Source organism: Aotus nancymaae, unplaced genomic scaffold, assembly GCF_030222135.1.
Source record: "Aotus nancymaae isolate 86718 unplaced genomic scaffold, 86718_ANA_hifiasm-v0.15.2.pri h1tg000018l, whole genome shotgun sequence".
Classification (NCBI taxonomy): domain Eukaryota; kingdom Metazoa; phylum Chordata; class Mammalia; order Primates; family Aotidae; genus Aotus; species Aotus nancymaae.
Genome location: NW_026988430.1, coordinates 19,409,341 through 19,478,333, shown reverse-complemented (window position 1 = coordinate 19,478,333; position 68,993 = coordinate 19,409,341). Strand labels below are relative to the sequence as shown.

General features: G+C 40.8%; 1 protein-coding gene across 1 annotated transcript; it reads right to left on the bottom strand.

Annotated features, from left to right (window-relative positions):
• Window positions 1–8,537: 8,537 nt before the first annotated feature.
• Window positions 8,538–40,624, bottom strand: TEKT1 (tektin 1). Its single transcript, XM_012445570.3, has 8 exons — window positions 40,500–40,624; window positions 38,793–38,999; window positions 29,232–29,397; window positions 26,662–26,790; window positions 25,982–26,125; window positions 23,874–24,096; window positions 9,284–9,480; window positions 8,538–8,791 (listed from the first exon to the last, which is right to left on the bottom strand). Exons 2-8 carry the CDS (start codon window positions 38,980–38,982, stop codon window positions 8,584–8,586), a joined length of 1,257 nt encoding a protein of 418 aa, XP_012300993.2. The 5' UTR covers window positions 38,983–38,999; window positions 40,500–40,624; the 3' UTR covers window positions 8,538–8,583.
• Window positions 40,625–68,993: the final 28,369 nt, after the last annotated feature.

Sequence of the window (68,993 nt, the reverse complement as noted above, 5' to 3'; positions counted from 1 at the left end):
CAGGCTCCCAAAGTGCTGGGATTACAGGCGTGAGCCACCGCGCCCGGCCTTCACCCTCATTTTAGAAGCCCTCCTCCTCCTACGTTCCATCCCAGCATTCCACTTGCTCTGCTACTCACGCCAGAAACCTGGGAGCCATGCTAGGTCCCTCCCTGTCCCTCACCCTGTAAAACAAATCAGTCTCCAAGCACTTAGCCTCTAGACATTTGTGGACTCTGTCCCTTCTTTACTATTTCTTTTTTTTCCTTCTTCTTTTTTTTTTTTTTCAGAAGGAGTCTTGCTCTGTCACCAGGCTGGAGTGCAGTGATGCAATCTCGGCTCACTGCAACCTCCGCCTCCAGGTTCAAGCGATTCTCCTGCCTCAGCCTCCTGGGTAGCTGGGACTACAGGCACGCACCACCACCCCCAGCTAATTTTTGTATTTTTAGTAGAAACAGGGTTTCACCATGTTGGCCAGGATGGTCTCAATCTCTTGACCTCGTGATCTGCCCACCTCAACCTCCCAAAGTGCTGGGGTTACAGGCGTGAGCCACCACACCCGGCCCCTTCTTCACTATTTCTGTATTCATGTCTTAACTCAATCTCTCTTATGTCTACCTGGATTTCTGGGTCTCCTATATTGCCTTCAGGCCTCCAGTTCTAATCTCTGCCCAGCCTTCGGCCCCCAGTCCCATCTACACTTGCCTAAACTCACCCTGATCTTTCAAGCATCTGTTTCTTCCTTCCCAACTTCCTGGAATGTCCTTCCTACCTTTTTCCTCAACTACTGAATTTCTGCTCATGTTCCACAGCAGGTGCTCACCAATGGTAATGGGTGTTTCAGATAGGCCCAGCATCGTCCTTCCTGTCTCAGCTTAGGCAGCTCCTCTTCCAGGAAGCTCCTCCTGATCCCCCAAGGCTGTTCTCACAGCTATCATGATCATTAACTTTGCCTGTCTCCCCACTATGCCCATTACATGATAGGTGCTCAATAAATGTAGGATATATTATTTTGAAATTTGTGCTCTTCTGTAGTCACAGCTACTCGGGAGGCTGAGGCAGGAGGCTCACCTGAGCCTGGGGAGGTCACAGCTGCAGTGAGCCCTGATCACTACACTCCAGACTGGGTGACCGAGCAAGACTCTGTCTCAAAAAACAAAAAAAAGAAAAGAAATTTGCATTTTTATTTTTGAGACCAAGTCTCACTCCGTCACCTAGGCTAGAGTGTAGTGGCGTGATCTCGGTACACTGCAACCTCTGCCTCCTGGGTTCAAGCAATTCTCTTGCTTCCCGAGTAGCTGGGATTACAGGAGCCACCACCATGCCTGCCTAGTTTTCATAATTTTGGTAGAAAAGGGGTTTCACCATGTTGTCCAGGCTGGCCTCGAACTCCTGACCTCAGGTGATCCACCCGCCTCAGCCTCCCAAAGTGCTGGAATTGCAGGCCACTGCACCGGGCCAAATTTGTACTTTTTAAAGCTCTGGTACTACTTATCAATATTTTCTCTTAGTTCACAGATGCTTTTTCTCAAAATTTTGGAAACCAACCCATTAAGAAGATACTATTTAGTGAGAAGCCACCACATCAGGCACTACACATAACATAACTCATTTTATCTTCACAACAGCCTGGCAAGAAGGATATTTTTCATCTGATTTACAGACCAAGAAAATGAAGATCAGAGAAGTTAAGTAACTTCCCTGAAGTCTCACAGCCACTGCGTGCAGAGCAGGAATTTGAATTCACACTCTCCTTTAGCTGTCCCACACCCTGCGCTGTGGCAGAGGCAGCATCCTGGCAAGACACTGGCTCAGGCTTTTGAGGAAATGGCCATTTGGAACTTGAAAGTGACCTTTTTAAAACTTCAGTCTTAAATTAGGCAGTTACCTGCTGACCTTATACCTAGAAACCCCTGGCTAGAGAGGAGCCCCTGGGATGTATCTAGAAACTTCCCTGACATGCATTGGTCAATTAGAAACCACAAGAATCTCACTAACCTGCTCTATCCCAGAGCCTGGTGGCAAAGTGATACACCAGAAAAGGGCTATGTGGATCACAAGGATGATGTAGATAACAAAACAGAGGCACAGAGAGGTTAAGTAACTTTCCCAAGGTCACACAGTAAGAGAAAGAGTGAGCCAGGATTTGAAACTTGGTCTGTCTGACATACAGGCCGGTGTCCCATATACAAAATAGAGCTAGTAATAATATCGGCCTCTTCAGGTTTTTGTAACTATTTGATAAGAAAATATCCGATAAGCCACTTTATGAATGTGGATCACAGCTGAGAGTAACAAGTCATCACTATTGTCCATCAGTCAGTTATCTGGGATGGCCTAAGGTTGCATCATACCTACATAAGCCACAGAAAAACTGACTCATGAAAGAATCAGGGCTGGGCATGAATGAATGAGAAACTATGTTTAAATGGAGCCCAGACTGAACGGGAACCAAAGCTGAGTTCTAATACCATCGGATTGATTACCTATGGCAGAAACAGCCCAAGCAAACATGTGACCAAATGCTAACGTCACACCTGAATGTTTAGGTTGTTCCTAATTTGAACATTAATCTGTTTTTAGGGTATGACCCAGGGGAAAGAATAAATCAAGCCATCCCTGTGGTATTTGGGGCAGTGGCAACATCCCGTTGACATGGTGAGAACAAGGATGCAGGCTGACTTTTCATGCTCTCAGGAATATCATTGTAGGATCTGGATCCACTCTGAGGAATCTTTCCTCTCCACTCCCACTGGCTATTAGGAATCTTAGGAGCCAATAAGCTAGGAATTTGACTGTTTATACTTTCTTCTTCTTTGTTTTGATGGATTAAGGTACCTAATTGTTCTAGAACGCTCTACGGTTTCCGACTGCCTTTCATTTGACATTGACACCATTAATGTCACCATGCAAGAATGAACTGTTTACTTGCCTGAGAAATTGCATGTGGGATTCAAAACTTCTTCTAATATTCATTTTTTCAACCGATTATCTCTCAGGATTTTTTCTGATGGTGTTTGAGACAGTGACTGATATCGGCATTTTCCCCAGGGTCTGGAGGCGCGCCAGTTTAAAGCCCAGCTGACTCTGTGTGCCAGATCTTCAAACGAGAAGGACCGGCCAGGTGCGGTGGCTCATGCCTGTAATCCCAGCACTTTGGGAGGCGAAGGCGGGTGGATCACAAGGTCAGGAGATCGAGACCATCCTGGCCAACATGGTGAAACCCTGTCTCTAATAAAAATACAAATATTAGCCAGGTGCAGTGGTACGCACATGTAGTCCCAGCTGCTTGGGAGGCTGAGGCAGGAGAATTGCTTGAATCCAGGAGGTGGAGGTTGCAGTGAGCCGAGATCATGCTACTGCACTCCAGTCTGGCAACAGAGTGAGACTTTGTCTCAAAAAAAAAAAGAAGGATCAGTGATGTACGGGGCTCTCCAATTATAAAATTAACAACTGGGAGGGGGAAAAAATCACACCACTAACTTTGGCAAATTAGCTGAAAAAATTGTATGTAGAGAAAAGAAGACTTGGAAAATTGTCTTCTGAATGAAACATATTGATCTTCTTCAGGCATCAGCAAATAGAACAATTGATTGTGACCAAGTCCCTTTCTCACGGACCAAGTTCATTCCCAATATTTTAGCAGTGGCATGAGGTAGACTGTATATGATGATTCTCTTAAATAAGGTTATTCTCTTTCTGTGAAATATGGTTTTCATTGATTTATGGATATATCTAGAACTATTATTTTGGCAGCTTTTACAAGGCTTTTGTTTCTACACCTTCTCAGAATCAGTTTGGATGCAGCAACTCTTTGACGTTTATGTGGAAGTTCTCATCATAGCCTGGAAAACGTGCAGCCTCTTTTGCAAGAGTGAAAATGGTTGCCTTTAAGCCAGATCTTAAACACTGTTAGTTCATTGTGCAAAACACAAGTGCCAGTGATTAACAAAGAATGTTTACCTAATTTACTTCAGATCTGGTCTCAGTTAAAGGTTAGCTCATCCTTATCAGGTGGCCACAGAAACTATATCCCAGTAGCAGAGTGACCTTTGGAAGCTAGAATTCCAGTGAATGGTCTTGAAGTGAGATCATGGGGGCCAGTTCTTCACTTCATTAAGCAGAGTTGAAAGACTTTCTTCTTTCCAGCTTTCTATTTTCCTTCCTTGAGCTATTTTCTGTAAGTCAGACCTGGTTTGCCTCAATATTACACACGCTCTGTAAACATAAATTAACTACACGAGACAGTTGGCTGCATGGCTGCCAGCCCTGCCCTGGTGGACAAATGACTCTGGGGAGTGTCCTTTGCAATGCTACTATCTATCTGAGCTGGAGGCCTCCATTCCTCATGTTTTTCATCCACTCCCCCTTTCCTTCCTCTACTCCCAGCAGAGGACTCTCTGCACAAGAGACCAATGGGTTAGCCGAAAGGTATAGGCAGCTGTGAGGATAGGTCTCTCTTTTGCCCAGGGGGAGGGAGATATCAGCTTAACTCATGATCAGGGACTTTATTCCCTATATCAGGGAGCTCAGAATCCAGCCTCAGTGTTCCTATTAATTTCTTGTTAGTTTTGCAGCTTTGGGTGCCTGCACTTGCCGACAGTAGGCTGTTAAGAACATTAATTGGAAACCATAAGAGTCTCACTAACCTCCTCTGTCCCAGAGCCTGGGATGGCAAAGCACTACACCAGAAAAGGGCTACATGGATCACAAAGACAGTGTAGGCATCAGGACTGTGAGATAAGAGAACAGAGGCACAGAGAGGCTAAGTCACTTACCCAAGGTTACACAGTAAGAGGAAGAGTGAGCCAGGATTTGAACCCTGGTCTGTCTGACATCAAGGCCAGCATCCCATCTATAAAATGCAGCTAATAATAATACCAGCCTCTTCAGGTTTTTCTAAAGATTTGGTGAGAAAATACACGCTAAGCCACTTTATGAACTGTGGATCACAGTTGAGAGTGATAGGTCATCACTATTGTCCATCAGTCAATTATCTGGGATGGCCTGAGGTTGTGCCATACCTACATAAGCCACAGAAAAACTGACTTGTGAAAGAATCAGGGCTGGGCATAAATGAAGGAGAAACTACGTTTGAATGGAGCCCGGACTGAAGAGAAACCAAAGGTGGGTTCTAATACCATTACTCATCACTGTACCCAAATATGATCCTGCTCCCCTGGGAGGGTGGCTCTGACCTTGTCATTCCCAACCCTGGCACCCCCAGAACATGCTAGAGTGGTTGTGAAGGGAGAAGATGGCAAGACATGAGGTTAAGGTGAGTGGCAGACAACAGATTCCACAGAACAAAGGAGTACCTAGATTGAGTACATTGGGGGAAAAGCAACCTTCCTGAGATTTTCCCCAGCGTGCCAAATTCTGTGCTACTCAAGAGAATTCCCACTCATCACTGCCAAATGAACCACGGAAGAGACAGAAACTTTGATCCTGTGTTTCTTGTAATTATGTGGATTACAGACATTCAACTTTGGTTCTATCTTAAGAAGATTTGAGTTTAAATAACTCCAATTTTTTTTCTTTTTTTTTTTTTGAGATGGAGTCTCCCTCTGTCACCCAGGCTGGAGTGCAGTTGCATGATCTTGGCTCACTGCAACCTCCACCTCCTGGGTTCAAGCGATTCTCCTGCCTCAGCCTCCCCGAGGAGCTGGGACTACAAGTGTGCGCCACCACACCCAGCTAATTTTTTTTTTTTTTTTTTTTTTAGTAGAGATGAGGTTTCACCATGTTGGCCAGGCTGATCTTGAACTCTTGACATCAAATCATCCACCCGCCTCGGCCTCCCAAAGTGCTGGGATTACAGGTGTGAGCCACCACGCCTGGCCAAATGACTCCCAATTTAAGTGATGATATTTAAAAATAAATTTTGTATTATCTAAGAAGAAAGTTTTATCTTGAAAATGTATCTGGTTTGGATGGGTCAGAGGGGTATGAAACAGGATGGCCTTAGTAGCTAAAAAGACTCTTGAAACTGTGGGCTACTGGCAAATGCCCTTCATGAAACACAGGCTAAGACCAGATTTCATTTGTGAAACACAATGATACCCAATGAGACCCAGGAAGTGCGTGAGCAGATTTACTAACAAAACGTTGTTTTCTTGAAATCTTAGCTGTTTCTGCATTTTGTGTCTACATGTTGAGAAATGGCCTCAACCAAAATCGAAATCATTTCCCTTAAAAACAGCACGTGCCAGACACTGTGTTGAGAGTCTTCCGTGTGTTATCTCACTGATCTAGCCTTTTGTAGTCTTATTTACAGATTGGGCAACTGAAGCTCCGGGCAGTTGAGTAACTTGTCAGGGATCACACCACAGGTAACGGTGGAACTGATCCACCAGCTGATCTGAATCACATCTCCCAGCAGAGCCTGAAATCTGAATCCACTACTGAGGCTGGCTGCCTCTCAGAGCTGTATTCACAAGGAGGGATTTTGCCCAGCGTCTTCACACCCTGCTGGCCACATCCTCTGGGACCGACCTCATAACCCTACTAAGCACAAACTCTGAGGTCTGCCCAGTGAGGGGGAGGCCTATTCAGACTCTTCTGAGCCAGAGCAGAAGAGCACCCAGAGACTTCCCAGTGAGCAGAGAGGGGCCCTCCTTGATTGGGGCATGGGAACCGCTGTGTATTTGCTTGGCCCTCTGAGAGATGTTCAGCACCTGAAGCATAGATCAGAATTAAGCCAGTGCTTTTGGCCTCAAAGGGGCTTTCTCCATCCCAAATCGGAAACATCCCTTTCTGATGTCAAAGAGTCTCTGGACCAAGGAAAACCTCAACCGTAAAGTTCCCAGGAATTAGGCCCACACCCTGCATTGTCATTGTGCCCTATGACGCCAAACGTGCAGATAGACAGCCAGATTCAGGGAACGGCAAGGATAGGAAGAGTTCCAGGCCATATAGTCCATTCCTTACTTTACAGGTGGCCCTAAGGAAAGAGAGAAACTTCCCTGGCTAGTGTTGGAACTAGAAGCTAGGTCTTCTGAGCCCCACACTATCAGGTGTCCGTAAGCATCAGGGAACCAAATGTTAGCAGAGCGTAGCAGCAGCTTCACACGTGGGAGGGTGGTGAGATGGTAAACCTCATACTTGGAAGGTGTTCCTTCAATGTTAGCGGAATAAGGAACAAATGAATGGTTTTTCACAGCAAAGGTCTTCCTTTGACAGTCACCCAGATAGATCCCTGAGCTGCTGCAACTCAGAGGAAGGCAGCTGCCACCCATAAGCAGAACTCTCTTTGGAAAAGAAACAGTAAGTATATGAAACAGTCTTGCTGAAAACTTTTAAAGAGGTACGTAACCATTAAAATAATTATAAAGACAATTTAGCAACATGAACAATGGCTTGCAATAAGCAGTGAAGGAAGAAAACAACTATATGAAATTGAGTCTATGCCATGAGTACAACTGTGCAGAAATTATGCTGGTATAGGGTGGGGCTGCTCACAATGGCTCACATTCATCAGACACTCGCTGCCCCACGATACGGGGCTCAGTATGAGCCCCTTTACGGAGGTGCTTTCATTCAATGCCCCCATAACCCTGTAAGTAGGGACTACTGGAGAGCCTGTACTACAGACAGCAGACTCCAGAACCTACAGCCTTAACCATTGACTTGAAACCATGGCATGAATGGAATTTTTTTCTTTTTCTTTATGTTATTTGAGTATTTAAAAGAAAAAAAACACTCCCAATGATTGCTAATTGGTCTGGAAACTACCACCTAACTCACATTAGGTGCACATTAGTAAGGATGCACATTACTGGTACCTGGAAAAGCTTGCACTTGGAGCCCGGGAAAGTCTGCCTCCTCTTTCCCAACCTGGCAATTTTGAGACTGCAGTTCCTGGAGTCTGCACACAGGCTGAGTCCCCCCCATCAGCTGCCCCTCCCACGCCTGCCCCCCACAGCTGACATGCGCGTCCACAGGCACCCTTAGAGCCCTCCTCCAGCCTGTGAGCCGGAGATATCCCCACTCTGTGACCCCATAACCCCAGACAACAGCAACCTGGCTCACCCACTCCTCATTCCCTGCCCCCGGATCAAATTTCACTCCGGAGAAAGACCCAGAGAGGTGCCTGCAGGCTCAAGAGGACTCCTGATGGGGCCTGCTGCTCCTTCACCTAGGTTTCGTAGGACTTGAATAAGCTTCCTGTGGACCATCCAGAGGGGTCTACGTCAGCCATCACCACATTGTTTTCTAGAGAAAAATTTTGAGAGCCAAGAGAAAGCTTAGCATCCCACCTCATGAGCAAGAGGGGCATGGTCTAGATAGTGACCCACCCCAGCTACTTTACTGAATTGAATCTGAACTGAAATGCCTTGAAACCCTCTCTTGGGGCCCCAAGTCCTGTGGCATTATAAGAGTGGCCTGTGCTAAAACATGAAATTTAATTGTTAGGCAAACACCACACCAGCAGCATAAGAAAAGAAACTTGCCCCCAAATCAGCCCCCTGAGCAGGCTTGGAATGCCAGCCAAGAGGTTGCAGCAGGCTGGTTAGAGCCTCCACCAGCCTGAAATGAGAGCTCCAAACTACCGTAACTACTGTTTACGATGTGGTTTAATGAGAATTGGAACTAGCCAGCCTATTAGCAGACAGCATCGGTGCGGAGGCCCCCAGCCCAGACCCCATGGTCTTCCCCTTCCCGAAGTGGGATGGACTTCCTCATGTGCATACACAGCACTTCGTCAATATAGATGGTGTTCTCTTTGACCTGGATCTCCTCCTGCAGGGCAAGCTGTCTGCGATGCAGCCCTTTCAGCTCTGCCTGAGCTTGGGCTAAAGTTTCCTTCAATCTAGGAGAAGGGGAAGAACAGAAGAGAATAATTTCTCTCTATGCATTGCTTTTTCAGGGGAAAGAATGTTCCGCAGTGTTCAGTGCAGGAGCCAAATTGATATGTCCTCTTCCCTTCCTCTCTCCTCATTAAGACAAAGATTTCACTAATTTTAAAATAAAAAGCATAATGAAAAAAAAGAGAGATTTCAAATTGGTGGCCACAGGCCAGATTCCATGACGTAGATACCTTATGAAATGCTGATGTTTAAAACAGCAGATTTTACCTAAACATCTGGATTTGGGCTTCTTTAGAATCATTCCATATAAGGATCCGTTTTCTGCAAGGCAACAATTTTGGCGGGAGGTGGTGGAGACTGCCCTCTAGGGAGGATTCCTCAAACATTACAGAGCAGGTAGGCTTCATTCACCCTGCTGGTCACTACCTAGCCTCTGCTTGAAATCCGGGTTGGGAGTGAGACCCGAAGGCCCTCTGCCCTGGCTGCTAGCCTACCTTGCAACGTTGTGGGTGAGCTCCTGAACCTCCTTCATTAGCCTGTACTGCACAACATCGCGACACAGCTCCACATTCGGCCGGTGCGTCCTGGTCTCCAAGCGCGTATGAGCCACCTTGGCTGGCCCTTCTTGGTCAAGGATGGCTTTTTCAAGAGCTGTCATATTTTTCTCCTGGGAAGCAATCTCTTCCATGACCTTACAAAAAGGATTAGAGTAGGTGAGGTCAAGTTGTGCTCCTCAAAACTCAACAGCTGACAGCAGATCGGTTGTGGTCATGTAAGTTAGGAAGAGGGAACCTCAGATTTCTTCTTAAGCAGGATGCCAGAGTTTGATCTCTCTTCCCTAAAGCAGCGATTGCTGGTGGGCAAGGTCTAAAGCCTTAGAACCTTATGGACTGAAGGGACAGGATCGGGCATTGTCACCTCATCTACCCACAGGAGAAGAATGCCCTCAGCAAAGGCCTGGCCAGAGTGGGATCTCACTGCTGCTCAAAGCCGCCTGCTCGCCTTGGTACAGGGTACCTTTGTATCGTGAGCAGAAAGTTGCCTATTTCCTCACCACTTCCCCCTGCTAGCACCAGCTCTGTCCTCTGGAAGCCTGGGGAAAGAAGGAGCAGTTCAGTCCAAATTTGACTGGTATTTTTGTGAGTGACTTTATGCACAGAAAAAGACTACTTTTAAGTTATTTGGTTTTAACAAAATTAATATTTAACTGGTTTAAAAATGTATTTCTTCATTAAGCATTTTTTTAAAACTTTACATCTGCTTTTGCAATATACACAAAAGTAGATAGAATAAGGAACCTCGTATACCCATCATCAGTTTGAACAATGAGCAATAGATGGCCAGTCTTGCTTCATCTATACTCCTGTCCATCAGCTTAGTTATTTTAAAGCAAATCTCAGATATTATTTCACTTAAATATTTGAGAATGTATTTCTAAGCATAAGGATTCTTTTTTTTCTTTTGAAATAACCACAGTACCTTTATCACACCAAAAAAGAGACAAAAGATTTATTCTTTAATATTATTATAATATTTAGCGATTAAATTTCACCAATAGTTCCATATATTTTGGTCAGAGTTGGTTTGTCCAAATTACATCCCAATGAGGTCCAGAAATTATACTTTGCTTTCTTAAGTTTCTTTTAAAACATTTCTTAAGCTTTTAATAAGTCCAGTTCACAGATATGCTATTTTTAAATTTAGCAAATATCAACAATTACTTTAAACTGATTTTGACTAATAGTTGCTCCCACTTCAAACTTACTTAAAGTTCTTCAAATATTTATTTAAAGCGGCAGTTATCAATTTGATATATAACTTTTTAAGAGATTTGAATTAAAAAATAAGACCTTCTGGAGTTCTTAAATAGATTTGTCAATCTAATAAATCAGTAAAAAATCATGATGCTTTGAATTCTCTTAAATAATCTAATGTTATCTTCAAAGTGAAAGTTTCAACTAAAATCATTGGCTAAAACAATTATTTAATTGCACATTGTAAAGTAATTTGTAAAAAACATGCCAAATCTCTCAAATTGTACAAATACCTTAACCATGCAAAATACATAGATAACAATACACTTAGAATAAAACTCCTACTGCTATGAGTGAGATCAAGAATCAGCAAACTATGGCCTATGGACCAAATCCAGTCTGCAACCTGTTTTTGTACAGACCATGAAGTAAGAATTTTTTTTTAAGTAATAGACTTTATTTTTTTAGAGCTGTTTTAAGTTTAAAGAAAAATTGAGAAGAAAGTAGAGTTCACGTATGCTTTCTCCCCGCTACCTGGGTTTCCCTTTTTATTAGCATCTTGCATTAGTGTAGTACATTTGTTATTAATACAATCGATGCGCCAATATTGATATATTATTATTAACTAAAGTCTATAGTTTACATGAAGGTTCACTCTCTGTGTTGTACATTCTATGGGTGTTTGTTTATCTGTTTGGGATGGAGTCACTCTGTCACCCAGGCTGGAGTGCAGTGGCACAATCTTGGCTCACTGCAACTCCACCTCCTGGATTCAAGAGATTCTCCTGCCTCAGCCCCCCAGATAGTTGGGATTACAGGCATGTACCACCACAACAGCCTAATTTTTGTATTTTTAGTAGAGACAGGGTTTCGCCATGTTGGCCAGGCTGGTCTTGAACCTCTGACCTCAGATGATCCACCCACCTCAGCCTCCCAAAGTGCTAGGATTACAGGCATGAGCCACCGCGCCTGGTAGAGTCTATAGGTTTTGATGGAAGTATAACTACATGTATCTACCTTTACAATATCATATAGAATATGTTTCACTGCCCTAAAGACCCCCTGGGGTGCCCCCATTGATCCTTCCTTCCTTCTTCCACCCACTGAAACCCCTGACAACCATTGATCTTTTTAGTTTCCATAGGTTTGTCTTTTCCAGAATGTCATATAATTGAAATCATGATTCATATCATACAGTATGAGTTTCAAATTGGCTTCTTTCACTTAGCAATATGCATTTAAAATTCCTCTATGTCTTTTCTTTTTTAAAAAATTTATTATACTTTAAGTTCTGGGGTACATGTGCAGAATGTGCAGGTTTGTTACATAGGTACACATGTACCATGGTGGTTTGCTGCATCCATCACTCCATCATCTACATTAGGTATTTCTCCTAATGCTATCCCTCCCCTAAGCCCCTCACCCCCTGCTTTCCCTCCACTAGCCCCCCACCCCCCGACAAGCCTCAATGTGAGATGTTCCCCTCCTTGTGTCCATGTGTTCTCATTGTTCAACACCCACTTACGAATGAGAACATATGATATTTAGTTTTCTGTTCTTGTGTCAGTTTGCTGAGAATGATGGTTTCCAGCTTCATCCATGTCCCTGCAAGGATATGAACTCATCCTTTTTTTATGTTTGCATAGTATTCCATGTTGTATATGTGCCACATTTTCTTTATCCAGTCTATCATTGATGGGCATTTGGGTTGGTTCCAAGTCTTTCCTATTGTGAACAGTGCCACAATAAACATATGTGTGCATGTGTCTTTATAATAGAATGGTTTATAATCCATTGGGTAAATGAGATTGCTGAGTCAAATGGAATTTCTATTTCTAGATCCTTGAGGAATTGCCACACTGTCTTCCACAATGGTTGAACTAATTTACACTCTTACCAACAGTGTAAAAATGTTCCTATTTCTCCACATCCTCTCCAGCATCTGTTGTCTCCTGAGTTTTTAATAATTGCCATTTTAACTGGCGTGAGATGGTATCTCAATGTGGTTTTGATTTGCATTTCTCTAATGACCAGTGATGATGATGAGCTTTTTTCATATTTGTTGGCTGCATAAATGTCTTCTTTTGAAAAATGTCTGTTCATATCCTTCACCCACTTTTTGATGGGGTTGTTTTTTTCTTGTAAATTTGTTTAAGTTCTTTGCAAATTTTAGATATCAGCCCCTTTTCATATGGGTAGATTGCAAAGGTTTTTTCCCATTCTGTTGGTTGCTGGTTCACTCTAATAATTTCTCTTGCTGTACAGAAGCTCTTGTTTAATTAGATCCCATTTGTCTATTTTGACTTTTGTTGCCATTGCTTTTAGTGTTTTAGTCATGAAGTCCTTGCCCATGCCTATGTCCTGAATGGTATTGCCTAGGTTTTCTTCTAGGGTTTTTATGGTGTTAGGTCTTATGTTTAAATCTTTAATTCATCTGGTGTTAATTTTTGTATAAGGTGTAAGGAAGGGATCCAGTTTCTGCTTTCTACACATGGCTAGCCAGTTTTCCCAAAAGCATTTATTAAATAGGAAATCCTTTCCCATTATTTCTGAGGCCTCTGCTCTGTTCCATTGGTCTATATATCTGTTTTGGTACTGGTACCATGCTGTTTTGATTACTGTAGCCTTGTAGTATAATTTAAAGTTAGGTGGACTGATGCCTCCAGCTCTGTTTTTTTTCTGTTGTTGTTGTTTTGTTTTGTTTTGCTTAGGATTGGCTTGGCTATGTGGGCTCTTTTTTGGTTCCATATGAAGTTTAAGGTGCTTTTTTCCAATTCCGTGAAAAAGTCAATGGTAGCTTGATGGGGATAGTGTTGAATCTATAAATTACTTTGGGCAGTATAGCCATTTTCACGATATTGATTCTTCCTATCCATTAGCATGAAATGTTTTTCCATCTGTTTGTGTCCTCTCATTTCCTTGAGCAGTGGTTTGTAGTCCTCTATGTCTTTTCATGACTTGATAGCTCATGCCTTTTTAGTGCTGAATAAAACCACAATTTATCCATCCATTCACCTATCTTAGGTGCTTTCAAGTTTTGGCAATCATGAATAAAGCTGCTATAGACATTCATATGCAGGATTTTGTATGAACATAAGTTTTCAATTCATCTGAGCAAATACCAAGGAAGGAGATTGCTGAATCCTAAGAGTATGTTTAGCCTTGTAAGAAAATGCCACACTGTCTTCCAAAGGGGCTGCACCATTTTGCATTCTCATCAGCAATGAATGAGAGTTCCTATTGCTCCACATCATCACCAGCATTTGGGGTTGTCAGTGCTTTGGATTTTCTGTAGGTGTATAGGGGTGTCTTGTTGTTGTTGTTGTTGTTTTGAGACAGAGTTTCGCTCTTGTTACCCAGGCTGGAGTGCAATGGTGCAATCGTGGCTCACCACAACCTCCGCCTCCTGGGTTCAGGCAATTCTCCTGCCTCAGCCTCCTGAGTAGCTGGGATTACAGGCACACATCATCATGCCCAGCTAATTTTTTGTATTTTTAGTAGAGACGGGGTTTCACCATGTTGACCAGGATGGTCTCGATGTCTTGACCTCATGATCCACCCGCCTCGGCCTCCCAAAGTTCTGGGATTACAGGCGTGAGCCACCGCGCCCAGCCTTGTTGTTGTTTTAACTTGCAGTTCCCTAATGACATATGAAATGAACATCTTTTCTTATGCTTACTTGCCCTCTGTATATCTGTATTGGTGAGGAGTCTGTTTAGATCTTTTGTTCTTTTTCAGTTGGTCTGTTTTCTTATTGTTGAATTTTAAGAGTTATTTGTATATTTTGGATAACAATCCTTTATCAGATATATATTTTGCAAATATTTTCTCCCAGTGTGTAGTTTTTCTTTTCATTGTCTTATGGGTTTTAAAATTTTTAAATGGTTGTGGAGAAAAAAGCAGAATATTGTCATGTGAAAATTATATAAAATTAAAACTTTAATGCCCATAAGTAAAGCTATATTAAAACACAGCCATGCTTATTCATTTATTTATTATTGCTTCTGAACTACCATGGCATAGCTAAGTCATGATGACTGACTGTATGTGATGTTCTTATGGCTTTGCACTGTTGCCCAGAGCACTATAAATCACAGTGACATGTTTATAACTTGACAGTTTTCCAACCGTGTATCACCGTACAGTGACATCTTATTTTATTGTTTTATTAGCAATGTGTCTTTGTCTGTTTCTGCTGCTATAACAAAATACCTGAGACTGAGTAACTTATAAAGTACAGGAATTTATTTCCCACAGTTCTGGAGGCTGAGAAGTTCAAGATCAAGGTCCTGGCAGGTGCAGTGTCTGGTTAGGCTACTCTCCACTTCAAGGTGGCACCTTGTTACTGCATCCTCTGGAGCAGACAAAAACTGCATTCTCACATGGTAGAAGGCAGGAACAAAGGGCCTAGCTAGTTGCATCCAGCCCTTTTATAAAGCACTAAGCTCACTCATGAAGGTGGAGCCTTCATGGCCTCATTGCCTCCTAAAGACTCCACCTCTTAATAGTGTTGCATTGGAAATTAATTCACAACATGAATTTTGGAGGGGACACAGACATTCAAACCATAGCACAGTGCATACCCATCATGTTAGAACAAGAAAAATGTGCTTTGTGAGTTGCATTTTTAAGGTGGAACATAGGTTCTGTTTATCAATTAGCTTTCAGACCACTGTGTTTATTTTGCAAGGACACTATAGGTTTGCTGAAAGAATACAATACACATTGACATTACCAGACTAATTCTCAACTCATAGAAAAGCAATCATCAGGGTCGGGATCCAAGATGGCCAAATAGGAACAGCTCTGGAGTGCAGTTCCCAGCCAGAACAGCAGAGGGTGAGTGCCCACCGCATTTCCAAACAAATTTTCACTGCCCATAGACCAGGATATTCCCAAGCTGAAAAGCACCACGAGTTTTCAGCATGGCAGTTTCAGCTGGTGCCAGCTTGGCGCACAGAAACTCACACAAATCTAGGCAGCCATTTCAACTGGAGCTTGGAATGCCTGGGAAACAGAGCCGCCCATTCACCTGAAAGGGAGGGGGCAGAGACAGGGAGCCAGGCAATCTGGCTCAGCGGGTACCACCCCCACAAAACAAGCAATCTGAAACACTCTGGATTGAGAGTTTCACAGCAAGGACAGCTGGACCTAGGACGGTCCAGCTCAGTGGGGGGAAGGGCAACCACCACTATCGAGGCAGTTCACATAGCAGCTGGGAAGAGCCTGCGGCAGCTCAGCAATGCCTCTGCTGGCAGGCTGTGACTAGACTACTCTGTGTGGGGCAGGGCATCTATGAAAAAAGGCAGCAGCACGACAGGAACTTATAAATAAAGCTGACCTTCCTAGGACAGAGCACCTGGGAAAAGACGTGGTTATGAGTTCCACTGCAGCAGACTTAAAAGTACCTGCTCAGCAGCTCTGCATGGAACAACGGAGCTCCCAGAACAGCACTTGAGCTCTTATAAGGGACAGACTGTCCCTCAAGCAGCTCCCCAACCCCCGTATACCCAAAGAGACACCTCATAAAGGAGAGCTCAGGCTGACATCTGTCAGGTACCCTTCTGGGATGAAGATAACAGAAGAAACCGGCAGCAACCCTTACTGTTCTGCAGCCCCTGTGGGTGATCCCCAGGCAAGCAGGGTCTGGAGTGGACCTCCAGCAGTCCTGCAGCAGAGGGGCCTGACTGTTAGAAGGAAAACTAAGAAACACAAAGAAATAACTTTATCATCGACAAAAAGGATGTCCACTCAGAGACCCCACCTGAAAGTCACCAACTACAAAGACCACAGGTAGATAAAGCCACTAAGATGGGAAGAAACCAGTGCAAAAAGGATGAAAACACCCAAAATCAGAATGCCTCTCCTCTTCCAAAGGATCACAACTCCTCACTGGCTAGGGATCAAAGATGGATGGAGAACGAATCTGATGAATTGACAGAAACAGGCTTCAGAAGGTGGGTAATAACAAACTTCTTTGAGCTAAAAGAACATGTGCTAACCCAATGCAAAGAAACGAAGAACCTAGAAAAAAGGTTAGATGAGATGCTAACTAGAATAAACAGATTAGAGAAGAATATAAATGACCTGATGAAGCTGAAAAACACAGCATGAGAACTTCTCAAAGCATACACAAGTTTCAATAGCTGAATCGACCAAGCAGAAGAAAGGATATCAGAGATTGAAGATCAACTCAATGAAATAAAATGAGAAGGAAGGAACAGAGAAAAAAGAGTAAAAAAGAAATGAATAAAGCCTCCAAGAAATATGGGATTATGTGAAAAGACCCAATCTACATCTGATAGGTATACCTGAATGTGATGGAGAGAATGAATCCAAGCTGGAAAACACTCTTCAGGATATTATCCAGGAGAACTTCCACAACCAAGCAAGCCAGGCCACCATTCAAGTCCAGGAAAGACAGAGAACACCACAGATATTCCTCAAGAAAAGCAACCCCATGGCACATAATTGTCAGATTCACCAGGGTTGAAATGAAGGAAAAAATGCTAAGGGCAACCAGAGAAAAAGGTAAGGTTACCCACAAAGGGAAGCCTATCAGACTCACAGCAGATCTCTCAGCAGAAATCCTACAAGCCAGAAGAGAGTGGGGGCCAATATTCAACATCCTTAAAGAAAAGAACTTTCAACCCAGAATTTCATATCCAGCCAAACTAAGCTTCATAAGCAAAGGAGAAAGAAAATCCTTTATGGACAAGCAATTGCTGAGAGATTTTGTCACCACCAGGCCTGCCTTACAAAAGCTCCTGAAAGAAGCACTAAACATAGAAAGGAACAAACAGTAGCAGCCACTCCCAAAAGGTACCAAATGGTAAAGAGCATCGACACAATGAAAAAAATGTGTCAACTAATGGGCAAAACAGCCAGCTAGCAACAAAATGGCAGGATCAAATCCACACATAACAATATTAACCTTAAATGTAAATGGGCTAAATGCCCCAATCAAAAGACACAGACTGGCAATTGGATAAAAAGTCAAGACCCATTGGTGTGCTGTATTCAGGAAACCCATCTCACATACAAGGACACACATAGGCTCAAAATAAAGGGATGGAGGAAGATTTATCAAGCAAATGGAGAGCAAAAAAAAAAAGCAGTAGTTGAAATCCTAGTCTCTGATAAAATGGACTTTAAAACAACAAAGATCAAAAGAGACAAAGAAGGACATTACATAATGGTAAAAGGATCAATGCATCAAGAAGAGCTAACAATCCTAAATATATACACACTCAATACAGGAGCACCCAGGTACATAAAGCAAGTTCTTAATGACCTACAAAGAGACTTAGACTCCCACACAATAATAGTGGGAGACTTTAACACTCCACTGTCAATATTAGACAGATCAATGAGACAGAAAATTAATAAGGATATCCAGGACTTTAACTCAGATCTGTACCAAGTGGAACTAATAGACATTTACAGAACCCTCCACCCCAAATCCACAGAATATACATTCTTCTCAGCACTGCATTGCACCTACTCTAAAATTGACCACATAATTGGAAGTAAATCACTCCTCAGCAAATGCAAAAGAAGGGAAATCATAACAGTCTCTCAGACCACAGGGCAATCAAATTAGAACTCAGAATTACGAAACTAACTCAGAACCGTACAGCTTCATGGAAACTGAACAACTGGCTCCTGAATGTCGACTGGATAAACAATGAAATGAAGGTAGAAATAAAGATGTTCTTTGAAACCAACAGGAACGAAGACACAACGTACCAGAATCTCTGGGACACATTTAAAGCAGTGTCTAGTGGGAAATTTATAGTAATAAAAAGCCACATAAGAAGCGAGGAAAGATCTAAAATCAACACCCTATCATCAAAATTGAAAGAGCTAGAGGATCAAGATCAAAAAAAACTCAAAACCTAGCAGAAGGCAAGAAATAACTAAGATCAGAGCAGAACTGAAGGAGATAGAGACACAAAAAACCCTTCAAAAAATCAATAAATCCAGGAGCTATTTTTTTGAAAAGATCAACAAAATAGACAGACCACTAGCCAGATTAATAAAAAAGAAAAGAGAGAAGAATCAAATAGATGCAATAAAAAACGATAAAGGGGATATCACCACCGATTCCATAGAAATTCAAACTACCATCAGAGATTACTACAAATAACTCTATGCACATAAACCAGTAAACCTGAAAGCAATGGATAAATTCCTGGACACTTGCACCCTCCCAAGCCTAAACCAGGAAGAAGTTGAAACCTTGAATAGATTAATAACAAGGGCTGAAGTTGAGGCAGCAATTAATAGCCTACCAACCAAAAAATGTCCAGATCCAGATGGGTTCACAGCCGAATTTTACCAGACGTACAAAGAGGTGCTGGTACCATTCCTTCTGAAACTATTCCAAACAATCCAAAAAGAGGGAATCCTTCCCAAATCATTTTATGAGACCAACATCATCCTGATACCAAAACCTGGCAGAGACTCAACAAAAAAAGAAAACCTCAGGCCAATATCCATGATGAATATAGATGCAAAAATCTTCAATAAAATACTGGCAAACCGATTGTAACAGCACATCAAAAAGCTTATACATCACGGTCAAGTAGGCTTCATTCTGGGGATGCAAGGCTGGTTTAACATACGCAAGTCTATAAACGTAATCCAACACATAAACAGAACCAAAGGCAAAAACCACATGATTATCTCAATAGATGCAGAGAAGGCCTTTGACAAAATTCAACAGCCCTTTATGCTAAAAACTCTCAATAAACTAGGTATCGAAGGAACATATCTCAAAACAACAAAAGCTATTTACGACAAACCCACAGCCAATATCATACTGAATGGGTAAAAACTGGAAGAATTCCCTTTGAAATCTGCCACTAGACAAGGATGCCCTCTCTCACCACTCCTATTCAATATAGTATTGGAAGTTCTAGCCAGAGCAATTAGGCAAGAAAAAAAAAAAAAGGGTATTCAATTAGGAAAGGAGGAAGTCAAATTGTCTCTATTTGCAGATGACAAGATTGCATATTTAGAAGACCCTATCATCTCAGCCCAAAATCTCCTGAAACTGATAAGCAACTTCAGCAGTCTCAGGATACAAAATCAATGTGCAGAAATCACAAGCATTCCTATACACCAATAACAGACAAACAGAGAGCCAAATCAAGAGCAAACACCCATTCACAATTGCTACAAAGAGAATAAAATACCTAGGAATACAACTAACAAAGGATGTAAAGGACCTCTTCAAGGAGAACTACAAACCACTGCTCAAGGAAATAAAAGAGGACACAAACAGATGGAGAAACATTCCATGCTCATGGTTAGGAAGAATCAATATTGTGAAAATGGCCACAATCTCTAAGCCCATTTTACTTATGTGAGCCTTCACCCAGTTGAAGAAAGACCCTGTTCCCCCAATGCTGCACTAACCTAGCAGCCAGTGGCCACATGTGGCTGCTGAGCATGCAAAATGTGCTTCATCCTAAACAAGATGCACCGTTAGTGTCAAATCCTACACATCAGATTTCTAAGACTTAAAACACGTAAAATATGTCATTATTTATGTTGATAAGTTGATGTGATACTTCATGTAGCAGGTTACATAAAACATAAAAATTAAGTTCACTTGTTTTCTACTTTTTTGTTTTTCTAAAGACGCTACTAGCAAGTGTAAAATGACACGTGTGGCTTGCATCATATCCCTCTTAGGCCCTGCTGCCCTAGAGTCTTTGCTCCTGTCACCTGCAGAGCCTTGGGCCCCTCTTCACCCAGGCTGCCTCCTGCGTGAGCTGTTGAGTCCATCTGGTCCCTCCTACAGTGTGAGGCCAGAAGAGGACGTAGCCTTTGTGTTTCCATCACAACATCGGGGTGGGGACAGGTGCAAGCTCAGGAGTCAGGCAGACCTAGTTTCGATGCCCAACTCTGCTTCTTACTAGTCACGAGACTTTAACAAAGTGATTCATCTTCTCCGCCTCAGTTTCCACATCTTTCAAATGGTAACATGTGATATTGTGAAATATTTATTTGGTCTTCTTCCCCACTCCTAAAACCCTTGGCATCTCTGGAGTGATGAGTGTCTTTTGTATGCTGGTGAAATGTCTGTTGGCTGGTGGCCCTGAATAACTTCAGGATGGAGGCTGGTCACCAGAAAGATTAAGGCAGAATTCGAGAGTTAGGACTTTCAGTCTTATTCTCCAACCTCCAGGAAGGGGAGAAAGGCTGAAGGTTGAGCTGATACTCAACCCAATCATGCCTATGTAATGAAGCCCCCATAAAAACCCAGAAGGTCAGGGTTCAGGGAGCTTCTGGATAGCTGAACACATGGAGGTTTCTGGAGGGTGGTGCCAGGAGAGAGCATGGAAGCTCCACACCCCTTCCCATGTGCCTTGCCCTATGCATCTCCTTCATCAAGCTGTTCATCTGTATCCTTATCAATATCCCTTATGATAACTGGGCGGATGTACGTCAAGTGTTTCCCTGAGTTCTGTGTGCTGCTCTAGCAAATTAACTGAACCCCAAAAGGAGGTCATGGGAATGTTGATTTACAGCTGGTTGGTCCAATAGCACAGGGCACAGCCCAAGACTTGTGACTGGCATCTGAAGTAGGGGCAGTCTTGTGGAACTGAGTCCTACTGAGCCCTGGGACCTGATGCTACCTCCAGTCAGACAGTGTGAGAACTGAATTAAATTAGAGGACACCCAGCTGGTGCCTGCTAGAAAATTGTTTGATTGGTGTGAGGAGCAATAAATACATCTGGTGTCAGAAGTGTTGTGTTGAGGAGTGTGTGAAAGTGGGAAAAACCCTTCTCTTCCCTGTCTCTCAGAAGATAATAAAGATATCTACCCATTTCAGCGTTGCTAAGACATAGTAATGTAATGGCACTGGGCACCCAAAGCAATGTGACTGTCATTCTCGCCATCAATGTTATTAACCATCCTTCAGGCGAGGTCACCACTTCAGATAAGAGCAGGACCATCAGCTCCCAAGTTCTAGATACCTCTTCCAAATGGTTTTCTCTCAATGTTCTTTCAGCAAAAATACTTTCATTCATGCTGCTGCTAAGACATTCTGTGCTGGTACAATTGATTTTTTTTTTTTTTTTTTGAGATGGCGTCTCACTCTGTTGCCCAGACTGGAGTGCAGTGGTGCAATCTTGGTTCAACACAACTTCTGCCTCCTGGGTTCCAGCAATTCTCCTGCCTCAGCCTCCCGAATGGCTGGGGTTACAGGTGCATGCCAACATGCCTGGTTAATGTTTGTATTTTTAGTAGAGACAGGGTTTCACTATGTTGGCCAGGCTGGTCTCAAACTCCTAACCTCAGGTGACTCGCCAGCCTCAGCCTCCCAAAGTGCTGGGACTACAGGCATGAGCCACCACACCCAGCCAGCGCAACTGATTTTTTAGACCTACGTGAAAGACTTTACTTTTGCCACTGTTCAATTTCACCTAACTAGTTTTAACTCGTCATTCCAGCCTGTCCAGACCATTTGAAATGCTCGTTTTAGATGTCCCTTCCAAACCTTCAGCCTTATACCTCCCAGCTCCTGCAGGGACTTTCTCCTTTATCAGGACTGGGCTCCCCACGGGCCCCTGTGAACCAGCTTCTTGCCTCCTTAGCCTCTTCCTCTCTTCTCAGCACTCTCCCCTCTTCACTCCTCTCCTATCTTAGATCCATCTTTCAAGGCCTATACTAAGTTCTTACTCCACCAGGGAGTCTCTGGAGTATTCCTTGGCTATCATCATCATCATCATCAATCAGCCATTTTATATTAGTTATATGTATAGTATTATATGTTAATTATATATGCAAATTGTGTGTGTGTGCGTGTGTGTGTGTGTGAAATGTATACATGCCAGGCATTGTTCTAAATATTTTATATGAGTTGTCTAATTTAACCCTGTCTGGGGAAGACTATTGTTTCTCCCCATTTTATCAAGAAGGAAACTAAGGAACAGGGGGCTTCAGGGTCTCCCTAAGGTCACACAGCAAGTGTTGAAGCCACAATTCAAACCGAATATGTCTGGCTCTGACATCTACTGGTTTCCACTAGGCTTGTCTACCTCTCCGTTTACTGAATATTGCAGCTTCACCCTCGATGATACCCTGGTTTGTCCTGCATATCACAGAAATAAATCTTGTCCACAACTGGACTCTGAGCTCCAGGAGGGAGTGTTAAGAATGTGGCAGCAGGACAGGGATTCAGGGGCTGAGAAGGCCTGGGCTCTACTCCCACCCTCCCACCTTGGGGCCCTTCCCCTCTCTGTCTCAGCTTCACCAGCAGTAAAGTGCAGGGCAGGCTCGCAGTGGCCTGCTGAAATGGGTAGCCTGAAATCCACCAGTGTGGGAGTATTTGTACTACAGATAAAGGCAAATGCTATGCGAAGGACGCTAATCTGTAGAATTTGCCGATATTTGTAGTACAAATACTCCCATGTTGTATTTGCAATACCAATACTAACCTCCTCTGATACGGTTTGCTCCATGTTCCCACCCAAATCTCATCTTAAATTGTAATCCCCACATGTTGAGGGAGGAACCTGGTGGGAGGTAATTGGATCATGGGGGCAGTTTCCCCCATGCTGTTCTCATGACAGTGTGGGAGTTCTCAAGAGATCTGATGGTTTTAAAAGTGGCAGTTTCCCTTTCACTCTTTCTGTCTCCTTCCACCTGTGAAGAAGGTGCTTGCTCCTCCTTCACCTTCTGCCATGAGTGTAAGTTTCCTGAGGCCTCCCCAGCCGTGCAGAAGCGTGAGTCAATTAAAGCTCTTTCCTTTAGAAATTACCCAGTCTTGGGTAGCTCTTTACAGCAATGTGAAAGTGGACTAAATACACCCTCTGAGAGCCAATTTACCAGCACAACACTGGATAACCAGGAGTAACAACCAGCTAGAGACCTAAAGCTACAACCAGGTTTGGAGAAACTGGCTGCATCGACTCCTGTAACTTCAGAGTCCTAAAGGACATGTGAGAGCATGTACTCCATTTCCATATTTCACATACGGAGGAATGGTGACTGGAGTGGGAAGACAGCCAGGCACAAAGCTGCAGCCAGCCCGTAAGCCTCCCGTCTCCTGCCTCAAGGCTCTGTCCTTTGCATTTCTGTTTTCTGCAGCAGTGAGTGACGATGGAGGCCGAGAGTGGGGCAAAGTCCCACTCCAGTCCCCAAAAACCCAAGGCCTGCTGCTAAGCTGGAGAGATATAAATGACCCTTACCCATGAGTTAACCCAGTATTCCAAGCCCAGAAGTCTAGCGGTCTGGCCCAGGGGCCTTCTTGTTTTCCATGACGAAACCTCCTGAATCTGCTCTTCTTCCATGCTCCCTCAAGGGGCCTCACCTTGGCCAGATGAACAGCCAGCTTGTCCCTGGCATCCTTGGTATCCTTCAGCCCATTCCTGAATGCCGTGTCCACCACATCACACTGCTTGCGCAGATCATTGGCTGTCTGGGACAGGATTCGATCCACCAGGGCTTTTAGCATCAGGGAGTTGTTCCGCTGCTTGTCAGCCTTCTCCACGTTGGTGTTGGAGAAGTCCAACCAGTCTTCCAGACTCACAGAGCTGAAACAGATCCCATGCTTTCATTCACAGTATATTTGGGGTAGGGAAGGGGATTGGGGAAAGGGATGAGCCATACCTAACCTCTTATCAGAAGCACCTAGAATGTTTCCGTATCTATAGGCAGAGCACATAGTGGTCTGCCAGTATCAACAGCTGTCACTTTGGGCAACTTCCCTACTCTAGCATTGGGCTGGCAACTTATAGACATAATCTCATTTAATCCTCATGATGGCCAAGTGAGCTAACTAAATTTTATAATCCCCATTTTACAGATGAGGAAATCTGGGCTCAGAAAAATAAAGTAACTTGGGTGAGATAGCACAGCTAGAGATAATTTGAGCATCAAAATAAATACTAATGTAACAGATTATAAAACACTGAATAAAATAGAAACCATACATCTATACAGATTTAAATAAACAAGTGAATAAACTACTAGTTTGAAGAGGAACTGTCTCTGTCTTCTGGAATGACACTGATGAACCTCAAAATAATGTTAATTGGAAGAAACCAGATACACACACACACACACACACACACACACACACACACACACACACACATCTAGTATATAATGCTGTTTAATGAAAAGCCGGCAAAACAACCCTATTAGAAGTCAGGAAAGTTATTACCGTCAGGAGGGAGGGAGGGAGTATTGATTGGAAGAGGACAACATAATAGGGATTGTGATAATGTTTTCTTTCTTGACCTAGTGGTGATATGAGGCTTGTTCAGTTTGTGATTAGAGGCAGCCTCTGAGATGTCCCTTAGTGATCACCCACCTCCTGGTGTCCATGCCTTTGTGTAATCCCCTTGCCTTGAGTATGGGATGAATTTATTGACTTGCTTCTCACAAACAGAAGGATGTCACTTCTGGGATAAGGATGTAAAAAAAACAGTGGCTTCTGTCATGGGTCTCTCTCTCTCTCTCTCTCTCTGTCTTTCCTCCCTCCCTCCCTCTCTCTCTCTCTCTCTCAGATCACTCATTATGGGAGAAACCAGTGCCATGTCATGGGACTTCCCCATGGTGAAATTCACATGGCAAGGAACCAAGGCCCACCATCACCCATAATCAGCTTGGAATTGGACCCTACCCAGGTCGAGCCTTCAGATGGACTGCAACCCTGGCAGCTGGCTTGACTACAACCTCAGAAGACATTGAGCCTGGGACACCCAGTTAAACAGGGCTTGGCTTCCCAACCCACAGGAACCATGAGATAATAAATGTTTATAGTCTTAAGCTGCAAAGTTTTGGGATAGCTTATTATACAGCAAAAGGTAACTAACACAATGATAATGCCTTGAACTGTGTGTTTATTATTTGTGCACTTTCCTATGTATATGTTTTATTTCAAAATGGAGGTTTTAAAAATTAGAGTGAGTTAGGCTGTGATATAATGTTAACTGAAAATGCAAATGATTAGATGTCACAGAAAAGGTATATAGTATAATCCCATTTTTATAAACTAAACAAAGTTTACCATGTGTGAGTGCATATGTACATATGTTTGTATGAACATGCAGCTAACACCAGTTATCTCAGTGGATGTAAAAATGGAAAGAGGAAAATTAATTTGCTCTTCATACATTTTTAGATTCTTTTACTTATTAAAAACATGTATAGATGAAGGAATACATTTTTTATCCTTTAAAAGTTTTGTGTCAGACTTTCTTAGTTAGTAGGCCTAACCTGGAGGATCAGGAGTCTCTGGGCCCAATGTCAAGGTCATCAACATTTAGCACTGCCTTTGCCCCAAGCCCACCACTTCCAACCTCTCAGCCAGCTGCAAGGATGAGTCACTAGGTCTTGCTTGTCTAAGAAACACTGGGACATCACCAGGCCGCCAACACATACAGCACGAGGAAGACTGCAAGACCCACTCACTTTGGCTCAATCCTCACGGTGTTCTCAGAATATCTGATGTTTGGTGAGTTGTTGTTGAGTGAGAAGCAGATGTCATCTATGGTCAGGGCCACAAACTTGTCCTTCAAATCCTTCTCAAGATTGTACTTGGCAGAGCGGTTCATCCTGAAGAGAGAGAAAGTAAACTGGGTTTCTGCCTCTGGAATGCCCAGGTGGCACCCACAGATCCTCGGGGAGCTCCTGGAAAGTGAAGCTGCAGCGAGGTCTGGTGCAGGATGATGGTATTGCCTCCCCAACTCCCATCACCCCAACACTCACGCATATACCATTTGATGCCTGGTGACAAATCCACGTAACCAAACATGGACTTGGAGATCCTCCCTTCTACACTGACATTTTCCAGTGTCACCACTGCAGAGCCTACTGTGTGTGAGAGGTCAGCCCAGGCAGTGGGCTCCAGAGCCCTCCAGTTTATAACCAAGGTAAAATCCAGCCCCAGCCCCACCCTTACCAGAGGGCGGCTGCCATGTATGAGGGATGTGGCCAGCTCTTACCGTGAGTGCTGGGAGATCTGAGGACACAAAGTGGGAGTGGGAGTACTGAACCCCATTCTTTCTGTGCCATGGAGCTCAGCTTTTGTGGGCACTGCCTGTTCTCAAAATTCCCAGTGGAGATTTGGAGAGCAGCCCAAAACATCATACCTAATCTGCTCAGAAGCCTCCTCCAAGGTACGGGTCAGCAGAGCCATAACACCCCGGATGATCTCAGCCTCCTTTATCAGCTCATGATCCACCGTGTCGTGCACCAGGTCAATGCCAACACGCTTGTCCCTGGCAGGGGGAAAGGCAGCCAGTCAGCCAACACGTGCAACACGAGGTGACTCAATGTTGGCAAATGTCTACACTGTCAGAACGACCTGCACAACTGATCTGAGTGTTACTCAATCCATCTGGTGACGCAGTGGATGACAGATATTAGTTGGTGTCTATTTGACTTCAAAACATTCAAACACAATGAAGAAAAATTGACTGGTGACTTGGTCTGAAACATGCCAAATGGACCTTTTGTCCCCCAAGTAGAAGAAAGTTTTAAATAATAATAATACATTCAAAGACCTGTTTCCTTCCTTGATCCTCATCCAGCGTGTAGACAAACAATTAAATACAGAAAGATGTTTTATAGTAATAATAACTATTAGTAATAACACCAATATTAATATTACCTCCACCACTGAGCACTTACTCTGTGACAGGCATTGTGCTGAGCTATTTTTTTTAAGACGGAATTTTGCTCGTCACCCAGGCTGGAGTGCAATGATGTGACTTCGGCCCACTGCAACCTCTGCCTCCCGGGTTCAAGCAGTTCTCCTGCCTCAGCCTCCTGAGTAGCTGGGAATACAGGTGCCCACCACCATGCCCAGCTAATTTTTGTATTTTTAGTAGATACAGGGTTTCACCATGTTGGCCAGGCTGGTCTCGAGCTCTTGACCTCAGGTGATTCACCTGCCTCGGCCTCCCAAAGTGCTGGGATTATAGGCATGAGCCACCACACCCGGCCGTGCTGAGCTTTTTATATATAAACATTCTTTCTTAGCCCTTTCAAGTACAGATGGGGAAACTGAGTTTCAGAGAGATTAAGAAGCGACCTGCCCAGGGTCAAGGAACTGTGCATCGCATGTGCTTTTAGCCATTACTCCGTCCTCCTCCCAAACAGACCCTGCTGGATGATGTTTTGCTCTTTTTCAACCTGCATGATGGTGCTTGGCAAGGAGGCTCCCCTACTCATTCGCTGTGTGCCCCTAGCCACTATATAACCTCCCTGTGCCTTGGTTTCCTTTTCTGCAAAATAGGGATAATTACTAGTACTTCATAGGATTGTGGCACACTACAAATGAGATATATAAGCATAAGATACAGTACCTGGCACATAGTACATGCTCAATAAACTTAGCAACCTATACGTTATAATTATCCTTAGGCTTAGACTTGAGCCAGCTGGGTGTTGAGCTCTTTGATGAGCTGCTATTTCTCTTTGCTTCATAGACTTTCTAAATCTAGCTGGGAAGAGTGCTTCCTGGTTGCTGCAAAGGGTCCTGGTTACCCTTATGTAAGGAATAGGGCTTTCCAAGAAGACAGAAGCATGGTGCCTTTGAGAAACTGCAAGTAGCGCCACACGCCTAAGCACGTCCCATTATTGGGAATGAGATATGGAGAGGTCACTGGGGTCCCTATAATGATGAACATTGGTTTGCTAAGCTAAGAAGCTTTAAATTTATCTTGAAGCCATTGGGGTTTGAAGAATTCTAAGCATGGCGGTGACCTGGAAAAATCTGCTTTTGGAAAAGTTCACTCAACAGCCAATGTGAAGGGTACACTAGATTACAGGGGATTACGGTAATAGCAAGAAGACATGTTGGGGCATTCCGGCTAGGGCTGTGGCAGGACCCAGGTCTAGAAACCAGCATCACCCCAGAGTAGAGAGGATCATTCTATTCAATGGATTTATAGGAGGGAAATAATAATAAAAGGCATGTTCACATAGGGCTGTCTGGATTACAGAGTGCTTCTGTGTAGCTCTGCATTGGAGAGATGTACTGTTCCCCAGGAGCTGCAGTGTCTCTTCTCACCTTCTTCCTTGGCAGTAGAACCCCTGATTTTTTAGCTGAGTACCTGGCTGCCCAAAGTAAAGCCAATCGTTTCCCAGCTTCTGTTGGTGTGGTCATGTGATTAAGTTCTGGTCAATAGGATGCAAATAGAAATGATGAATGCCAGACCTCACTTACTTCTACTTGCTGGAATGTAGACATAATGGCTGGAGCTCCAGCTGCCATCTTAAATCACGAGGTAACATCGGCAGTGAAAGCCATGTGCAGTAGAGCAGTAAGACAGACAAATCTTGGAACCCTAAAACTGTGGCCCACCATTCCAACCCTGAACTGACTATCTCTAGACTCTTTAAATGTAAGAGAGAAAGAAATCATTTTCTTTAAACTCAATGTTATTTTGGAGTTTTCTGTTACCCACAACCAAGCCTAGTCCTAAAGTATATTTGAGTTGAGTTAGTCAAGAGCAGAGTTGAGGCATGAACTAAGTCCAGTGCCCCTTACACTGCCCGGCACCAGGGGCATGCTGGGATAACTTCAGGCTCTAAAAGAATACCTGCTCACCTGTCGTGTTCTAATTCACTATTCCACACAGCCAGCATAAAAGGTTACTACCCAGCATCTCATTTGTCACAACAGATGAATCATTTGAGGGACCTTCCCTCCTACCTGTATGCCAGGCACATCTCAGTAATGTGCAAGGGCTCTTTCAAGCTCTCCAGGGCTTTTTCCAATCTGATCTTGTATATGAGTAGATCATCAGTTTCATTCACAAGCTGCTCAACTTTGTCATCTAACTCCTTCTTCCAGAACCGGACTTCTTCGAGTCTCTGTTCTGAAGCACACAGAGAAGTTACATCTGGGTTGATCTATCCCAAGGTAGCCAATGTTTGAATTAGAAACTTGAGGACTGTTGTAAAACTACCTGTGATATGTTCTTTTCCTCTTAGAGCTGTGCTACTTGGAGCATCTTTTCATCTTTGTAAAAGGTTATTTGCAGGAAGGAAGGAAAATATATTTTCTTACAGTCCACATTAAATTTATCATTCTATACTCATTAGTTCTTCAGTGTCCACTGTTTTTAATAACTTTTAATTTTATCAAAGCTATAAATGTATGTTGTTTGAAAAATCAAATAGTATCACAAATTATTAAAATTCTCTGAGCTGTCCCTACCCACTCCCACCTTCTGGGGGCAGCCACTTTAAACACACTTATCACTTCTTCTAGCATTTGCTTATACTGCTATTCATTCATTATCAGTTTTGAGAATATATATTGATTTCCTATGACAAAAGATAATGATTTGCTCTTAATCAACTCACACAACATACTTTGATCCTTTCATCTCCCAATATGGTTTTATCACCATTTTGTTAAACAATAAATAAATAAACTTATTGTTTATTTATATTTTATAAATATATAAATGTTATTTACACCTGAGCCCTATCATACACTGTGATAAATTTCTTTTCTTACAAAATTTTCTGTTTTGGGGAGGGATTAAAATGACATTTTTGCTTCACTTTCTTTTTTAAATGATAATTAAAGGCAAATTTATTAAGCATTATAAGCAAAAAAAAGACTGATTATAGTAGTACAACTATTTAATATATATATATATATTTATAATCGATAATGAGTAGTTCAGCATTTGAATCTTAACATTATAATGTACTGGTTGTATTGTAGTGTCAGTTTCCACTTCTGTAAACTGACTGTTTTTTTTTTTAAAAAAAGTTATTATATATTCCACTTCTGTAAACTGACTCTGTTTTTTTTTTAAAAAGTTATTATATATATTTGAGGTTTACAATATGATATTATGAGATAGTAAAATGGGTACCATAGTGATTGCTTCACTTTCTTTATATTACTAATTTTTTCTCAATATATTCCAATCCATCAAGTAAACTATCAATTTTCTTTCTTCCTTGGAGATGTCTCTCCTAGAGCATCTTCTTCTCCTGCTGCAATCCAGATGGGTTGCTGTCTAGTTTTCTGTGTAGCTATCATCCTATGACTTTGCTTCCAGGAAACCCCTTCACTCTTTTTGTGTTGCTGTCCCATTTCCTGGATTGCATTTCTTCCTCTTCCTTGATTTACTCCTTTAGGGTGCTGAAGCACATCCTTCAGTAACTTCCTAAGAAATGGATGCATGTGAGGTGAAGTTTTTGAGAACCTGTAAGTCTGCAAATGTCTATTCTACCCCCACTGTTTCATTCTATTTGGCTGTACACTGAGTTACAGTTTGTAAATCTTGTTTATTTAGAATTGTGATTGTGCCCCTACATTTCCTTCTAATTTCCAGAGTTTCTGTTGAGAAGTCTGATGCCATTCTGATTCCTGATTTTTCATATGTGACCTGTTTTTTCCACTCTGAAAAATTTTAGTAATCTATTTGTCTAGTGTCCTGAAATTTCACACTGGTGTCAAACTTGTATAATTTTTGTGCCACATGCCAAGCATACCCTTTGATATGGTTTGGCTCTATGACCCCACCCAAATCTCATCTCAAACTGTAATCCCCACCTGTTGAGGGAGGAACCTGGTGGGAGGTGATTGGATCATGGAGGCAATTTCCCCCATGCTGTTCTCCTGATAGTAAATGAGTTCTCTTGAGAGCTGATGGTTTTATAAGGAGCTCTTCCCCCTTCACTTTCTCTTCTATCTCCTGCCACCATGTGAAGAAGGTCCTTGTTTTCTCTTCACCTTCCACCATGATTGTAAGTTTCCTGAGGTCTCCCTGGACATTCGAAACTGTGGGTCAATTAAACCTCTTTTCTTTGTAAATTACCCAGTCTCGGGTATTTCTTTATAACAGTGTGAAAAACGAACTGATACAGAGAATTGGTACTGGAGGTGAGGCACTGCTATAAAGATAACCTGAAAATGTGGTAGTGACTTTGGAATTGGGTAACAGGCAGAGGTTGGAACACTTTGGAGGGCTCAGAAGAAGACAGAAAGTAATGGGAAAGTTTGGAACTTCCTAGAGATTTGTTGAATGGTTTTGATCAAAATGTTGAAGGTGATATGGATAATGAAGTCCAGCTGAGAAACTCTAAGATGGAGATGAAGAACTTATTGGGAACTGAAGCAAAGGTCACTCTTGTTATGCTTTAACAAAGAGACTGGCAGCATTTTGCCCCTGCCCTAGAGATCTGTGGAACTTCGAACTCGAGAGAGATGATCTAAAATTGGAACTTATGTTTAAAAGGGAAGCAGAGCATAAAGGTTTGAAAAGTTTGCAGCCTAATCATGTGATAGAAAAGAAAAACCCATTGCGGGGGGAGATTAAAGCCAGCTGCAGAAATTTGCATAAGTAACAAGAAGCCAAATGCTAATTGCCAAAACAATGGAGAAAATGTCTCCAGGGCATGTCAGAGATCTTCACAGCAGCCCTTTTCATTGCAGGCCCAGAGGCCTAGGAGGGAAAAATGGTTTCATGGGCCGGGCCTAGGGCCCCACTTCCTCATCTTCTTTTTAGAGACAGGATCTCACTGTGTCACCCAAGCTGGAGTGCAGTGGCACAATCATAGCTCACTGTAACTTTGAACTCCTGGGTTCAGGAGATCATCCCCACCTCAACCTCCTGGGTAGCTGAGACTACAGGTACACACCACCACACCCACCTAATTTTCTTATTTTTTGTAGAGGCAGGGGTCACTCTATGTTGCCAAGACTGATCTCAAACTTCTGGTCTCAACTGATCTTCCCATCTTGGCTTCCCAAAGTGCTGAGATTCCAGGTGTGAACCACCATATCTTCTCCATTTGCTTTCTGCTCTTTCTGAAACTCCTATTAGTTATTGAGCCTCCCAGATTGATCCTCTAATTTTCTTGTCTTTTCTTTGCTGTTATTTATTTTGTTGTCCTTTTTCCCCACTTTCTGGAGATTCTCAACACTCCTTTCGGTTTTTTAAGATTTTTCTGCTCTTATTTTCTTAAATTCCAAGAACTCTTGTTCTCCAAATGTTCTCTGTTTAAAGATGCCTCTACTCATTCCAAGGACACAATCTCTTCTCTAAATTCTTGGTAGATTTGATAGTGTATTTCTTCCTTTTCTCTATGTACTGTCCGTCTCCTGAGTTTCTGTGTATTTGATTATTTGTTTTAGTGTCTGCCATGTTAGTGACTTTCCTCAAATATTTGGTGATCATCATCTGATTTAGACTGAGATGCTTAAGTGCTACCTGGAAATTGTCTATAGGGACAGTGCTTGTCAGCAAGAATGCTTTACTCTATAGAGTGATCAGGTGAGACCTTGGCATCTTGCTAGAGAATCCCCACATGTTAATATCTATAGATCTTTCCTTTTGGGATAGCTACTTTGTCCACAGAGAACTCCTCCAATCTCCTGTCTGAGTGCAGAAGCCTGGCTACCAGTGTCCTGGGAACCAGCTAGAATTACTATGTAGACATAGGAATGAATGAATCATTAAGTAGACATTCATTGAACTCTTTAATCTTTAACCTTCTACTGGAGTGAGGGAGAGCCAGAGTGAAGAGGGAGCTCTTTATAAGGACTTTCAACCAATCTTGTTTCTCATTCTATCCTGACCTTCCAGCTTCAGAAGTAACTGGGTGCATCCAATTTTGAGCATTTCGAGATTTCTGCAGCATAAATCAGCTGAATTCGTATTGTTCTCTACCTACCCTGACTTTCTGCAATCCCTAGGTCTGTTATCACTTGACCTTTGCTTTCTAAAATCTTGATTGCATCATTTGTCTACTGTTGCTTCCTCCGTGTGTGTGTGTGTGTGTGTGTGTGTGTGTGTGTGTATCTCATGCTTGAGACATAGCTTTATTGTTATTTTGTTAGTTTTACTGTTGTTCATTATTTACTGATATTTTGTTGGAATTCTAAAAGGAAGAGAAGGCAAATGCATGTACTCAATCCACTATGTGGATTGGCGTCTTCCCATTGATACCTTGTAACTGATTTTCACCACCACTGTGTACCCTCCACTATCCTACTGGACACCTGTTAGCTCAAAGGTCACCAATAATCTTCAAGTCACCAGTCCAAATTTATTATGGCTCAACTCTCAGCCTCTTTGACATTTAGACAACCACTGACACAATAGAAGACTTCCTTGCCTATGGAACCTCATCTGTTGGCTTTCATAACCTTGGTTTCATCTTTTAGTTCTTCCACCTGAACTTCTGTTCCTCAGCTCTTCTCTTGACCCTCTTCATCTCATGTGCCCTTTTCTTCTCTTTTGATATATTCTTTGGGTAATCTAATCTACCCTTATGGCTCCCCTTACCACCTTTATGTGATTACTTCCAGATTTCTAGCTTTACCTCTTAAATTCTAACAGGCTACCCACTGAACTGAACCTTCCAAATTCATGATCTTCCTCAGGCGTGGCCCTACCTCATCTACCTCTCATCTTCATCATGCTGCTCTTCCTCACGTACTCTATACATCAACTTGGACCTCTCTACTCATTCCCCACAAATGTCACATTCATCCTGCCTTTATTATTTTGTCCAAGCTATCTCCTTGGCTTCTGTTATTAAAATTCATTCATAAATCCAACATACATTTTATCAAGCACCTTTTCTCTCCATCTTTGCTGCCATTGCCTTCATCTAGGCCAGCAACTTACAATAATTTTAGTTACTTGTCTTTTTGCTTGTGTTCTGTCTCTTTTACATAGTAGAATGTATCAGTCTTCTTCAACTTTACACTCCTGAGCATCTAGCACAGGGTGAGACCTATTTGAAGGATGAATGAATGAATGAATGATGAATGAGCTTTGGTCCCATTAACCAGGATAGGGAACTACAGAAGCAGAAGCAAGTTTTGAAGGACAGGGGTGAGTTCATCTTAGGATGTATTTATTTTGAGGTGCCTGAAGGAATACATGTGGCAATATATAGCAAGTAGTTCTCTATTTCCCCGAAAAGTTCTCATGAGATTTCTATCTAAATGCAGAAGATTTCTTTCTGCAAACCAATAACACAAGGAAAATAGTGATAAAATTCCTAATGAGATCAGCAAGAAATTGCATAGATGGAAGAGAAGAAAAATCTAAGAACAAAACACTAAAGAATACCAATAGGAAATGAATGGGAAAAGCATCAACAATAGAGAAGAGGAAGAAATGGCCAGAGAGAAAGGAAATGAATCAGGAAAAATTTGTGCCACAGAATTCCAAAAGTATTGTAGAGAAGTCAAGATGGATGAAGACTAAGTGAACATTAGACTGGTAAATTGAGTAGTCATTGGATGTGACCAATTGGAAGTGATTTGCCCTCTCCTCCAATCTGACAGTGCTTTATTGGTGCCACTTATGGAACAAATCACAGTGTATCCTGGGTATCCTGTACTGGACTCATCTCTACTTTCAGACTGCAAGCTCCCCAAGGGCAAGCACCAGTCTGGAGTGTCTGTATCATCAGCGCCATCACAGGTACTTGCAAGTTATTTTTAAATTTTTATTGAAATACCAAAAACCTATAGAAAAGTACACGTATCATAAAACTCAATGTATTTTCATAGTGAACACACACATACAACAAAGACCCAACTAAAGAAATAGAATATAACTGGCATCCTAGGAGATCTCTCATGACCCCTTCCAGTTCCTATCATTCCACATACCAATGTTGACTTCTAACAGTATAATTTTTCCTTTTTATTTGGTTTGTTTTACTTTACATAAGTAGAATAAATATGGCATGTACTCGTTTGTGTGTCATTTATTTTGCTCAACATCTTAATACGTTCGTAAGATTCATCTGTAGTGCTGTATATAGCTATAAGTCACTCTTTCTCTTTGCTGTAAAGTGTAACATATTTATCCATCCTACTGTTGATGAGCATGTGGGTAGTTTCTAGTTTAGAGCCAGTACAAATGGCACTCCTTTAGCCATTGCAGCATATATCTTTGGTAAACATATATATTAATTCCTGTATGATAAAAAACTCTAAAGTTAGAATAGCCAGGTAAAATATGCATATCTTCAACTATAGTTGATACTGCCAAAGCTTTCCAAAGTGATTTTAGCAATTTATATTTCCACCAGCAGTATATGAGAGTTCCAGTTATTCCACATCCTCTTCTCTCTCCTTTCTTCTTGTTCTCTTCCTTCTTTTTAATTGTAGCTATTCCATAGCTGTATAATGGCATCTCAACTTGATTTTAATTTGTATGTCCCTGATGACTCACAAAATTAGAGCACCTCTTCACATGTTCACCAGCTGTTTGAATTTCCTCTCTTGAAAGGTGTCTGTCCATTTTTTGTCCATTTATTTATTGAATTATCTGCCTTTTTCTTTTGTATTCTTAAAAGTTATTTATATATTTTGGATATGAATCATTTGTCAAATACATTGTGAATATCTTCTTCTACTCTGTAGATTGCTTTTCAGCCTTTTGATGGGGTGTTTTTGTTAAACAAAAGTTCTTCATTTTAATATAGTCTAATTTATTGTTTTTCTTTTCTATGAATGGTTCTTTTTGGTCCTGCTTAAGAATGTATGAAATCTTTGCCTTCTCCAAGTCATAAAGATCATAAAGATGTTCTCCCCTAAAAGTGTTATTGTTTCATCTTTCCCATTTAGATACGGACTCCAGTTAGATTTGTTGATAGATAGGCAGTCAGGCAGAGAGAGAGAGAGAGAGAGAGAGAGAGAGAGAGAGAGAGAGAGAGAGAGAATATGAGGTAGGAGTTGGGATATCATTTTTTTCATATGAATATCCAATTGGCCAATTCATTGAAAAGGCTATCCTTTTCTCATTACACTGTGGTGTTGCTTTTGTCAAATTCAGATGAACAAATGTGTGTGGGTTTGTTTCTGGACTCTATCATGTTTTATTGGTCAACTGGTCTATCCTCACCTATACTTCGCTGTCTCAATTGCCATAGCTTTGTCACAGCTCTTAGTTCTTATGGTAGAAGTCTTCCAACTGTGCTCTTAGTTAAGATAGTTGTGTCTATTCTCGACCCTTTGCAATTCCATATGAATTTTAGAAGCGGTTTGCCAATTTTACTATAAAACCTGCTTTGATTTTCATTGGCATTGCCTTGAATCTATAGATTAATTTTGGAAGGGAATCAACACTTTTAAATACTAGGTTTTCCAATCCAGTAGCTCATAAATCCCTGCATTTACTAACAACTTCTTTAATTTCTTGCAAAAATTGTTTTTCGGTGCAAAACGCTTGCACATCTTTTGCTATATTTATTCCTACGTATTTGATGCTTTTAATGGCTAATTTTTTAAATGATTCAATGAATCAGTGAAGGTTCACTTTTTTCCCATATCTACCGAAACACAGTATTGTAAAAAATGAATGATGCCTCCTCATTTTTAACACCTACCTATTTGCATAATTATTTAGAACAGGCCTATCTACAAGGTGATATCAATATAAGGATCAACCTATTAAGAAAGCCTATCATTTAACATTGCTGGCCTGAATGAAGGTTTGGGTTATTGGAAGTTAGAAAACTACAGTCCTCAGACCAGATTTGATCCATAAATGTCTTTGTTCAGCTAGCCCAGTGTTATAAATAAATTAAATTAATTACCAATGTTTAAAAAGTGAGTAAATTCCAGCTTTCCAGATTTTCTTGAAAAAAATCAGACAGTTAGACAACACTGGGCCCATATTCTTTCTTGGAAGGAATGGGTTGAAATAGAGTAGCAACTTCTACCTTAGGTGGGGCACATGTTCTCCAGGTCCCCACAGTCCCTACTACACCCTAATGTCTTATATTCAACACCAATGCTACCAGCTTGGTCCCTATAGATAGCTGAGTCAGTGACCTCTGGTTAATCCCTTTTTGGCATTTGGGAGATATCAGTTGTTTGTTTTGTTTTATGTTTTTCTTTTGATTATTTAAGGACATTATCTTTTTTTTTTAATGTGCTTTCCTGAGATCTTTGCTAAAGAACACTACCTTTTAAATACTGTTTTAGGCCTGGTGCGGTAGCTTACACCTGTAATCCCAGCACTTTTGGAGGCCAAGGCAGGTGGATCACCTGAGATCAGGAGTTCAAGACCATGCTGGCCAACATGGTGAAACCCCATCTCTACTAAAAATGCAAAAATTAGCCAGGTGTGATGGCACACGCCTATAATCCCAGCTACTTGGGAGGCTGAAGCAGGAGAAGTGCTTGAACCTCAGAGACAGAGATTGCAGTGAGCCAAGATTGTGCCACTGTACTCCAGCCTGGGTGATGGAGCAAGACTCTGTCTCAAGAAATTAAAATAAATAAATATATAAATAAATACGGTTTTAAGTATGGAATTGTCAAGAGAAAATTACTCTTCTTTTAAGACTCAAGTAAATGTTCTTCTCTAGGAAAACTTTTCCAACTCTTCATGTCTACTTCACCCCATCTTTGTTCCCCTACCCCAGCATCTATCTGGTTATACAAGTGTCCCTTGGTATCCTTGGAGGATTTGTTCCAGAATCCCTGACAGATACCAAAATCTGTGGATGCTCAAGTGTCTTACACAAAATGGTGTAGTGTTTGTATGTAACCTATGCACATCCTCCCATCCACTTTCCTTTTCTCTTTCTTTTTCTTTTCTTTTTTTTTTTTTTTAAGAAACAGGGTCTTGCTATATCACCCAGGGTGGTTTCTAACTCCTGGGCTCATGGGATCCTCCTGCCTCAGCGCTCCAAGTCCTGGGACCACCAGCACATGCTACCACACCCAGCCAATACACTTTTAATCATCTCCAGGTTACTTATGATACCAAATACAATGCAAATACTATGTAAATCATTGTTGAACTGTATTGGCTTTATCTGTATTTTTAATTGTTGTATTGTTATCTTTTATTGTAAGCCCAAATATTTTGGACCTACAATTGGCTAAACCCGTGGATACAAAGGGATGACTGTTTTCTGATGATTAATTTTTGTATCTTTATTCTCTTCAAGCTAGAAGCCCCTAAAAAAGCAGAGATTCCGATCATTCCCTGTGATATGCCTAGTGTGTAGTATATAGATGCCCACAGATGCTTGATAACTGTGTATCAAATCAACGAATAAATAAATGATGGGTGGCTGAAAATCAGACTGGGTTACCTTGTGTCTATTTTAGGGCAGTGAACTTAAACATAGAACTTGGAGAATACACATGATTTTCTCTAATATTTCAAGAATAATATGTTGCTGCAACTGAACTTGATGCTATAGCTAAATTCAACAGCCTCATCCTAGTGTGTTCACAAACGTGCCAAGCATGTTGTCTTACCTAGTTTCTTGTTCACATCGCTTTGAGATTTTCTTGTGGTCTTTTCAATTTCATCCACAAGCCTCTGGCTTTCTGCGACCAGGCGTTGAGATCGGGACCTCTGGGCATCTGCTCTGTGGTACTGGTTCTTGTTGGCAATGTGCCATTCTGAGGGCAGGAACTTGGGCGGAGGTTGTAATAGCTTAGCCATTCGAGGTTTCCAAAGTCCTGATCAAAAGCAGACTTTTTTAGATTAAATGAAAGCAATTTGTTCTTTCTTATGTCAATTTTTATTAAAGTGTGACATACATCTGGAAAATTGCATAAATCATAATCTGTACACAAAATGAACCCATCTGTGTAGCTGGCACCCAAATCAAGAAACAGGCATCACCAGCATCTCTAACCTCTTTCCAGTCACTCCACCTCAAGCCCCTAAGGGTAACCAGCATCCTGACTTTTAACACTACAAATCCATTTTTCTGTTTTTGAATTTAACATAAAGGGAATCGTACGATGTGTATTATTCTGTATCTGACTTTTTAGCTCAACATTATGTTTGTAAAATTCATCTATATTGACTATATAATTGTAGTTGGTTTGTTCTCATTGCTGGGTCAGTGCCATTCTATGAATAAAATCTAGCTGTCTTTTCTGTTTATGGATATTTGGGTTGTTTACACTCTAGGGCCATAATGAGAATGCTATTAATATTCTCTAGCATATCTTTTGGTGAACACATGTATCCATTTTTATAACTCATTAGAATTGCAGGGTCATGGAGTAATGTTCTGCCAAACAGATGAACACAGACATGTTTTCATTAAAAAAAAAAAAAAAAAGCCAGGTGCGGTGGCTCAGGCCTGTAATCCCAGCACTCTGGGAGGATGAGGCAGGTGGATCACAAGGTCAGGAGTTTGAGACCAGCCTGGCCAATATGGTGAAACCCCGTCTCTACTAAAAATACAAAAATTAGCTGGGTGTGGGGGTGTGTACTTGTAGTCTCAGCTGCTGGGGAGGCTGAGGCAAGAGGATTGCTTGAACCTGGGAGGCAGAGGTTGCAATGAGCTGAGATCGTGCCACTGCACTCCAGCCTAGGTGACGGAGCAAGACTCCATCTCAAAAATAAAAAAAGAACAAATGTGACATGTGTAAACTGACAACTGAGTATTGAACCTGTTCAACACATAAAAGAATCTCAAAACTTCCAGGACAAATAAAAGGAGAGAACAGGAAGAGGAACACATGAGAAGCCAGCTGGCAGAGGCTGGTGGCAGAGCAAACGCTAAAATTACCCACTTCATCTGCATACAACTCTGAAGGACTGTGAGAAATGTCTTCCTCAGACAGAGCTGAAATCTGCCCCTACTCCCGTCTCTACCCCAAAGTCTGAGCCCCTGCCCTTAGGGGTGTCTGGATCTCTGAAGCCTTCACACATGCAAGGATGAAACTAGAGTCAGATATTGACCAGGCTGAGAACCTCAGCCCGCTCAGCCCCCTCAGACAACAAGGAGTTTCTCCATTTCTTCCTAGCCCAGTCCCTTTTATGGTCTCTACCAAATTTATCTGAGTGTGGGGGCCACATTTAACCCAAGGCTCCTGGATAAGTCTCAATAGCCCTCAGAGAGTTGGGGACCTAAATTAGGGCTCATCCCAACGGCATAAGGATTTGGTTAGAGGGCAGGGTTGCGGGTAGGGGTCGGTGGGGTGGGGTCAAGGTTTACTTACCTCAGCGCCACACGGAAGCACTACGCAGCTCAAGATGGGAGCCTCCTTACCCCAATTGGAACTTCAGCTCTTGCAGAACAGGGAAGTAAACATCGTAGTCTTCATGACAACAATTGACGCGTTGCCGGGGCAAAGAGGGAGGTTCCGCCACTGAGCAGCCTTGCCAAAGGCTTGGCGCAGGCGCAAATTCCGCGGACCCCAGAGCCAGAGACGCCGGAGTGTGGCGTGTGGGAAGGGTAGGGCCAGATGCTCCGGCCATCTCAAACTATCGCGAAGACGCGGGGCACCAAGCAGAAGACAGCAGCCAAAGCTCCGGGCTGGACGTCAGGAGACCTGCGATTAGCCCGGGCCCTCCCACGGGCTGGATCATCTCGGGTCGCGCAGTACCCCGGGTCTCGGAATTCCCGGGTATGAAGTAGGGTTGGGCTGGGTGATGTCTCCAGGGCCTCGCAGTCGCAGGCCCGGCACCACCAAGCCAGACACCCGGCGCTGCAAGTGGAGGGGGTGAGATATTCCTGGGGTTGCCGTGGCCGGAGTTGGGGGTAAGAAGGAGGAGCCTCGAAGTGGCGGGAGAGGCCAGGGACCCAGGCGAGCCTGGAGCCAGCGGAGCCGTGGGAATGGGACGCTCGGGGAGCGCTCTGTAGCCCGGGGCGGTGGCCAAACTCAGAGTTGGGAGTCAGGAGCCGGATTTCAAGTCTTCCCACTGTGGCTCTTAGTTTCTCCATCTATAAAATGAGCGGATTGGAACTTTCAAACGAATACAGTGCTCGGAATGTGTTATAATTGTGTACTGGAAAAGCACTAATACGTGTAAAATAAAGCAATTACACGATGGGGGATGGGGGCGGATTGGAAAAAGCGACCTGAGTCCTCGCCTACACATCCTGAAACACAGAAAATGGGTATTCAAATCTCCCGCCCAAGTGCAAATGGCTTCACGCCCACCAATGGAAGGCGGCATTTTCTCAGTGGGCAACCAATCAGGGGAGGCTTTACCTCGTTCCCGCCCCGTACGCAATGCGAGACGAGGGCGGTGCCCTGCAGAATCACGAGACGTCATCAATATTAAATATTAAACACGCCGTCCGTCCAATGGGACGCGGGAGTCTTTTGTACATTCATATTCCCCACCCCTCCGCGAAGAGGCCAGTGGAGGAGCCGGGTTGGCCTTAACCCAGGTTTCCCACCCCAGGAAGACCTGCCCGCATCCCAACCTGGGCACTGCGTTCCCCGGGACCTGTGCAGTGGGTTTCTGTCCGCCTGGGCGTGGTGCGGGAAGCAGGCTTCAGGGAGATGCGCGCTGGCGGCTCCTACCTGGGAGAGAGGAAAGTGGCCTGCTGGGTCCATGGAAGCTGCAGTCCTGGAGGAGCGAGCTTACCCCGGGGAGGCTCCAACCTTGGAGAGCCAGCCCTAGGGTTGCTCCCCAGTTTACAGAGAGGACATTTCTTGGATCTTTCAGAAACATGATAGAATTAGCAAAAGTGCATGAAGTTATATAAATTATGATCATAGCTCACCGTCGTATTTTACATCAATATGCAAATTTCTCCCTTCAGCCACCACGGCGTGGAGAGGGACAGAAAAACCATGAGACCATCACCTAAGGACTGACACCAAGACTTCGCACTCAAGGAGGCATCCCTCCTCTGCTGGTGTTCTGCCCTTTGAAAGACTTGTATTTGGATAGTGTTGGATCTCCTGACAGGCTTAAAAAAAAAAAAAACTCTCCTCCAAGTACCTAGCTATTTATTCTGGAGTTCCAGTGTAATTGCAACTATTCAAGAACAGGTTTAAAAGAAAAATATTTGCACACACAACACATACAGTCCAGCAAAGGAATAAGTCCAATAGAGGACTGTGGAACAACTTATCAATAATTATTCAGTGTATATCTAGCACCAATATACGGGTAGGAAATAATGGAGTTTAAAGCAGATATCCAGCAGAAGGCTTATACTTTACTAAATAAATGAGCGTACAGTCAAAGCTTTTATTCAAAGTAGAAATACTCAAGGTATACTTCAGTTTTAAGCGATTTTGAGATTTTTGTTGGTTGAAATAAAGTTATGTTTCCCAAACTTGAGCCATTCTCTACGAACTTCTTGATTTTCTGGCATATCCACGTACCACCTGTAAAATTATTTTGAGTTTTTTCTTCAAGTACATTTATTTTTACACATGAACATTTATTTTAAAAGGAAACTACCATACCATAAATGGAAAAATAATATCACCAGCAGGAGACACAGTAGCCATAAAAATAAAATGAAACAAAACAATATAAAATTTAATGTTGATTTAAAACAATGATATAAAGTCCTAATAAATCTAACATTAAAAACCCACATCTGAAAGAAAGTTTTTCAGTAAGAAAAATTGACCTGTTTATAATAAATATGTATTTGGCTTGATGTCGTTAAAGACAATTTGTTTTCTAGTTTTGTTGTTTATCACTAGTAATCTCAACTGGCTAGTAAACATACTTAGAAAATTTAAAAGATAAAGCTGCTCCCCAAAGTTAGTGACTTTTGTCCAGGACGGAAAAGGAAACTATAATCCTCCTGGGGGCCCAGGAAGGAGATAACCAGATAAGCTGAACTCCAGAAGTCTCTAGCACAAAGCTCTTTCATTTTCTGGTCTCACCTCTTGACACCTTCACCCTGAAACTGAGGGTTAAAAATTAGGAAACCAAGTTGACTGTTTATGTAAGCTGCAATGAGTTTCCTCGAGAGTTTGCATAGGTCCATTACCACGACTGGCTTATTTCTGCATGGGAAGCCTGATGGGCACTCTGTGAGGGCAGGTGTGAGTAGGAGACCTTCAGGCAAACACTCCGGTAGTCACTCCAGAAGATTCAATATTTGTCAAGTAGGATTTCCAAAAGGAAAGAAAAAAAAGAGAGACAGAATGGCCAAACAATTATGAAGGTGAGAGAGAGAGAGCTTGAGCTGAAGACTCAAGTCTTTAGAATAACAACCCACCTGAAATTAACACACACACATCCCCTCCTTACATATAGTCTTCCCTCAGTATCCATGGGTACTTAGCTCCAGAATCCCCCCAGATACCGAAATCTGCAGATTCTCAAGGTTATATATAAAGTGGTGTAGTATTTGTATATAACCTATGCACATCACTAGGTGTGCATACTTTAAATCATCTCTAGATTGCTACAATACCTAATACAGTGCCTAATACAATACCTGATACAGTGCCTAATACAATTCCTGATACAGTGCCTAATACAATTCCTAATACAGTGCCTAATATAGTATCTAACACAGTGCCTAATACAACACTTAACACAGTGCCTAATACAATACCTAATACAGTGCCTAATGCAACACCTAATACGGTGCCTAATACAATGCCTACTCATCACTCCATTCGCATGGATTCAACCTAGCACTCAGAAGGTAACAAATTCAAGTTTTGCTTTTTGGAACTTTGTGGAATTTTTTTTTCCTGAATATTTTTTATTTGTGTTTGATCACATCCAAGGATGTAGAATCCATGGATATAAAGGGCCAACTTTATATCTATACCTATTCTGGTGAAATTTCTTAATTCAAAGAATAAGGAGAAAAAGAAAGAATAGTTATCAAGTGTTTCATCTCTAACACACTTTGCTAGAAATGATGCTAGAATAATGCCTTCAAAATTCTACAGAAAATTATTTCGAATCTAGGATTCTACAACCAAAGCATTTCATGTATAAGAGCAAAATGAAGACTTCTTTGGACATACCAGTACTCAAAAAGTTGAGCATACATTCTTTATGGGGAAAAAAACAGAGCAAAAATGAAAAATCCAGAGAGAAGACAATGGATATAAGACAGTGGAACCAACCCAGCCGTGTGATGAAAAGAAAGCTCAGTGTAATAGCTGTAGAACTAAAAAGCCATCAGTCCAAATTATAACTAAAAGTCAGAAGAAGTTTTGAAGAATATTTTAAGAAGATTATACAAACTATGATTCATAGCCCAGAAGTATAACCACAGGGTGAGTTGAAATTCTGTCTCTTCTGATCAATAAAAAATAAATAAATGACAACAGGCTCAGTGCTGCATGGCTGAAGCACCAGGCACTTGGGATACCTGGGGGAAATGGCTTGAGCTTGGGAGTTTGAGACTGCAGTGGGCTATGATCACACCATTGCATTCCAACCTGGGTGACACAGACCCCTGTCTATTAAAATATTTTTTTAATTTTTGTGAGTTAAAAAATAAATATAAATTCTGAAAAAAGTTAAAAGCTGCACAAGGGCTGGGCATGGTGGCTTGCACCCGTAATCCCAGCACTTTGGGCGGCCCAGGCAGGAGGATTGCTTGAGCTCAGAAGTTCAAGACCAGCCTAGGCAACATGGTGAAACCCTGTCTCTAAAAAAATGAAAATAAAGAAAAAATAAAAACTGCACAAGAAAGTTATAAGTATGAAGAAAATTAAACTTTGATATCATTTTCAAAGTAGTATATGGAATACAAGAGATGGTGCTAAAAGTCACCACCCTATTCATGATCATCCCAGCTGAATTCATTCATTCTCTGAACTCATTCATTGATTTGTTCAACAAAGATTTGTTTACCACTCTCTGAACTCGTTCTCTGAATTCACTCATTCATTAATTTGTCCAAATACCTATTGAACATCTATGAAGTATCAAGACCTGCGCTAGACACTAAGGACAAATGAAAATAAAACATAGTCTCTGCCTTCTATATAGTTTACAAATGCACAGCTATTTGACATAGCAATTCAATTCCACATCTAGGGTTTTATCCTACAGATATACCTGCACATGTGCAAAATGATGTAACTGTATGATAAAAGTTATTCATTACAAAATTTTTCTTAATAGGAAAAATTTTAAATATCCCAAATGTCCACCAAGAGAAGAGTGATTAAATTATGAAACAGTCATAGAGTATTTTTCACTGTAAAATATATAATTAGAAATCTTTTTATATCTCTTTGATATGGGGTGACCAACAAGATATATTAAATGAAAAAAAGCAAAGTTCAGAGGAATTATATATATAATATTTTGCCATTGTGATGATAGAAAATGGTAACATGTAATTGTTTGTGTACTCATAGAATTTCTCCAGACAGATGCGTAAGAAACTGGTAACACTAGTTGCCTCTGGAAAGAGATCTGGATGGCTGGGGGTATGGAGGGGAAAGGAGATTTCACTGAACACTCTTCTGCCTTTTGAGAATGAGTACAAGATATTATCTTTTAAAAGAATATAAAAATGCAGAAATTGTTTATAATAAATGATTTAAGTAAATGAATGATACAAATAGGGCAGCCAAGAGAAGAGCAGGAGATGTGAAAGAGCTGAGACAGAGCTGACTGGTCATTTTGAAACCAAAAGAATTCAAAGAGAAATGAACAGAGGTGGCGTGGTCTAGGAGATGACACACTTAGCCAGGGGCCTGAAGACTGGCTTCCAGCCCAGATCCCACCACAGATGAGACTCAGGTGTCACATCCTTTATAAGCCTGTCATGCTCTCCTGAGTATTTTATGGATGCAAAAATGCTACCCAAACATCAGATCTCATTAACTTTTTGTTTAACTTTCATAGCGTGACCACCATGACCCTTGACCTCTGTTTTGGTAGCATTGCCAGTGGTATTGGGATCTGTGTCAACTTCCCCACTGAACTGCACCTGGATGAAAGGAAAAGAAAAAAACTTCCTCCATATAAGGATATTTGTAAGATATGAATCCATCTTCAGTTTCACTATGGAACAGTGAATTCATTGATAAGAAACCATCAGGCTTTTATTCTCACTATTCCTTATAAGTATCAATAAGCCATTGTGTGAAGCTGGGCATTCAAGACCCCAGGGTCCTGGGTCTGTCGCAGAGACTTAGTCCCCTGTTGTATGACACTATCCCCAAATTAGCAGTTAACAAACATGAGAACTTAAAAGCTTTTCATTGGAATTTTAGCCTACCAAATAACTGTGGTTATTTTAAGAGGCCCTTAGGGGAACAAGAAAACAAAGCATGTGCTTCCCCTTTGAAGTAACAGGTTTTCACTGCCAATAAGGACAAAGAGATGTTCTCCACCATCTTTCTTTCAGGTGGTCACAGCAAATCAACAAGGAAGAAAAAAACGGGAAAGATTCACACTGATCAATTACAAGACTGTATGGCACGCACCAGGATGTCCCAGCACAGTTCACAAGCCAGGCCCCATTCAGGGTCCCCATTTCTCATTTCTAGAAGGTGGCTTTTCTCTATAATTGACACCACAGTAAATAAATAAATCAAATCCTGTAGCTAGAAACATGATAATCAAGAATATATGCAGATGTATTTATTTCTACAAGTCTTAACGAAATTTTAAAGTAGCATGCTTGTGGTATAGAATTAAGTTGTGAAATTCTTCCTATTTCTCGAACGATCACCAGCACCATCATTTATCAAGCATGTATTATGTGCCAGGCACTGTGCTAAATACTTTGGAGATATTATTCCATTTCATCTACACACAACCCTTTAAGGGAGCTATGATTATTGACCCAATTTTTTAGAAGAGAGGAGACACAAAGAAGTTACTTACAACTTCTAAATGGTAGAACAGGGATTTTAATTACCTGACCCTAGAGCCTGTAATGTTAACCACTATACCCATTGTCTGAGCACTACACTAACTCACATGCTCCTAAGAAACAGATTAGTCCTTTTCAAGGTAGTGCAGTGATCTTTTCAATGTGTAATGTTGCAGGCTTGTCTAGACCTTTCCAAAGTCTGGTTCCTACTTGCCTTCTGGAGTTTGAGCCAAGTGGATATTTCCTGTCCTTCATCATATGCTGTATGGTTCTCCTTAAAGAAAAACCAGCTATGTGCATGATCCTTTGAGTACGCCATCTGCCTCCACGGGCTCTCCTGTAAGCTAATTCACCCAGCCAACAAGGTCCTGAGCAGGAGCCTAGCTTCCAGGCTGCCCTATGTCTGGAAGTCTGGGCTCTTGAATCACAACAGGATCTTGACTGTGCTTGGCAATTTGAATTTGAGGATGATAAGCAGTCCCTCTTCTCCAAAATTACTGGAGTAACTTTTATGAAACTCTTTTGTTTTAAGGGTCTAAGGATTTTGCTTTGGAGACACTCAGGGAATACGTATCTGCTCAATCAGGCTTAGAAGGCTTGCTCTGGGCTGCTTTCTAGGCAACCAAACGAAATGTTGAACATATTCAGGGTTTCACCAAGTACTCCAAAAACAAGACCAAATATAATCAAAAGTAAGCAAGAAAGAAATTATGAGATGGCCATAAAATGACACCTACATGCACAAGGTTATTCATTTCAGCATCACTGGAATAGTAAAAGACTAGAGGCAACTTACATGCTCATCAGTAGGCGTCTTGCTAAACAAGTTATAGTACATCCTTACCGTCGGAAACTATGAAGCTACAGAAGAATGAGGAGGGACCTTTCGTAGCCAAATGAAATGACCTCCAAAGGATAATTTTCAGTGAAAAACAACAATAAGAAATCAATATGATCCTCCTGCCTCTGCCTCCTGTGTAGCTGAGGCAGAAGAGTTGGTATTCCCTATTATGTCCTCAAAAATATTTCTGTAAATAAGAGGGGTAGAACAAAACATATACATATTTGCTTGTAAATGCATAAATATCTCTGGAAAGATACATAAGAAACTGGTGACATTGGCCGACTCTGAAGCAAACTAGGTGACCAGGGACAGTGGTGGAAGAAGCTTTTCACTGACTACGCTTTTGTGTCTTTTACGCTTTGAACCATATACATGTACTACCTTTGCAAAAATAATAATTGAATTTTATTAATTTTATTATTAACATTTATTAACATATTAACATTTATTAACAATTATTAACATAATACAGTTCTAGACCAGTATTGATAAGTAGGAACAAGAACAAGATAAAAACTCTTATGACAAATAAGACAAAGGGCTAGATTATTTCAGTTACAATGATCGGCTATGAACTGGTCAGGACTAGCCAGTTAAAAGAAAAGAGTCACTACATTTGGTCATTTGCTGTGAAGAAAGCTGAAATCAAACTTCTGCTTTAGTGAAGCCATTACATAACCTACATTTGGATTAATTCCAGTGCCTGACCATTGTTTCTTCTTATAGTGAGGCCCCAGAAGTAGTTCAGGAACAATAATGAACAGAAATTTCATAGTTTTCCTGAATGTCTAATAGTAGTTGAGTGCCTGTATTTCAGAAAGTGTTTGCATTATTTATCCAATCATTTAAAAAGCCCCCTTTTAAGCTCTGCCTGCTGCATCGTACAGTGCAAGGTGCTTCAGGGTAGGTAGATGGGGCCAGTCTCTGGTATCAGACCCGAGTTGAAGTCCAGTTCAGGCTAATACTACTTTCATGATTTGTTTCCCTTGTTTTTTGTTTGTTTGTTTGGGGGGTAGTTTTTTTTTTTTTTTTTTGCCAGGGTCTTGCTCTGTTGCCCACACTGAATGCTGTGACAGCAATCGTGGCTCACTGCAGCCTCCAACTCCTGGGATCAAGTAATCTTCCCACTTCTGCCTCTTGAGTAGCTGGGACTACAGGTCATGCCACCTGCCACCATGCCTGGCTATTTTTTTTTTTTTTTGAGAGTCACAGTCTGCTATGTTGCCCAGGTTGGTGTCAAACTCTTGGTCTCAAGCAATCCTCTGGCCTCAGCCTCCCAAAGTGCTGGGATTACAGGTATGAACCACTGTGCCCAGCCCCAGCTGTGTGATCTTGGGCAAATAACTTGCCTCTCTGCATCTCAGTTTCCTCATCTGTGACAAATGAACACAACAGTATCTACCACATAGGGCACAATAAGGATTAAATGAAATAATGTATGTGTATTAGTCCGTTTTCATTCTGCTATAAAGAACTGCCTGAGACTGGGTAATTTATAAAAGAAAGAGGTTTAATCAACTCAGAGTTCAGCATGGCTAAGGAGGCCTCAGGAAACTTCATGGCAGAAGGCAAGGAGGAAGCAAGGCACCTTCTTCACAAGGCAGCAGGAAGGAGTGCAGAGAGAAGGAAGAGCCCCTTATAGAACCATCAGATCTTGTGAGAATTCACTCACCATCACTATCACTCACTATCACTATCAGAGCAGCGTGGGGGAAACTACCCCCATGATTCAATTACCTCCACCATATTGATAAACTGCCACAGATGCTCAGTAAGTATTTTACCTCCTTCCTTTCTCTTTAAGGTGCTTGGTGTCTTAACATACTGAGGAATATTTATTTACAAGGCGGCATATCTTAACAAGTAAGTGATACAAACAGCATATATCACAGGACAGTAATTCCTAACTAGCAGTTCGAATCAATAGCAAACAAAAACTTTCTAGTAAAGTTCTTCTTAGACCTACTCACTCAGAGTCATGGAAGGTATGGCTAGGGCATACAAATTCAATATGTATCTATTTCCTGTTAAATCAATATTACATGCTGAGGATTAAATTTTTAAATAACATAAAGGGGAATACAGTGAGAAGTAAATCTCTCATTCCTATTCCTCTGGCTCTTTTTTTCCCTCTGAAAGGCATTAATTTTGTTCAAAGATATGTCTCATTATTTTTTTTTCTAATCTTTTTTTCTATGTGTTCTTAAAATTGGATAAGTTCTATGTTTCTATCTTCAAGTTTGCTGACTTTTTTTGGTCATTTTCATCCTGCTATAAGCCCATCCAGTGAATTTAATATTTTAGGTATTGTATTTTTTCAGTTCTAGAATGCAACAATTTGGTTATGTTTTGGTAGTTTCTATTTCTCTGATGAAATTTTCTATTTGTTCATTCATCCTGAACATATTTCCATTTATATATTATGAAATATTTCTCCTTATTCACAAACAAAAAATATATATATGTACACATATATATATATTCAATTACCAGAAGGAGAAAATTATAATAGAAAATTATATTATATACATTATATTACATATTTTATATATATATATATATATATAATTTTCACTTCTATTTAATTCTTAGATGGATTCCCTGTCTAGAGAAGGAAGAATTTAGACTCAGTGATCATCACAGAAATAAAATTGTTATAATCTTCTAAAATCCTTTTATTCACCTTGAGAGCAATTTTGGATTCCAGACTTTAAAAATAATATTTCACTTGAAAACTGTCTCAAGCATCTAATGCAAATGAAAACAGCATGAATTCTGCTAAGTGATTTTAAGAAAGATATCAAAACACACTGACTTTTGCACATATATTATTAATTGAGACAGAGTCTTCCTCTAATGCCTAGGCTGAACACAGTGGTAAAAATCATGGCTCACTGCAGCCTTCACCTCCTGGGCTCAAGCAATCCTCCCACCTCTGCCTTTTGAGTAACTGGGACCACAGGCACACGCCATTACATCTTGCTAATTTTTAAATTTTTTGTAGGGACAGCGTCCTAATATGTTGCCCAGCCTGGTCTTGAACTTCTGAGTTCAAGCAGTCCTCCTGCCTTGGCCTCCCAAGGTGCTAGAATTACATGTGTGAGCCACCTCACCCAGCTCGTGTATTTTTAATTGGGAATTTTTGGATCTCGCTCCAGTGCCTCCTTATGTAAGGTATATAAACTTGCAGGGCATGATCTCAGGCAACTTTCTAGTTGCCTGAACTTTTTAATGGCAACAACTAGGACACAAGAACACTTTTGCCACTTGTCCTACTGTTGCTAGAATAATGTTGGCCCTTGAGTTCATATACAAAGAGAAAGCAATTTTCTCCTGGCCACTCACTGGAGCAGAAAAAGCATCCCCACCCCTCTGCATTAGGAGAAAACACATTTTCTATACATGAAAGAAAATGAAGCAGAACTTCTGCTAAAACGATGCCCAGGAAAATAATTGCATTTGAAATTAACTATTCTGTCATATTAGTCAATAAGGAAGTGTATAACATATAATCAAAATATATTATGTTCACTGAAAATTGCTTTAAAGATGGTGCTAGGCCAATACTAAGAAGAGTATCTGTAACAAAATAGACACTCAGCAATCCTGTTTAAAATTAATAAGCAAAAGAATTATATTGTTAAACTGGATTGTATTTCCTATACAAATGCCAGAAGCTTCCAAGAAAAGTCTATTTTGAGAGCTTTTCTTTTCTTGAAGGGCATTTTTTTTCATATAGAGTTTGTATTGAACAGATTTGACAAAGAACAATTCTGTGCTACGGCAGAGTATGTCTGTGCCTTACAGTTGTCTTTGTTCTTTATGAAGAAATTATCAAACAGATTAACAAGATCTGAAGGCCCAGTTTCCAAGAAAGGAAGATAGTCATGGAGGCTGGTGGCCTGCTAGAAAAATTTGAACAACTGCCTGATCCCTTGAGTTGTGAAACGTATTTTAAAATTAGTATTGCATAGCAAAACTTATGTGCTAATTATTGTTAAGAGTCTTCAGAGTTAATTATGGACTTACTAATTGCATAAATCATGACTATTCCTTAATGTTTTATTTAAAAGTATAGTTTAGGATGCTAAACGTATGTTTATTGTTTGCAAATACCTATGTGCTGGCATTTATGTGAGCCAAGCAGTCTGATTGGGCCAAAAACAGGGAAATGTAAATATATTTATTCTTATTTTACTATTTGGCATAGCCTGTGTCTCCTGATATTGTAATAATATCTGCTATTGAATCTTGGCAGATACCATCCTGTGTTTCTCAGAATACCAGCAGCCCTCCAACACTCTGCATCAGAACCCCTCCCACAAGGGAGCTTGTTAAAAAACGGATTCCCAGGCCCCACTACCAACATGCTGAATCAGAACTGAAATTTTTAAAATGTTGCACCTTTGGGGATGCTTGCTCTGTCCTACCAGTATGTCTCCCTTTGGTTTCACTTTCCCACAGGAAACAGGACTTAGGTCTAAAACTGTCTTTGCACTTGGACTGGTTTCCTTTGCTGGTCTAATACAGAATACCTTCTTGTACTGTGACTGTGAGCGTGTTGAACAGATCCTTTGTATTTTAGCAGAAGACATTTAGTGCCTCGTTGCTCACCATCACCACTGGCCTTGGTAGCTCTGCGGATAAACCCACTTGGATTTCACCCTTGAGGATTAACATTGCATAGGCATATAAGGCCACTTGTTTGCAAAAGGACAGGTTCATCCCAAGAAACAAGAACATTCCTGGCTGAGCTTGGATGCCTCATTTATGCCAATTATGCAGTGTCAGAGTGGCCAAGACTGGAGGGATTTCCCCATTGCCTTCTCAAACTCCAAAGAACTCTGAGATCCACAGGCAGGTGGGCTTCCCAGGAGAAGCCTGCAGAATGTGCTTCTTCCTTCAGGGCACACAAGAGGATGGACAGAAGTTCCCTAAGTCCCCAGAGTCCTTAGTCAAGTTCATCCCAAAACTATCAGAATAATCATCACTGCTATCCCTTGAGAACTCAAATGCCAGGCCCTGTGCTAAGCATTTTACTTGTATTAGCTCATTTAATCCTCATAGCAACTCAGTGAGGTAGATCCTATGTCCACCATCTGAAAACTTCATGGGCTGGCCCCTCTCACAGGAGCTTCATATGCAAGGCATGCATACAACTATGCATGAAAAGGTATGTCTTGCACACAAATTGGTTTTCCTAAACCCTCCCTTATCTTTGAGCAATGCAGCCAAATTTGTTTTTAAAATGCAGCCCACTTCTGAGTAAGCATGGCAGATTGCTCACTTCTCCCTTCCAAAACTCCACTGAAATGGCAATAAAGGAATCAAGAATATATAAACTCATAAGGGGATAAAATGAGGGAAGAGACAAACATGTGGGGATGAGAGAGTCCCACAAATATCTGAAAGAGGGAGAGGAGCAGGCACTGACTTGGTAGACCTGGGGATTACTACCTAGCTCCCTGCAGACGAGGAAACTAACAAGCAGAAGGGGCTTAGTCTTGTAGGACTCTAGGTGCTGAGGATGGGGAGATCCAAATCTACAGAAGGTGGGCATGAGGCATGGGACTAAAAACAGGGGGACTAAATGGCCTGTATAAGGGGAGGATGGACCCCCTTCTTCCTCCTACAGCAGGCACACCCCAGCTCTCTCCACCCACCCATTGCACACCTCCCCACCCCCACTGCCAGCAGGAGGTTTGACACATTCTCTCTGGATAACTGAATGGCTCCAGAGAAGAGACCTCCACATTCTGACACCTTGGAGTCCTGCCCCAATTTAAGAGCCAGTTTGCTGTGCAACAACCTCATCGTAAGTCCTTCTGTGGACAAGCCTCACTCACTCCCTTAGAGTTCCCCTTCATGTTTCAGTGAGTCACACTTAGACAAGAACAGGCAGCCCAGGATCACCAAATGTTTAAAGACAGCCTCCAAATTGGAAGAGAGAGATCCAAACAAGTAGGAAAAAGGAACTCAGAGAAAGCAGAAATGATGGAAGTAGAAAAAAAATGTGACAATAAAACTTTGATAAGCAATTTATTCAGAAAAATAAAATAAGATGTTATATTCATTAATCAAGAGTTAGATTTTTTCTTTTTTTTTTTTTAATTCTACTGTAAGTTCTGGGATACATGTACAAAACAAGTTGTTTTGCATAGGTTTGTTACATAGGTATATACATGCCATGGTGGTTTGCTGCACCCATCAACCCATCATCTACATTAGGTATTTCTCCTAATCCTATCCCTCCTCTAGCCCCCCACCCTCCAACAGGCCCTGGTGTATGATGTTCCCTTCCCTGTGTCCATGTGTTCTCATTGTTCAACTTCCACTCATGATTGAAAACATAGGTGTTTGGTTTTCTGTTCCTGTGTTACTTTGCTGACAATGATGGTTTCCAGCTTCATCCATGTCCCTGCCAAGGACATGAATTCATTCCTTTTTATGGCTGCATAGTATTCCATGGTGTATATGTGCCACATTTTCTTTATCCAGTCTATCATTGATGGGCATTTGGGTTGGTTCCAAGTCTTTGTTATTGTGAATAGTGCTGCAATAAACATACATGTGCATGTGTCTTTATAGTAGAATGATTTGTAATCCTTTGGGTATAAAAGCATTATACCCAAAGGATATAAATGGGATTGCTGGGTCAAATGGTATTTCTGGTTCTAGGTCCTTGAGGAATTGCCACACTGTCTTCTGCAATGGTTGAACTAATTTACACTCCCACCAACAGTATAAAAAAGTTCCTATTTTTCCACAACCTCTCCAGCATCTGTTGCTTCCTGACTTTTTAATGGTCGCCATCCTAACTGGTGTGAGATGGTATCTCATTGTGGTTTTGATTTGCATTTCTCTAATGACCAGTGATGAGATCTTTTCATATGTTTGTTGGCCGCATAAATAATTTCTTTTGAGAAGTGTCTGTACATATCCTTTGCCCACTTTTTAATGCGGTTGTTTTTTTTCTTGTAAATTTCTTTGAGTTCCTTGTAGATTTTGTAGGTTGCCTGCTCACTCCGATGATTGTTTCTTTTGCTGGGCAGAAGCTCTTTAGTTGAATTAGATCCCATTTGTCAATTTTGGCTTTTGTTGCCATTGCTTTTGGGGTTTTAGTCATGAAGTCTTTGCCCATGCCTATGTCCTGAATGGTATTGCCTAGGTTTCTTTCTAGGGTTTTTATGATTTCAGGTCTTATGTTTAAGTCTTTAATCCACCTTGAGTTAATTCTTGTATAAGGTGTAAGGAAGGGGTCCAGTTTCTGTTTTCTGCATATGGCTAGCCAGTTTTCCCAGCACTATTTATTAAAAAGGGAATTTTTCCTCATTGCTTATTTTTGTCAGGTTTGTCGAAGATCAGATGGTTGTAGACATGTGGCATTATTTCTGAGGCCTCTGTTCTGTTCTGTTGGTCTATATATCTATTTTGGTACCAGTACCATGCTGTTTTGGTTACTACAGCCTTGTAGCATAGTCTGAAGTCAGGTAGCATGATGCCTCCAGCTTTGTTCTTTTTGCTCAGGATTGTCTTCACTATGCAGACTCTTCTTTGGTTTTATATGAAATTTAAAGTAGTTTTTTCTAATTCTGTGAAGAGAATCAACAGTAGCTTGATGGGGATAGTGTTGAATCTATAAATTACTTTGGGCAGTATGGCCATTTTCACAATATTGATTCTTCCTATTCATGAGCATGGAATGTTTTTCCATCTGTTTGTGTCCTCTCTTATTTCCTTGAGCAGTGGTTAGCTCTCCTTGAAGAGGTCCTTCCATCTCTTGTAAGTTGTATCCCTAGGTATTTTATTCCCTTTGTAGCAATTGTGAATGGGAGTTCACTCATGATTTGGCTCTCTGTTTGTCTGTTATTGGTGTATAGGAATGTTTGTGTTTTTGCACATTTATTTTGTATCCTGAGACTTTGCTGAAGTTGCCTATCAGCTTAAGGAGATTTGGGGCTGAAATGATGGGGCTAAATATATAATCATGTCATTTGCAAACACAGACAATTTGACTTCCTCTTTTCCTATTTGAATATGCTTTATTTGTTTCTCTTGCCTGATTTCCCTGGCCAGAACATCCAATACTATGTTGAATAGGAGTGGTGAGAGAGGGCATCCTTGTCTAGTGCTAGTTTTCGAAGTGAATGCTTCCGGTTTTTGCCCATTCAGTATGATATTGGCTGTGGGTTTGTCATTAATAGCTCTTATCATTTTGAGATAATGTACTATCAATACCTAATTTATGGAGAGTTTTTAGCATGAAGGGGTGCTGAATTTTATAGAAGGCCTTTTCTGGGTCTATTGAGATTATCATGTGGTTTTTGTCATTGGTCCTGTTTATGTGATGGATTACATTTATTGATTTGCATATATTGAACAGCCTTGCATCCCAGAGATGAAGCTAACTTGATCATGGTGGATAATCTTTTTGATGTGCTGCTGGATTCAGTTTGCCAGTATTTTATTGAGGATTTTCACATTGATGTTCATCAGGGATATTGGCCTGAAATTTTCTTTTTTCATTGTGTGTCTGCTAGGTTTTGGTATCAGGATGATGCTGGCCTCATAAAATGAGTTAGCAAGGAGTTCCTCTTTTTCTATTATTTGGAATAGTTTCAGAAGGAATGGTACTAGCTCCTCTTTGTACCTCTGGTAGAATTTGGTTGTGAATCCATCTGGTCCTGGGCTGTTTGTGGTTGGTAGGCTATTAATTACTGTCTCCATTTCAGAACTTGTTATTGGTCTATTCAGAGATTCAACTTCTTTGTGGTTTAGACTTGGGAGAGTGTATGTGTCCAGGAATTTTTCCATTTCTTCTAGATTTTCTGGTTTATTTGCATAGAGGTGTTTATAGTATTTTCTGATGATAGTTTGCATTTCTGTGGGATTAGTGGTAATATCTCCTTTATTGTTTTTTATTGCATCTATTTGATTCTTCTCTCTTTTCTTCTTTATTAGTCTGGCTAGCTGGCTATCTTCTTTGTTAATCTTTACAAAAAGCCAGCTCCTGGATTCAATGATTTTTTGAAGGGTTGTGTGTGTGTGTGTGTGTGTGTGTGTGTGTGTGTGTGTGTGTATATCTCCTTCAGTTCTGCTCTGATCTTAGTTATTTCTTGTCTTCTAGTAGCTTTTGAATTTGTTTGCTCTTGCTTTTTTTATTGCATTTTAATTATGATGTTAGGACGTCAATTTTAGATCTTTCCCACTTTCTCCTGTGGGCATTTAGTGCTATAAATTTCCCTCTAAACACTGCTTTAGCTGTCTCTCAGAGATTCTGGTACAAATATCTTTGTTCTCATTGGTTTCAAAGAACTTATTTGTTTCTGCCTTAATTTCATTATTTACCCAGTAGTCATTCAGGAGAAAGTTGTTCAGTTTTTATGTTGTTGTGTGGTTTTGGGTGTTTCTTAATCCTGAGTTCTAATTTGATTGCACTGTGGTCTGAGAGACTGATTGTTATGGTTTCCATTCTTTTGCATTTGCTGAGGAGTGTTTTACTTCCAATTATGTGGTCAATTTTAGAATAAGTGTGATGTGGTGCTGAGAATAATGTATACTCTGTTGATTTGGGGTGGAGAGTTCTGTAGATGTCTATTAAGTCTGCTTGGTCCAGAGCTAAGTTCAAGTCTGAATATTCTTGTTAATTTTCTCTCTCATTGATCTAATATTGACAGTGGAGTGTTAAAGTCTTCCACTATTATTGTGTGGGAGTCCAAGTCTCTTTGTAGGTCTCTAAGAACTTGCTCTATGACTCTGAGTACTCCTGTATTGGGTGCATATATATTTTGGATAGTTAGCTCTTCTTGTTGCATTGATCCCTTTACTATTATGTAATGCCCTTCTTTGTCTTTTTTGAATTCTGTTGGTTTAAAGTCTGCTTTATCAGAGACTAGGATTGCAGCCTCTGCTTTTTTTGCTTTCCATTTGCTAGGTAAATATTCCTCCATCCCTTTATTTTGAGCCTATGTGTGTCTTTGCACATGAGATAGGTCTCCTGAATACGGTACACCAATGGATTTTGACTCTTTATCCATTTTGCCAGTCTGTGTGTTTTAATTGGGGCATTTAGCCCATTTACATTTAAAGTTAATATTGTTATGTGTAAATTTGATCCTGTCAGCATGATGCTAGCTGGTTATTTTGCACATTAGTTGATGCAGTTTCTTCATAGTGTTGCTCATCTTTATATTTTGGTATGTTTTTGCAGTGGCTATTACCGGTTTTTCCTTTCCATATTTAGTGCTTCCTTCAGGAGCTCTTGTAAGGCAGGCCTGGTGGTGACAATATCCCTCATCATTAGCTTGTCTGGAAAAGATTTTATTTCTCCCTCACTTATGAAGCTTCGTTTGGCCGGATATGAAATTCTGGATCGAAAATTTGTTTCTTTAAGAATGTTGAATATTGGCCCCACTCTTTTCTGGCTTGCATGGTTTCTGCAGAGAGATCTGCTGTTGGTCTATGGGCTTCCCTTTGTAAGTAACCTGGCCTTTCTTTCTGGCTGCCCTTAACATTTCGACCTTGGTAAATCTGATGATTTTGTGTCTTGGGTTGCTCTTCTCAAGGAGTATCTTTGTGGTGTTCTCTGTATTTCCTGGATTTGAATGTTGGCCTCTCTTGCTAGATTGGGGAATTTATTCGGGATAATATCCTGAAGTGTGTTTTCCAACTTGGTTCCATTCTCCCCATCACTTTCAGGTACACCAATTAATCATGGGTTTTGGTCTTTTCACATAGTCCCATATTTCTTGGAGGCTTTGTTCGTTCCTTTTCATTCTTTTTTCTCTAATTTTGTCTTCACCCTTTATTTTATCAAGTTGATCTTCAGTCTCTGATAACCTTTCTTCTGCTTGATCGATTTGGCTATTAATACTTGTGTATGCCTCACAAAGATCTTGTTCTCCATCAGGTTATTTATGTTCTTCTCTAAACTGGTTATTCTAGTTAGCAGTTCCTGTAACCTTTTTTTTTTTTTTTTTTTTTTTTGGGACGGAGTTTCGCTCTTGTTACCCAGGTTGGAGTGCAATGGCCATAATCTCGGCTCACCACAACCTCCGCCTCCTGGGTTCAGGCAATTCTCCTGCCTCAGCCTCCTGAGTAGCTGGGATTATAGGCACGCGCCACCATGCCCAGCTAATTTTTTGTATTTTTAGTAGAGACGGGGTTTCACCATGTTGACCAGGATGGTCTCGATGTCTTGACCTCGTGATCCACCCGCCTTGGCCTCCCAAAGTGCTGGGATTACAGGTGTGAGCCACCGTGCCCGGCGGTATGATCAAATTAAGACTATTTCACAGGTGTACTGTTTATTTCCTGTTATATTGCATCAGGAAGTACATCATGACTGATTGCCTCACTTTTCATGATATTAAATTGATCAGTGAAAATTAAGTGATATTTATGAACCTCTCACCTACCTGCTTAGCAGTCATTGATGACTATTGTTAAGATATATCATTTCATTAAGAGTTGCAGAATGGGCCGGGCGCGGTGGCTTACACCTGTAATCCCAGCACTTTGGGAGGCCGAGGCGGGTGGATCATGAGGTCAAGACATTGAGACCATCCTGGTCAACATGGTGAAACCCCGTCTCTACTAAAAATACAAAAAATTAGCTGGGCATGGTGGCGCATGCCTGTAATCCCAGCTACTCAGGAGGCTGAGGCAGGAAAATTGCCTGAACCCAGGAGGCAGAGGTTGTGGTGAGCCGAGATCGTGGCCATTGCACTCCAGCCTGGGTAACAAGAGCGAAACTCCGTCTCAAAAAAAAAAGAGTTGCAGAATGATGACTTGTCTAATATTATCATTCCTGGAATCATTAACTAAAACTTCTCTATAGAATTTCTTTCCTCGTCAGTTATTTGTTATCCTCCATGGATATGGTTCATGCAGAAAAGACTTGACTCTTTCTCTTTTTAAATTAATTTGCAAAATAATGAATGTGTGCTCTAGCGTCCTCCAAAGATGGCTGGTAAGCTTGTTTTTTTTTTTTAATAGTTTTGAACTAATAGATTTGTGCCCAATATCAGAGCACCAAAATATATAAATCAAGGAAATTTTGCATATTTGTCCAGGAATTTTTGCATAGTTGATACAAATATTTGCACATTTGCATAATTGATATGCTTTAATCCATCATAGTTATTATCCATTTTTGTTTTGTTTTTGAGACAGAGTTTCACTCTTGTCACCCAGGCTGAAGTGCAATTGCATGATCTTGGCTCACTGCAACCCCCACCTCCTGGGTTCAAGCAATTCTCCTGCCTCAGCCTCCTGAAGTAGCTGGGCTTACAGGCGCCTGCCACTACACCCAGCTAATTTTTATGTCCTTTTAGTAGAGACAGGGTTTCACCATGTTGGCCAGGCTGATCCTGAACTCCTGACCTCAGGTAATCCATCTGCCTTGGCCTCCCAAAGTGCTGGGATTATAGGGGTGAGCCGCCATGCCCAGCTGTCATTATCCATTTTGATATTTAGTTTGGCCAGAGAGAGCCCCTTCAAGTTAGTTCCTTTTTGTCATGACCCCAAGTTAACTTTGACAGCATTCTTGAATAATAGATTCTTCTAGGATAACTGTGTATATATCCTGGTTCAGACCTGAAATCGGCATTTTATCCATGATGCCCTAAATCTATTTAGTGGAAATTTATTTATAGATTGCCATATGGGTACTAAACCATAATGCTACTAAACTATCATTGCTTTTAGGCATTTTTAGGGGCAAAGCTAGGGAATACATATATTTTTAGAAATAGTAAAATAAGTCCCAATCAATTCCCACATGCCCAAAGCAAGTTGAAGAGTACCTTTTAGTTAACCTATTTGCCATATATTTGTATTATATTTTCTTATGCTGAAAATCATGATGCCTAAGACATCAATATTGTTACTTACTTTCCTTTATCCTATAACATACATGTAATATTAGAATAAAAATACTAAAGACCACTTAGGATGAGCCTACTGAATGCTGTTTAAGTTTTCTTGTGAACCTTTCTTTTTTCTTAAAATATATCACAATAGGGATATTCAGTCAAAATACTGGGTTTTTAGTCTCTCAAAATAGTTTTTCTCCATGTGGTTATGCCACTAACAATATGGTTTTATTCATTGTTTCCATTTATTTTCTATTTTTAGAAATGGCTTTTTCTCTTTAAATTTTTACCTTGCCTTTTGATTATGTGAATCAATCTATAGCCATAACACCCTGAACTCAGCCGATCTCATCTAATTGTGTAAATCATTTATGTGGTTTCCAAATCAAAACTATAAAATAAAGTGCAGTTAGGGAGCAGCTGATTTTACTTCGGTGCTCTCCATAGTCTTCCATCCCTTCTCCCATAAGTGCAGTAACTGTCAAATGTATTGTCTTTTTCTTTCATTTGGGGAGTGTTGCCATGCAAAAGGTTGGTTGGGTTTTTTGTAATTTATATTGTCAAGCTCATCCTTTTTTCTTTTGGCAGCTGGATTTTGAGTCATGGTTAGAAAGTTTTCCCATGCCAGATTCAAAAAACTTCACCCACATTTTATTTTACTCTTATGTGGGAATTGGGGGGGCTGTTTTGCTGTTGCTGCTCATTTTGGTTTTGTTTTTACATTTAGGTATGTGGCCCATTTGGAATTTTTCCTACGTGATGGTTTAAAGAACTGTACTATTACATTAAAGAATGGTTAGAATTTTTATCTTTTTCCCTATAGTTATCCATTTGTCTCAACATCACTTATATAGAGTCCCACGATGAGAGTACATGATATCTTTTATATGTACTAATTTGTCATGTTTGTACATCTGTTTCTAGATTTCTATAATGTTCTATTACACCAATACCACGATTTTCATGTTGCAGGCTTTAAGATATATTTAATATTTGATTGAGTTATGGCCCCACAGTCTTTTTTTTTTTTTCACCCCCAGAGATTTCCTGGGTGTTTTTGCTAGTTTATTCTTCCAAATAAATTTTATTTTTAAAAATTTTTTTAAAAAATTCACATGTACCCCAAAACCTAATGCATTTTAGGTTTTGGGGTACATGTGAAGAACATGCAAGATTGTTGTATAGGTACACACATGGCAGTGTGATTTGCTGCCTTCTTCCCCATCACCTATATCTGGCATTTCTCCCCATGCTATCTCTCCCCAACTCCCCATCCCGTGCTGTCCCTCCCCTATTTCCCCCCAACAGATCCCAGTCTGTGATGCTCCCCTCCCTGTGTCCATGTGTTCTCATTGTTCAACACCCACCTATGAGTGAGAACATGCAGTGTTTGATTTTCTGTTCTTGTGCCAGTTTGCTGAGAATGATGGTTTCCAGGTTCATCCATGTCCCTACAAAGGACACAAACTCATCGTTTTTGATGGCTGCATAATATTCCATGGTGTATATGTGCCACATTTTCCCTGTCCAGTCTATCATTGATGGGCATTTGGGTTGGTTCCAGGTCTTTGCTATTGTAAACAGTGCTGCAATGAACATTCGTGTGCATGTGTCCTTATAGTAGAATGATTTATAATCCTTTGGATATATACCCAGTAATGGGATTGCTGGGTCAAATGGAATTTCTATTTCTAGGTCCTTGAGGAATCGCCACACTGTCTTCCACAATGGTTGAACTAATTTACACTCCCACCAACAGTGTAAAAGTGTTCCTATTTCTCCACATCCTCTCCAGCATCTGTTGTCTCCAGATTTTCTAATGATCGCCATTCTAACTGGCGTGAGATGGTATCTCAATGTAGTTTTGATTTGCATTTCTCTAATGACCAGTGATGATGAGCAATTTTTCATATGTTTGTTGGCTTCATGTATGTCTTCTTTTGTAAAGTGTCTGTTCATATCCTTCACCCACTTTTGAATGGGCTCGTTTGTTTTTTTCTTGTAAATCTGTTTTAGTTCTTTGTAGATTCTGGATATCAGCCCTTTGTCAGATGGGTAGACTGCAAAAATTTCTTCCCATTCTGTTGGCTGCCGATTCACTCTAATGACTGTTTCTTTTGCTGTGCAGAACCTATGGAGTTTGATTAGGTCCCATTTGTCTATTTTGGCTTTTGTTGCCAATGCTTTTGGTGTTTTGGTCATGAAGTCCCTGCCTACGCCTATGTCCTGAATGGTTTTGCCCAGATTTTCTTCTAGGGTCTTTATGGTGTTAGGTCTTATGTTTAAGTCTTTAATCCATCTGGAGTTAATTTTCGTGTAAGGTGTCAGGAAGGGGTCCAGTTTCTGCTTTCTGCACATGGCTAGCCAGTTTTCCCAACACCATTTATTAAACAGGGAATCCTTTCCCCATTGCTTGTTTTTGTCAGGTTTGTCAAAGATCAGATGATTGTAGATGTGTTGTGTTGCCTCCGACGCCTCTGTTCTGTTCCATTGGTCTATATCACTGTTTTGGTACCAGTACCAAATAAACTTTATAATCAATCTTTTAAGTCCAGAAAAAAATTAACCATATATTTATTGGGATTGCATTACATTTTGAATCTGACTTAGGGAGAATCAACATGATATTTAATCTTTCTATTCATAAACATGACATGTCTTTCCACTTATCCAAGACTGACTCATCTCTGGAGAGTGTTTAACAATTTTCCCATGTTAGTTCTGTATATTTATTGTTAAGTATATAACTGGAAATTTGTCTTTATTTTTTGCTATTATAAAATGTGACCTTTTATTATTTCTTCCAATTAGTTGCCTTCTCTGTAAAGACCACTGATTTCTGTGTTTAATTTTGTAGTCTGCTGCTTTACTAAATTTTCACTTTGTTTTTACTAGATTTTCGTTTCCTCTTTTAGATTTTCCAGTTATATAATTATATAATATGCAAATAAATATAAATTTACTTCTTTTTCTATTCTTTTATTCTTCTATCACTCTTTTTACTTCTCCCCCTGGGCTGGCTAACACCTCCAATATGCTGTCAAATAATATTGGAGATAGTGAACAACTTCACCTTTTCTCTAAGAAAATGCCTCAATTTTTTCCCCCCATAAGATGTTGGCTTTGTATATTTTTCCCACATAAGAGGTATCAATTCCAAAGTTATTATGTTACCAATTTTAAACTCTGCTTAATCTACCAGATTTTCAAAGTATTATACTTAGAGTTTCCCAGAAATTGAGAATTTACCCATTAATCCTTCTAATTTTGTTAGGTGTTGCCCTACATGGTTCAAGTGCTGAATACATACAAGTTTGTCATAGTTACATAATCGTGGTGACTGTTTCTCTTGGCAGTAGCGTCTGTTGCTCTTTACCTTTATTGGTGCTTTTCTTGCCTTCTACTTTGCTTGGAATTAAAATGATGATAATACATTCTTTGGGTTAGTGTTTGCATAACGTATCTTTCGCCATCCATTTTTATTTTCATCTTTTTAGTGTGATTTTATTCCAGATATGTCTTCTAAATAGCATATAAATAGATAGTATTTTTATAAACCAATCTGATAGTCTAACTTTTTCCAGGTAAATTTATATATATTGGAAATACTGACATACTTGGACTTATTTCTACCATCTTATTATGAGCATAATGTCTTACCAGCTTTATTTTTTATTCTCCTCTGTTTTCTACTGAATTGGCAATGTTTTTGTGTAACCTTTTTCACCCTTTTCTAAATTAAAACCCATGAACTGTATCTCTCATTTGAATGTATGTGTGTAGTTTTTACACTTTTTAAATCACAAATGTAACTATAAATTTTTCTGTAAAATCTGAAAGCATTTTACACACACACACACACACACACACACACACACTTTCCTACTAATCAAAAAAAATGACCTTTTATCATCTGGTATTTTAGGTAATATCAGTATTTTAAATATGCAAAAAGAGTTCTTATGATTGACTCCTTACAGTCAATAGTTAAATAGTTTAGGTGAAGAAATTAAGTTGGGAAACACATTTTATGTATTTTTTAGCTTCTAGCATCCCACTCCTTTCCTCTGAGATTATTTTTTCTTGTCAATGAAGTACATCTTCCAGGAGTTCTTTCATTGAGGATCTCAAGTCATTAAATTACATATATATGCTACCTAAATTAAATGATAATTTGTATATTTTATATAATTTTATATAAGAAATGCTATATAATTATATAAATTCAATTTTATACAAACAGTCATGCATTGCTTAATGACAAGGATATTTTCTGAAGACTGTATTGTTAGGTTATTTTGTTGTACAAACATCATAGAATATACTTACACAAACTAGAGGGTATAGACTACTACACACCTAAGCTATATGGTATACAGCCTTTTGCTCCTAGGCTACAAACCTGTAACAGCAAGTTACTGTACTGAACATTGTAGGACAATTGTAACACAGTAAGTATTTATGTAAACACAGAAATGGCAATGTGTTGCACTATCACAACATCATTGGGCAATAGGAATGTTTCAGCTCCATTATAATTATATGGGACCACTGTCATATATGCACTTAGTGATTGATTGAAACATTACTCTGTGGTGCACAACTGTATATATACACACACGTATGTATCACATGTATATATCATATATATATAAAACATTATACATACATTACATATACATATATAATGTGTATGTATATATATATTTCTCCTATTGGAAACTACAAAGGACAATAAGAAGAATTTAAAACCTAATTTTCAAACGTCTAGGAGAAAAGCTTCAAACTCAAACTTATGTGTAAATGTGTCCAAAAGCTGTTGATACCAGAAGAGCTGCACAGACTTCGTGGGAAGAACTGCTAGGAGTTTCGGGAAGAAGGAATACAGGGTCTTATATTGGCAGAACTCAGAAATCATCAGTTTGGAGGGTGAAGAGATGGCATCGAAAGACATGAGCTAATTCCCTTGGTAGCAGTGAACAGTGAAGGAACCAAGCCCTCTTGAACTTGCTAAGGTTTGGAGAAACTGAGAAGGCAGAGATATATGAAAGCATTTTATGGGTTGTATTTGAAGAAAACAACCCATCTTTGTAGAAACACTGAAGGAAACCATTGCACTACAGGCATGAGAAAGCTATTCTTGTCCCTCCATAACCCAATAGCCACAGGAAATTTCTGCAAATGGCTGATAGAAAAGAATCTAACTCATTCAAACTTAAGTTTGAAAAAGGAATGAATGCAGCGGTCATATACAGATAGTATATACTTCTGAATTTGAGAAATAGCACAAAGCATATCTATAGAAAGGCTTCACCAGAAATATGTTTTCAAGGACTGGTTAAAAATATATGTTTAAAGGGTTCATTGTGAATTTAAAAAATATTTAGTGAAGCAACTGCCACTGTAAAAAGCACTACAAAGTAGAACATCCAGTGATTCAGGAATGAGATGACCAGACAATAGCAGACATTAAAATGAGAATTGGAGGAACTCAGAAAATAAGAAGCGAAACAGTTAAAACTGCTGGTGAAATCCTTTGAAAACAAATAAAACCATCCCAGAAATGATGACAAAATTAAAGGCATACCATGGGGAACAGAAATTGCAGAAAGCACGGTAATGTAGAGGATAGAAATGAGAGAAGCATCAGGAAACAAGTCAAGAAAAAGATTCAGATATTAAGAGGATCAAGAGGTGTAGAATACAGATGAAACTGCCAACACACACATAATTGAAGTCCCTGAAGAGAAAACCACAGAACATCTTTTATTATGTATTTCTTAGAGAGATGGGGTCTCACCCCATTGCCCACACTTGTCTTGAACTCCTGGGCTCAAGTAATCCTCCCATCTTTGTCTCCTAAAGTGCTGGGATTACAGGCATGAGCCACCACACCTAGCCAAAAGATAATTTCAAAATATAATTCAAGAAAATGCTCTTTCTAAAAAGACACTCAAATCTGTATTTTGAAAGAGCACACCATGTCCAGGGGAAATCAATGCAACATGATAAGCAGCAAGACACATTCTAGTAAAGTTATTGGACTTAAAGATAAAGATAGAATCCTATGGGCAGCTAGACCAAAAGATCAAGTCACTTATACTTCCCCACATGGACAGTCTATGCCAGCATACATTCAGCCACAACAAAAGACACGCAAGGAAAGAGAGTAAGGCAAGAATTTTATATGCAGCCATATTGACACTTTACCTCTGTAGTCTCCTCCCAAAAACCCATAGCCCCCATCTAAACATGCAAAGAATTAAACAAACCCCAAGACAGGGGCATTCTGTAAAATACCTGATCAGTACTTCTGAAAACTGTCAAGGCCACCATAAAGAAGGAAAATCCAAGAAACTGTTAAAGGCAAGAGGAGGCTATAGAGATACGATGACTAAATGTAATGTGATATATTGAAAGAAATTCTGGAATAGAAAGAAAAACGTTAGGTTAAAACTAAGTAAATTACATAACGTGTGGACTTCAGTTGATAATAATGTATCAACATGGGTCTATTAATAGAAACAAATGTACCATACTAATGTAAGATGTTAATCGTAGAGCAAACTAGGTGTGAAGTAAACAAAAACTCTCAGTATGAGCACTGCAGTTTTCTGTAAATCTAAAATCATTCTTTAAAAATGAAGTTGATTCTAAAAAATGAAACGACTGACAAGGATACACAACAAACATTTTTAAAGCGGAAGTCATGGTTTTAACAAAAGACCAGGTGGGATTTAAGCCAAAGAAGTAAGGCTACCTTAAAAAGCTAACGGGTTGATTTGTTACAGGACAGAGGTTCCCAGTCCAGACCCCAAGAGAGGGTTCTTGGATCTCGCACAAAAATGAATTCAGGGTGAGTCCACGGCGCAAAGCAAAAGCAAGTTTATTAAGAAAGTAAAATGGTGGAAGAACAGCTACTCCATAGACAGAGTAGCGCATTCCTGAAAGTAAAAGAAGGAATGCATCCACCCTACGTACAAAGCCTATATCTATATATATATATACCTCACATATATCATATATATATCACATATATATATGTGATTAAAAAAAGATCTTGGGAAGATGTGCTCTGCTACAAGCATTTGTGATAAAGGATTAATTTTCTTAATGACTCTAGTTTGCAAGAATCAATATGATTATCTTTAAAGCAACATTAGAAATGGCTTTTCAGGATATTGGGACACTCCCAAGTCTGCGTCTGTTTGGTAAACATTATTAATTTGTTCCCTTAACCGTAAACATCTAGAGGCTAGGAATGTCCTGAAAGCCCTGAGGGCCAATCCATTCTGGCTGTACATTTTACAAGTCAGCTTTCTCCGGACACCAGACAGAAACTCCAAAAATTAGAGCAAGGCACACTAACTCCCTTTTCCACTTTATTAATTACACCCTGTAAGGTTTTCAATAACGGGGAGGAAACATCAAAAATGAAATCACCGGCAGGAGGCCCCTGTTTCCCCAAACTGTGAGGCCTCCACCACTGCTGTAAATGCCTACAGGGAGGCAGGCACCCCTACATCCACTAGCATCCTGCTTCAGCTGACGAGCGTGCACCCTGCCATACTCCCACTGCTGCTGCTGCTGGCACATGCGAACAGGGTGGATCCCATGCCCTACAAAATGCTTTGGCTGGCACCACCCATTGAAATGTAGAGACGAGCAGTCTGGGAGCACCTTACCACCTACCCCCCAACCCCAGTGGAGTGGGTTCCTAACCACAAGGAGTCAGAGAGCAAAGTTAGGCTCAATACAAGTCCCCCAGAGTTACAACACACAGCACAGGAGATGGGAGCCGAGACTAAAATCTTCTGGAAACAAAGCCGGTCAACTGAACCCACCTTATATCACAATCAAACCCACAAGGGCATCAAATAGGATAAAAGAAAAACCTACCCAAATGACAGCAACTTCAAAGACTGAAGGAACATCAGCCCACAAAGATGAGAAAGAATCAGTACGAGAACTCTGACAACCCAAAAAGCCAGAGTGCCTTCATTCCTCCAAACAACCTCACTACCTCTCTAGCAAGGGTTCTGAACCAGGCTGAAATGGCTGAAATGACAGAAATATAATTCAGAATATGGAAAGGAACCAAGATTGCTACACTATAGGAGAACATTAAAACCCAATCCAAGGAAGCTAAGAATCATAACACAGGAGGTGACAGACAAAATAGCCAGTATAAAGAAGAATGTAGGCGGTG

Coding starts and splice junctions, on each gene's coding strand:
- TEKT1 (XM_012445570.3), bottom strand. CDS start 38,982: ATGGCTAAGCTATTACAACCTCCGCCCAAGTTCCTGCCCTCAGAATGG. Junction 29,398..38,792: donor CGATGTGAACAAGAAACTAG/GTAAGACAACAT, acceptor TGTGTGCTTCAG/AACAGAGACTCGAAGAAGTC. Junction 26,791..29,231: donor GAGATGTGCCTGGCATACAG/GTAGGAGGGAAG, acceptor TCCCCCTGCCAG/GGACAAGCGTGTTGGCATTG.